We start from the raw sequence: 70,366 nt of genomic DNA on the forward strand, positions 1-70,366 counted from the left end.
TGCTGAAAGGTGGGAGTGCTTTCTCGTTAGGCATTGTCCAACCACAGTGATACAAATCAGCCCTTTAAGATAATTTATATCTGGGAGAGGAGTCTGGAAATGGGTCTGCTTAGAGCTAAAAGCATCGTAAATAAGCTGTGTTGGGCAGCGGTGCTGGCTGCAGCGGGGAATTATAGACTGGTCTCCCAGCTTCCCCGCCCGAGGGGTTGGGCTGTTCCCACCTGGCCACGTGGCCACGTGGGCCTGACCCCAGCCAGTCCACACCCATCCTCCTAGTGGGAGACTGAGCCTCCGGGAAGGGCAAGGACCCACCCACGGTCCCACTGAAGGGCAGTGGCAGAGCCAGTCCCAGGACCGCGCCTCCTGACTGCTAAGTGTGCTCATTACCAGATGCTGGGACTGTCCACCGCCTGAGGGTCAGGAGCTAACAGCGTGGAGGAGGGACGAGAAGACCCAAAGACACGGTGGTAAGAACGATGTGTCACTGTTACGATGAGAACAAATACACAAAGCAAAACACTTGTGTGTGTGCACCTGTGTATTATACACTCATGTGTGCATGTATGTGTGCCCGTGTGTGTGTGTTGCAGTGTGTGTGTGTGCTTATATGTATGTGTGCATATATATGTGCATGCACGCATGTGTGTGTGCACTCACTTGAGTGTGCATGTGTATGTCTGTGTTGGGATTGGAGGCAACTAACTCAGCCTGGGGGAGTCAGATAATTGAATCCAGGGGCTGAGGCTCAAGTCTTGAGCAGGCTGGCAAAATGTGGATGGCGAGTTTGGCTGGATCAGGCCTGGTCTGGTTAAGGAGTTTGTTCATACCTTATCTTGTTCATACCTTATCTTAGGTTAAGGAGATCCTTCATACCTTATCTTGTAGGACCATATAAAGAGGGCTGTGACTTAGCCAGATCTGCATTTTAGAGACTGTAAATGCCCCATATAAGATGAGATTATTTTTCTCCCATTTTTCCCTCAGAAAAAATTCCTCCCCAAGTCTGTCATGTAACAACAAACAGGACACTGTCTCGATCGTTTTGGAAAGCAGGACTATTTGGGGGAAGACGTGGCAGCCTGAAACCCCTCAATCTGTCGGTAAAAATAAAAAGAGACAAAGAAATGGAACACAGATGGAGTAATTAATTATTCCCAGGAGTCTGGCCCTAGAATTGTTGGATGTTATTGTAAGCAAGTCTTTCAAATGTTATCTTTAGAGGGCACCGAGGGAGGTTGTTTCTCTTGAGGAGTTGGTCCTAATGATGGGTAAGGAAATGCCCATGGCTGGGTGTTGAGGAGCCAGATGGGTCTTTATAAAGATGGTTCTGAGGGGCGGGGGCAGGGCTGTGGCTGGACACAGGGGTCCGGGGCCAGGGTCCAGGAAGTGGCTGACCTGATCTGGGGGGAGGGAGGCAGGGCCGAGGGAAGGATGAGTGTGGCACAGGCGCAGGGAGGCAGAGGGACAGCAGGGGTGAGGCCTCAGCTTGTCTCAGGTGGCTCCTGCAGGGGCAGAGGTGTCTCTGAAGTGCCGCCTTCACTCGGAGCCAGCTTTGTCTGGCTGGAAATCGAGATGACAGAGACTTAGTGACTCCTGGCACTTGCTGTCACTTCCCATTTCCCTGCTCCTCAGAGCCTGGTTGGAACTGGGTGGAGACTAGTCAGAGAGCCTGACGTACACCTGAGCCCTGTCATCCCTCAGGTGGAGGGACCAGGAGGGGCCTGGGGCTCACAAGTGAGGCCCTTGCTTGCTGGGACAGTGCTGAAACTGCTTACTCCCCGGGGGACTCTAAGGAGAGGAGGTGACCCCAGCTATTTGTCCTAAAATCAGACCGAGATTCTGAGGGTCAAACTCATACATGTAGAAGCAAAAAGATCCCTCTCCACTCTCCACACCATTGGTTACCATGGTAACAGGCCGCCCTGGGGACAGTGGTCAGGACAGTTGGGACCCACCACTCCCTCCCTTCCCAGTATCACTGTTTCCACCATTGGTGAAAAACTTTCAGCGGCTCTCCAGCACCCAGCTGCAGGATAAGGGTCAAATTCCTTAGGTTTTCCAAATACACCTCCAGCCTTCTGCCCCCACCTGCTTGCCAACCACGGTGAATTTCTCACCTTCCCCTGAGCAGTCCAGGTATGTTTGCTGCCCTAGACTTAGCCAACTTGCACCATCCACTCCTCATTCTAGAATATCCTTCTCTTCCATCCACCCAACACTTCTTCTTTGAAGTGTTTTCCTCAATCTCCACTCCTATTCCTCCAAAGTGTATTCCTTGCTCTTCTGAGTTGCCCAGACTCGTGAAAGTAGGGTCAACAGAGCCTATCTGAATTATACAGACACTCTCCATGTCCCCGGGTCCCCTCCGGCTCCCAGCTTTCACCCACTATCCTCCAGTTCCCCACCTTCCCAGATACCAGGTGCAAGCCCCTGCCTCATACAGTCCCGGGTGGTGGTGGACCAGGCTAGAGGGAGCTGCGAGCACCATTCATTGTACGCATCTTTACCGCGGAGCCCTGCCCATGGCATGAGCTGTCCTAGGTTCTGGGGAAGCAATGTTCATGATCTTCAGCACAGCCCCTGCATGTGGGATTCAGAGTCTAGTGTCAAAGACAGACATTAATCCAATAGGTACCCAAATGAAAACATAACTACAAATTGTGATCTCATATCTCAAGGAAAAGAAATATGCAGTCAAGCAGTCAGGTGGGAGGCACAGGGCTAAGGAGCCCACACGCCTCGTCTCCTTTCATTCTCATTATCTCCATTTTTCAGATGAGAAAACTGAGCCTCCAAGAGGGGAAGGGCCTGCTCAATGATACACAGTCACAAGGTCAGCGAGTGGCAGTCAGTCTGCTCTGTCGAGCTTCCAGAGACTGGGGAGTGTCTTGATCCAGTGCGTTTCTCCTGCATCCTGGCACCTCTAGCCCTCGGTTCCTCTTGGGGCACACATGTAAAGGAAGCAGAAGGAGCTGGAAGAAACATGCAGGAACACTTGTATTTATCCAGGTAACTTTGCCCTCACTCCTGTCTATGTCCTCTTATAGAATAGTTTTCTCGGGAGGCTGAGCCCACAGGCCTGGGGTATCTGCACTGGGGAGCATGGGGGCAGGCCTGGGAATTCCTTTCTTCTGCAGCTCTTTTCTCTCCCTCTCCCCAGAGGATCCCTCCATCCAGCTCAAGGACCTCTAAGAGAGCAGCAGCTCTCCCTCCCTCCCCCGTCCCCTGGGCTCTGGCGGTGACATTGGCCACGTCCCCTGTTGGTAATGACTCAGCAGCGTCCTTTCCATGAAATTCCTTCATAACCTGAGGTGGAGGACAAATGCGTGTGCATTGGCCATGAGACAACTGCACAGAGGAAGGAGGCCAGAGGCTTCCCCTGATAGAGGAGCGGCAGCTGTCCCTGTGTGCCCCGTGGGTGGGATGCGAGACAGACAGGTGGTGGACCTGGGTGATGAGGTTAGAGCCCATGGAGACGGGGCTCTTGAAGCCAAACAGACCTGAGCTCCAGCCCCAGCATTTCCACTTTCTAGTTTATGATTTTGGCTTCATCCGTTCACTCCTCTGAGCTGTTTTGTCACCTGTAACGTGAGACTAAAACAGTACATATTACATAGGGCTGTGAGGACGGTTATGTAAAGTAACGTACATGAAACACCCAGCATAGGGCCCAGCAAACCACGGACTCTTCTAAGTGACAGCACCTTCTCCTGCCATGCCCAGCTGGGGGCAGGGGGGCGACACAGTACTTTCTGGGGCAGTAAAGCTCCGAACAGTTCTACACCACACGCATCTTTTCCTCCTACTTTGGCCCCTGTGTTTCCCCATCTGGCTTTGACCTCAAGCACAAAGCTATGGGAATGCTGATGGGGGTGGGAGATTAAATTCAGATGTGGAATCTGGGAAGGCTTCCAGGAGGAGGTAGAGTTTGTCCCAGGACCTGAAAGATGGAAGCCTTTGGTGACAGATAGTGGGGAGAAGGGTGTTCCAGGCGAAGGGAACAAAGTGGGCAAACTCCAGAGATGGGATGACACAGGTTGACTGGAGGAAATGACACAGAGCACGGGAAATCGGGGTGGGGGCGTCTATAGGAGGATGGGCCTGGCAGTGAGAAGCCTTGGACGACTGCTACCTAGATTGAGCTCACCCTGTGGGCAGTGGGAACGTGGAACGTGTAAAGACCACATCCACGCTGTCAGATGGGCTGGGGGCTGGGCTGCGGGGGGCATGGGGTCTGCACTAGACAAGAGGTGGTCAGGAGGCAACAGAGGAGAGCCATTCAAGCGGGATTTAGGAATGTGGAGTGAGTGAAGGTTAGCAATGAGATGGGGTGGACGACAGAGCGAGAAACGCTGAGGCTGATGCGCAGGCTTCTGGCTCAGGTCCTTGCGTGGATGGTGGTACCATTAACCACGGAGGGAGACCAGGGGCAGAAGACGCTCAGGAGATGGGAAAGGGAGATGATGTCGGGTGGGGCAGGGTCTAGAGGAGGAGAACAAGCAGAGAAGAGGCCTGGAGACAGAACTTTCAAGAACATCTTTGTTTAAAGAGTGAGCAGGAGAAGAGGAGCGTACGGAGGAGAGTGAGAATGAGGTAGAGAGGACGGAGAGGTGGAGGGAGGGCGAGGAGCCTGAGCTGCGCGGGGAGGGAAGGCACCATCGGAAGGCGGGGGAGGGTGGGAGAAGTAGCCCCGGATTTGGTGGTCTGGGGGTGTTGCTGACATTTAGGGGAGCTCTTTCAGGGGAGTGGAGTGGTGAGGGCCAGGCTGCAAGGGATCAGCAAGGGTGGTGGAGAAAATGGAGACAACAGAGCAGTGTGAGAGGGGAAGGGAGGGGTGGATGGTAACCTGGGCAAGGCGGGGTGGGGGAGGGCTTCCAGGGGTGCGGCTCCCAGGAGGTGAGGCCGTAGGAGGTGGAGAGATTGAGACAGAAACGGCTGGACAGAGGGGATGACTCTACTCCATGCCAGATTCTCTTGTAGGTGCTGGGGTAACAGCAGTAAATACATTCGAACATACAGTAAATACTTTGTATACATTCAAACCCTTCCGCTCCCCACCCACCGCCTGTCTGTCCCCAACCCCTGATGCCCACCTGCACGACCCCCAGCACTCTTACCACCTGCCACTTATTGGCTGGCTTGTACACCCAACCTTCCCGAAGGCAGAAGACCCAAAATATGGGAGCATGACTTTTAAAGTGTTCCCCTCACTTGCTTAGCAGGCATTAATTAGGACTTTGCTGATCTTAGGCTGGATATTGGGGGCTCACAATTTGGAGAGAAGAAACCACATAAAAGCACATAAATGAGCAGGATTCTTTTCTGTACAAATAGATCTTATTTTTCTGACATGTGTCCAGAGGGAAGGGGTCCTCCGTTGGTACAGCAGCTCAGGGGTGCCGCTGAGGAGGACTCAGGCTTCTTCTGTCTTTGTGCTCTGCCCTCTTAGAGGTCGGCTTGTCACCTCATGATCTCAAGATGACACTTCACTTTTTGGCGCGAAGAAGAGCAGCACGGCTGTGTTTAAGGTGCTGTGTAGAAACCTGACAAAGGGGAGCGAGAGAAAAGGGATTGGAAAGAGCTAAAAATGTTTCTCTTTCTTAGAAATATAATTTCCCTTGACAAAGATGATGATGGAGCACTTATTGTGCCCAACGCCATAGGTGTGCTGTTTCCTATCTGGTTGAGGGGAGGGGAGGTGGCCGGCTGTGTACGTGGATAAATCCGGGGTCCCACACAGGTTGGGGGAAGGGGCAGGGCTGGAGGTGGAGGCTAGCGGGGAGCCGATCTCCCTCCCCAGTGACCCTTCCTGTGAGGCCAGGACACCTGGATGAAGAGGGCACAGGTAATGAGCAGGCCCTGCCTTCCAGGGTGCCTCTGGGAACTGGCTAGTAGTGCGTTTGGAACTTTACATCGTATTTTCTCCAGAATTTCGTTTCAGCCACTAGCCATCTGCTAGCCCCTATGCTGTTGGAATTTCTTCCATGGTGGTCTCTTCTTCACGTCTTTCCTCAGGATGTTGACCAGGTCTCTTTTAAGGGAGCTTGGCCAATGGGCCACATGCACAGAGAAGAAGCATCAATAGTCACATGATGCCACTAGCTTCAAAAACTCCTCCAGTCTGAGATGTCTAGTTGTTTGAGAGGAGCCCACTGGACATTCTACAGGATACCTGCCAGTACTTCTCAAGACTGCCAAGGTCACGAGAGGCAAGGAAAGACGGAGAAGCTGTCACAAGCAGAAGAGACTGGGGAGATGTGATAACTAAATGCAATGTGGTACCCTGGATTGGATCCTGGAACAGAAAGAGGGCATTACTGGAAAAACTGGTGAAATCCACATAGATACCCACTGGGGTTTAGTCAACAGCAATGTGAGTTTCTCAGCTTTGACGAAGGTACCTAGTAACGTAAGATGTTAACAAGGGGGAATACTGGGTGGGGGGCACATGAGAACTCTCTGCTATCTTTGCAACTTTCCCGTAAATCTAAAATTACTCCAAAATAAGAAGTTTTATTGAAGTGAACCCACCTCCTCTTGTATCAATTCTATAAGCTTGAGAGGCTCCAGCAGCTTAACTTAGAAGACTCCTTGCAAGTTCAAAATCTTTGAAGAGTGATTTACAGGGAAGTTCATAAAAATGGGGCAAAGATGAGGTGCTTCATCTGCTTAAGCACAGACGTGTGCCCGCTGGTGCACACCAGGCGGCAGGAGGAACAGAGCAGGGGCCACTCTGCCCCCTCTCTTGCACCAGGACCTACTTGCCACCCTGGCACCCTTCCACCTTCCAGATGATGGCTGATCGCATAAGCTCTGCATCTAACCCAGCTTCTGCACTCAGCGGGGGTCCTTCAATGCTTTCTGTTCCTTGGCCCTGCCCAGTTGCTGCCTCTGTGCAGGTAGGAGGGGTGGCAGGGTCAGGCAGTTGTAAACCCAACCCACCAATCCTTATTCCAGCACCTGCCACATCAGACCCCATACCAGGGCCAGTTAGAGTTGCCATCGTAACTACCACAGTTGGAAGAATCATCATAGCGATCATTTATTGAATGTATGCCCTGCGCCAGGAACTGTGCACTAGAAAAGAAAACACTTTTCCTGTTTTGCAGGTTAAAAAGCTACATTTGGGAGAAACAATTTGATTTGCCCAACTAGAGAAGCAGAACAGACCCCAAAGCGCTCTCATTTTATTCCCTTACCTTTCTTAAAGAAATGCCCTTCTAGACAACCTGTCCATTTTACAAAAACGCAAACCGGGACACAGAAAGGCAAGTTTTGCGTGAGGCCCCACAGCCTCTTCAGGCCTAGCCAGAAAAGGAACTCAGCCTTCCCCCTCGTTCTAAGCCCAGCGCTCTCGCTGCTGCCCCTGAAGTCCTGAAAGTTTCCGGGCTCCTCTGGCCCAGGCCTAGGAAGTCCAGCTGCTCCCAGACCAGACCCATCCTCAGAGGGGCTCCCCACTTCTCAGGCAGGCACAGATTCCCGCCCTCGCCCTCCCCCGCCCCCCTGCTGTCTGCAGGCACAGCTTGGCAGGGGGTGCAATTACCATCTGTGTCGCTGGCGACTTTACAGAGGCATATTTAAGTCGCTGCGGCACTCACAGGAGAGACGAGTAAACAGGCCGTCCAGCACAGTGCCGAGCCAAGCCTCGGGTCTGAGTGCCCGGGGGGGGGCACCAAGTAGTTCATGGCACTCTGGAAAACGCAAAGGAAGAAAGAAGAAACCGCATCCCCTCCTTTTGAGATGTTGCCAGAGGTTCTCTCGGACTCTGACCCATGATGTCTCCAAGATGCAGTGCTCCACAGGAGCGACAGGCAACCTTCCCAGGCTCCTCTGGGATGGTCAAGCCCGGTCACCCTTCGGGCCAGGGGACTGGTGGAGCAGTAGCCAAGGGCGATGTGGTCAAAGAGGAGGGGGCTCAGATGCAGATGCTCCAGGTGTTGCTGGAACACCGGCTCCCTCATCCCACCCCAGGCCCCTGGCAGGGAGTTGCCATGCAGTGAGCCATCCACACTCTCCCTCTGGGTCTTCCCGTGGCCGGTCGAACCCAATGGACAATCATTAAGATGGCTGGACACAAACAGGGATCAGTCTGTGACCTGAGCAGGAGGGAGCCGTCTCTGAATTCTTGGGAAGAAACATGGCGACCATTGGGAACTCACTTGAGTTCATGAGAAATATGTCATGCTAGACACATTGCATTTTTAAAAAATCAATTATTTATTTAATAAAGATTTAGTGAGCATGCCTATGTGCTAAGAATTAGGCTAGATGCCAAGGATATGATTCTGAATGAAACAGAAAGTTCCCTGGCTCTGTGGGGGCTGTAATTGTGGGGGCTGTAATTCTAGCTGTGGGGGATGTGAGGGCTGGGGAGGTGAAGACAGACAATTAACAAATAAACATACAAGGTTAATGACAGGTGGTAGGCTGTATGCAGCCTGGGAACTGGACAGTGAGGTGGTTGCTTTAGCTGGGACATCAGGGCAGGTCTTTCTGAAGAGGTGGCATTTGGAGGATGAGAAGCATCACCAGCCTGGTAGATCAAGGGAGCACTGCACATGGGGCATTTCTGGATTGTAGCAAAGCCTTGGGAGAAAGCTCTTCATGTAATATTTACTAAAATGTGTTATGTGCCTAGTCTGTGGCAGACAGTGTACTACGCACTCAATAGGCATTTTATTTGATCCTCATAAGAACCCAATAATGGGTGCGTTTTCTCTAATTTGCAGATGACAACACTGAGGCTCAGAGAGATTATGACTTGCTCAAGGTGACAGAGAGGTATGGAGCCGCAACCTGCCCCCCCACCGGGTTTGTCATCCTGATGACTCTGACCACTCATGCTGCCTTTGTCAATGCAACACACAAATGTGGGATTGATGATTCACAACTTTGTCGAATGACTATTTCCAAAGGGTGGTGACGAGGTGAGCACCCTGTGGAGGGAGATTGTCATGGTGGTGGCTCAGGCTTGAGCCACAGCCCTGCCGTGTCCATTGGTGTCAATGATCTGAATGAGGACTCAGGCCAGTCATGGTCCAGACTCCTCTCCAACCACCTCTGACCTTGCACCAGCTATGTCTAGTTACCGGCAATTCCCCCAACACACCGTGTGTTTCATGCTTCCCTGCCTTCACACAGGATGCCTCCCTTCTGTGGAATGGCCCCTGCTCCCTATGACCCAGATGATGCCTACTTTAACTTCAAGAGTCAACTGAAATGTCACCTCCTCCATGAAGCCTCCCCTGAATTCCCCCAAACTGACATTGTGAATCTTTTGGTCTCCAATGCACTGTGCATATATATGGCACACACAGCTAGTTGCCTTCCCAACAGCCATCACATTGCTTGTACTTTGCTAACAGAGGAACAATTTTGACCAAATGGCAATGGGCTTAAAGCTGCAAGCATCCTAACTGAGAGCAGAGCTCCCTCTTTGTGGTACGTGATCAATTTGGGTCTGTTTCCTTGTCCAGTTCGCTGGAAACTCCTTGAGGGGACTGCTTCTTTTCAAAATGTGTCCAGTGTTCAACACAAAATCTAACACACAATGGGTGCCTTGCTCAGTGAATAAATGAAAGGATGGATGGATGGACGGATGGATGGATAGATGGATGGATGGAAGGATAAGCCAGCAGATGACATGAAGTTAGAAGGCAATGTAAGTGCTTGGGATCCACTCATTGGGGTTCACAAAGAGAGGAGCAAATGGAGTCAAGAGGAGATGGGATTGAAGTAGGATTGGACTGGTCTGATCCCTAGCCCCAGACTTGCTGGGGAGCATTACCCAGCAGAAACTGGATGTGTGTGAGCACCATCGTGGGACCACCATAGAAGCCCCTGAGATATTAGGATATCTTCCCACAGTTGCTTCCGGGATATGGAAAGAGATGATACACAAATATCAAATGGTCCCAGCTATTTAGAGAGCTGTGAGGCAGAGAGTTGGGCTGGGGTTGGGAGTGACTCTGTTGTCAGGCCTAGTGCTATCTGTCACCATTGCTACAGAGGAGGTCCTCATCCCAACCCTGAAATACTCCTGGCCATTCGGACACCCTATAGTGGCCCAAGCTGCATGTCCTAGACCTTCTCAACTTCTTCCTGGATTCTCTGATGCAGCCCCTTTCTCAACGCCTGTCCCCAGAGTCAACAGCTGCTCCTCCCTGCCTCCCACACAGAGCCCGTGGGATGCACCCCTGGAGGGCTTGCAAAGCAGGTGTGGTGTGGCATCCAGCACAGAAATGGCACAGATGCCTATCAGCCTTTTCTTCTCTTTCCTTGAGGCAACTCTCCTTCCCTGGTGGCAGCCACATTGATTCCTCAGTTTGAGTCCTCTGTCCCAAGTAGAGGAGCTGGGCTTGAGTCCCCCTGGGCTCTACTTGCTGCGAGCCTTGGACATTTATCCACCTTAGGGCCTCAGGAGCTCCATCTGTAAAGTGGGCACAGGAAGGCACCCATAGACTTACTGTGAGTTTTAAGCGAGACTTGGGCATGAGAGAGCCAGGGCTGGCTTCATGAGACCTCTGAGGGCACAGGGCCTGTGCTCAGAAGAGCTCTGCACTTGGTTTGATTTCTGCTCTCATCTCTTGAAATTCTTAATAATTCTCGAACAAGGGGCCTATATGTTTATTTTACATGGGGCCCTGCAAATTACATAGCTGGTCCTGGAGAGGACTTTGAAAATCAAAATGCACTGTAAAAATGTACAAAGTGTTATTGTTGATAATAATAACAATACAAATATTCACATTCTGTAAGGGACATGTATGGGGGCTTTTCTGCAAACCAGGAAGGCTGGGGCAGCACAGGATGTGTCTCTTACTCCCTATGACCTGATCAAGTTCCCCCAAGGGCTCCAGAGCTCCCAACCTTCATCCCGAGGGGGCTGACTCTGTTCTAATTCTGGCGTTCAGCCTGACTAGCTATGTGAACTTAAGTAAGTCCCTTTCCCCTCTGGGTACCACTTGACTGACCTACATAAAGCGGGGCTTCCACTGGTCCCCAGGCTCATCCTTTCCCTGCCCTCCTTGCACCTGTTGAAAACAGGCTCCTCCAAGCCTTGCCAAGCAGCTCTGCCCCTAGCGGGAGTCGGAGGCATGAAACTCCTCTTCAGGAGGACGGGTTAGAGCCATGCCACCGCCACCTGCTCCGGCAGCCTCCGTGGTCCTCAGCCTTCCGGAGCATCTCAGCAGTCAGTCCTGGGTGAGGACAGGGCCCGCCGCTGGCCCTGGCAGGGCAGGGGTGGCACTGTGGCTTGGGGGCTTCTGAGGAGCAGGGGCAGGGCGTGGAGGGGAAATCCTTAGGGTTGGATCCAGCCCTTATTTAGAGAAGGGGATCATGGATAGCAGTGTGGTTGTGTACCTGTGGGTCTGTACCAGCGCCTGCCCACCTCAGTGTGTTTGTGTGTGTGTGTATGTGTGCACGCGCAGGCGTGCCAATGCCCAGTGTGACTCTCTGGACAAGTGTGTCTGTCAGTGGACTCCGGTGTGCGGCACTGCTCCTGTGGGCGACTCTATCAAGGTGTGGGGCAGTGTAATAGCTAGTGGTAGAGCCCTGAGTGTGTAGGCGTGGGAGATGGTGTCAGTGTATCTGTCTGTGGGGTAGTGATTCTGTGTGTGACTGTCTCAGTGTGTGTGTGCGCGCGTGTGCATAAGGACACAGTTGTCAGTGTCGAGTTCTGCGTGGGACAGTGAGCCAGTGTGTGTCTGACTCTGTGTGTTAGTATCAGAGTGCTACAAACTGTGTGGCGGTGTGTATCTGTGTGCCCGTGACAGCGTCCCAGGTTGTTTCTGAGTGAGCGGGACAGAGCCCAGTGTACGTGTGTGTGGGCGTCAGTGTGTCTGTGAAGCAGTGATTCAGTGTGTTTGTATCAGACTGTGTGTCTGTGACTGAGTGTGGCTGCGTGCTCCTCTCTGTGGTTGTGCCCAGTGTGTCTGTGTGTACGTGTGTCGGGGTGTGAGTGCCAATGCATTCGCCCGGTGTGTGCATTACAGCGAGTGAGGCTGTGCACGTGCGACCCTGTGTGCATGCATGAGAGTGGGTGTCAGCGTCTTTGCTCGGCAGCGGCGCGTGTGGCAGCGCCCGGTGGGCTCGTCTCGCCAGCCCGGGCAGGGTGTGGGCCCCCGCCCGGCAAGCCACGACCCCTCCCCCGGGCGGGCGGGCGGCGCGCGCGGGCGCCTCTAGGACCCGGCGGCGGCCGGCCGCTGTCCCCGGGCCGCGCGAGTGAGCATGTGCAGAGCCGGCGCCCGCTCGCCCGCCGCCCGCCGCCCGCCCGCCTGGAGCCCGCTCGCTCCGCCGCCGCTCAGCGCGGACGCCCGCAGCCCAGGAGCCAGGCGGCGGCGCCCTGTGCCGGGGCGCGTCGTGCCGCTCGCCGCAGGCCGCCCGGGGGCGTGCGGGCGCCGAGGGCGCTGGGCTCCGGGCACTGCGGGGCTGCGGGCTCGGCGCCCCGGGGAGGCGGGCGCGTGGCCGCTGAGCAGGCGCCCCAGCCGGCCGCGATCGCGGGGTGAGTCCTGTCTCCCGGGGGCCCCAGCCGGGACACCCTCGCGGGCTGCGGGCAGGGCGTCCCCCAGCCGCGGGCACACAAGTTTGTGTAGACGCGGCTGCGAGCGCGGCGGGCTGCACCTGCTCCGGCTTCGGGGCGGGCTGCCGGGGGGCGCCTTGCCGGGGCTGGGGCGGCTTCGCGGGGAAGGGGAGTGTGAGTGTGTGCGCGTGGGGGGGCGGGGAGCGCTCCGGAAGGATCGGGATGGGGCGGGGGTGCGCAAGGCAGTTTCCGAAGCTGCGACCCCCTCCTGGAATCCTGAGAGACCGTCCGTTTCCCCGGAGGGAGCCGCGGATCCGGGCCCCGGGGAGGGGACGAGGGCAGGATTTGGGGTGCGCACTGTCTCCCCTGGGAGGAGACGTTTACCCAGAAGCAGCTCCCTCTCGTTGCGCGCCACCAAGCCAGGCTTCCGGTCAGTGGAGGGTTTTCTCCGTCTTTTGGTGAACTTGAACAGAAGCAGAGGCAAAAGCGAAACGTATGTATTTTGACCTGAAAATTACCCCAAGTAGAGCTTTGCGTCTTGCTAGGTGTGGACGGAGACTTACGACTGGAGGCTGCTAATTGCGTTTTTCTTTTACACTGAGAAGCCCCAAGGGTCCCCTGCCTGAGGGTAACCTCACCGGTTGTCCGTTTTCCTGAGCATCTGTGCCCTCAGATGATGCCTGCTCGGTGCTGGCTGCCTGTGGGGAGGCAGCGGCCGGGAGGAGACCTCGGTCCCTTCTCTGAGCAGTGGGAAGGTTGGATGTAATACGAGTTCCAGCCCCCATAGCCCTGCCCTGGGGTCCAGCCACTGTTCAAACCCGCCGATCCGCAGCTGCTCCCAAGACAGACAGACTCGGAACTCCACTGCACTTTTCTAACATTAGATGCCGTCACCCCTCATCGCTGGAACAGCATGCTTCAGTTTATGGAGGCACTTGGGTTGTCCAGGTGGGGACACCACGGTTGGGATCAGGAGACGGGGGTCTTTTCTCTTCTCCTCTGAATCATCCAGGTTACCATGCACGGGAAGTGAGGGCTGGTGGGGAGTGAAAGAGAGGAGACAGGAAGCGGACTGCCCTGCCCTGCCTGTGGCAGCCCCTGCCCGATGGCCGCAAGTGCTGGACAGAGGGCAAGGGGGAGGATTCCTTCAAGTATGCCCCCGCACCCAAACACTTTGCTTGGGCCTCAGAAGTCCCTTAGAGAAGGTGCCCCAGTGGGCTGCCAGTGCCCAGGGTTCTATGAGGAGGAGCAGCTGTGTTGGTCTGTGAGCGGGTGTGTAGGTCTCCCAAGCACACTCGCTAAAGGAAGCTTGGTGGGCAGCTGGGCTGGTGGGCTGAGCCTGGCAGCCTCAGCGTCCCCAGGAGAAGCCTCCAGGCCCTCACCTGTGGTGCATCCTTCTGTCCTCAGCAGGACTGTTTCCGTGGCTCCTCGGGAAGAATGCCTGATTTTGGGATGAGAGGATACCTCTTTTCAGCGGGTATTGGTGGCCTGTGGGGTGCTGGTCCTGTGGCCTGCAGCGTGTCTGGCTGGAAGTGAAGAGAAGCTTGGATTAGGCAGAAGGCCAGACCCCTGTCCCTTTCCTCTTGTCTGCCTAACCAGGCAGAAGTGGATATTCTGGGCCACCAGTTGGTCGGCTGCTAAAGCCTGAACCTCCCGCCCGGTCAGTTAAGGCTGAGCACTGGGGAGTGAGTCACAGAGCTCGTTCCCTGAAGTCAGCCTGAATAGGCAGTGTAGAGCCTCTGGGATGGGGTCCATGTGTGTGAGCGGGGCCTGTCGGGCAGGGGTGTTTCTGTAGACACTCCTGGCTTGTGCTCCTGTCGGCTGACACCCTGGTCAGCCTTGGTGAGACCAGGTCCCCTAACTCTCCCGCTAGAGCTACACTGAGGTCAGGGCCCAGGACTTTGGGGCAGCTTGGTATGTAGGCCTTCAGGGTCTTTATCTGTGAGATGCAAGTGATGATCATACCCCCCAGCAGGGGCACAGCTGGGCCGGAGGCAGGCCCTGCCTTTCTGGGGAGTGAGTGGGTGAACATGGCCTTCAACTACCTTCTCCTGGGGCCTCGTGGTCTTGTTTTCACACTGCATCTTCTGATCTCTTGTTGTCATGGCTTTAATAGTCACCATGTTGACATACCGCCTGAAGAATTATGGCAAGTGGGTCGCTTTTGGATAATGTGGTTAGGAAGGAACTCTGCCTCCCGGTGTGGATGTGAGAGGTGGGTGGAAGAAAGAGCTGGATGAATTTTGTAAGCTATAAGGTACAGTGCACCTGTTGGTAGCTGTTAAGGCCTCTCCCTTCCACTTTGCTTCTCTTCTCTTGCTGCTGGAAACCCTCGGGGATATGAGCTCCCTCCCAGAGGGCGGCTGGTTTGGCATAAGGGGGCCAGGAGGGTTCTGAGGACAGGAATGCCCAAGGTGTCTTGGGCCCCCGCCTATAGCGTGAGTCCCCCATCCCAGTGACTGCAGGCACGGTGGGCACAGAGCCAGAGAAGGGCAAAGCTAACTTCGGTTGGGTACTCCAATCACTTGCCCAGATGTATCCAAATCGCCCAACGGGGTGTGGACAACCCTCCAGGGTTCGCCACTGAGTGGAAGCAACATATGAACAAATGAACAGAATAGGGTTCTATAACAGAGGTGGCCCAGAGATGGCCTAGAAGAGGTGGTGGTTGGCTATTTCAAGGGTGGGGTGGAAAGGGAGAACGCCAGACCCCATGGTGGTGTCCTGTCCTTCTTTGCAGCCCTGGTCCCTAGCGTGGTGCCTCGAGGAGTCCCCATGCCTGGTATGGAACAGATGAAGGCCGTGTGCTGTGGTAGATGATGCCACAAACTTGGAATCCAAAAACTTGAGTTCAGCCTCCAATAGCTGTTTGTCATTGGCCGAGTTAACTGGCCCTCTCTCTCTCTCTCTCAGATTCTGCATCTATGTAATGCGGATGATAAGATTTTGATTTCACAAGTATGTGGAAAGATCACTCATTCGTTTGTTGATCTGTTCATTCATTCAACACGCTTGATAGTGTGTGAAAGTACCTTGCAGTCTCTAATATGGTGTATAAAAGTTTATTCTTGTTTATCTGAACCTCAGCAGTGGGTTTGATGGAGGATTCCCCCCCACCTCCTTTGCACTGAATGGAGTTTTGACCTTACTATTATGTTTTTTACCTTTTTTGCAACTTTTCTTACTTTGGACCTTTTCACTTAAGTTCTGAAGTTCAGAAGATCAGAATTTTGCCTCTTCAAAGTCAGGGACCCCACCTCATTTCCGTTTCCCAGACCTTGTCCCACCCAAGGGCCCAGCAGATTTGTATTTAGTGGGTCCTTTGCTGTCTTTCTGAGCCTCCAAGATGCAGAGGCTTGGGACCCTGGATGAGGGCAGCATGGCCCTGAGCATTGGAGGGTGGCCAGTGGGCACAGATTTCCTGGGGGCCTGTCCTGGGCCCCACCCAGAGGTGGGCAGGGGCACTGATGATCTGTGCCTGCAGGGGGCTCGCAGGCTGGAAGGGGAAGTAGGCAGAGTAGCGTGGAGCCCTGAGTCAAGGCAGGACACTTCACCCGGGCGCAGCTCACAGAGCACCCAGCCCCACCGTCGAGCGCTGGGAGCAGCTCTGCTCCAGGGATCAGGAAGGCTTCATGGAAGAGGTGGTGCTGGAGCTGAGCTTTGATGGCCACAAAGCATATCAGAGCCATGAGACGGGTCACAGGTATCCCTGGCCAATGGGAGAGCGTGTGTGAGGGGGCAGGATGCCTCTCGTGCTGGCTAGGGACACTGTGGCTGGGACATAGCATTCTGGAAGGAATATTGAAAGGAAGGGGCTGGGAGACTGAACCAAGAAGGGCCGTTGACTAGCAGGCTGAGGAGCTTGAACTTGGCTGTCTGAGTCCTGGGGAGCCATTGCAGGCTGTAGCATTATTAGTTCTTTGTGTTAGAAAGATCACTTTCTCAGCCTCTTGGAGATGCTGTAGGGTCCAGCTGACAGGCAGTGGGCCTGAGCAGAGGCAGGCGTTGGAGGGGTGGGAAAAGAGCAGGGAGGGGTAATTCAGAGCCCCGAGCCCAGCTGGGGGGCTCTCTGGTGTGGTTTCGCTGAGGTCTCGAGCCTGAGACCCCCCGCTGCCAGTCATGGAGACTAGCGCTCCGAGCCTCTGGGACCACACGTGCCTGGAGAACCTGCTGGGCCCTGTTCCTCTGCAAGGCTCTCACCCTGCTAAGAGCTCACGGCTCTGAATCCCAGGAGGTCGCAGCCCTGGCTTCAGTGGCCACAGTGGCCGAGATGACCTGGGTGCATCTGGAGTTCCCCCCTCACTTGCCACTGCCTGTCCTCTTTGGCCAGGTGCTGGGGAGGCAGAGTCACGTGACTGAACCCCAGTGGCCACTGGTCAAGCCCAGGGGCTGCCTCCTCTCCTCTCTTCTCCCCTCTCTGCGGCCGCCACCCCTCACCTGCTCAGTCCCCGCAGCCGCCACCTAGCTGAGACGCAGATGCCATCTGCCCTACACTCCCCGCTCCAGGCTCAGCACCTGCTGCCCCCTGGGGCCCAGATGGCAACAAAGTGATGGAAGAGGGCTCAGGTTTTCTGGGTCCCCACCTGTGCTAGGCTCCTGCTCCCTCCCTGAGACCCCCAGAAACTCCTTTGTCCTATTATTCTCCTTTCATTCCTGCCAGGGAACTCAGGGTCTCCCTCCCCCAGGCCCTGCCCTTCTCTGGGGTGACACTCGGGTCTCTAGAAGGCCACTGGGCAGGGCAGTGGGTGTCCACCTTTGTCCAGCCTGAGGCTCCATGCACAGCCCTGGTGCCCCCTCCCGACAAGGCCCGTGCCTCCGGCAGGGGTGGAGCCCCCATCCTCCCCTGAAGCACTTTGCGTGGTTCCAAGATGGGAGGTGCCACATGGGAAGCAAGGCTGGGGGAAAAATGATCCGGACTTGCAGAGACGGGGTGGCCCGGGGGGCCGGAGCGCTGCCCCGCAGGGCGTGTCTGTGAGGTTCCGCTCAGCACGCCATGTGCAGCACGTCTCCGGAGCTTCGGCCTGGCGTGTTTTCAAAAAGGTGCTGACGGAGGCACACTGAACTCCTTTCAGGAATAAATCTTGCCTCGTGTGAAGCTGGAGCTGGAGTGCGGAGAGAGGCAGGGAGCTTAGTGGGCGCGGGCGGGCTCTGGGAGCAGGCGGCCTGGGCCTGAGTGCCGGCCCTGGTGTGTCTGGCTTGAGCAATGCGCTCCACCCCGCTGAGCTTTAGAGACCTCGGCTCTCCAATGGGGGTGATCGGGGTGTGTGCCTCGGTGGCAAGTGTGGGGTGAATGAGAGGGTGCAGCTGAGGTACACAACCCAGCCCAGCCTGTTGATTAACGCTGCCAGTGCTGCTTAAATGGTGGCATTGAAGAATAAAGCACTTGTTAACAGCCCTCTTAGCATGGGATCAGCTGCAAGCAAGAATGGGATACAAGGCCCACCCCAGGGAGTGGGGGGCTAAGAGGGAGGTGAGGGGGCCCCTTGTGGCTGATTTCACCCGTGGCACAGCTGCTGCAGTCCCCTCTTCCATCGCCTCCTGGTTTCCTCTTTTGCTTTCATAACCAATGGATGTCGCGGTTTGTAGGTGACAGAAGTTCTACACCCTGATTCCATCCCACGGCAGTGCCAACTTACCCCCGTTTACAGATGAGGAGCCTGCGGCTCTCTCCTGTGCAATGATTCGCCCAGGGTGGATTTGCTGTAACGGAGGGCCTTCTGGCTTTGGGGTGCAGCAGGCGCAGCTGGGGGGCTCCCAGGCCTGGGGCAGACAGGCGGTGGTAGGTCTCCCCCTAGGTGTTGGCTGGTTCTGCTGTCCGACTGACCTCGTGGCTTGGCTGGGAGCGGATGCTCCACGTCGCCCACACCCCTAGGCCTCTTTCAGGTTCAGTCACTCAACAAACATTTACCGTCACTGCCGTGCCAGCTGTGTGCTGGGATCTGGGGACGTGGTGATCAGTCAGGTGTGATCTGTGCTCTGGCGGGGCTGCCAGCCATAAAGAGAGGTGGGCATGGCAGAGAGTGGGGGGACAACTGGCAGATATAGTACTGGTGGGAAGTGTGGCAGAGGTCCAGGGCAGGGGGACAAGTTCCTAGTGCTCTGGGCATGCCGGCCCCCTGCCCAGCCCACAGCAGGTGTTCTGGGCTGCGAATCAGCTTTGAGATTTCAAAGGTTTGGAGTGGCAGGTGCTTTATAAGAGGCCTGAGAGTGGCTGTCCCAGCCTCCCTGCCCAGTGCCACCTCCCCAGACCAGGGAAGGCCCCTCTGGGAAGGGGGAGCTCCAGAGAGGATCTTGGGGGTACTTGAGGACCCCGGTTGTGATCAGTCAAATCCTAATTGTAGCCCCAACAGTGCCCCACCCCACTGCACCCCACCCCTACTTGTAGCATGTTCCGTCCTGTGTACAAAATGTAGTATATGGAATTCACACCACATCTTGCCTTCAAATTTCTGAACTGTTGATCCATTGCCCAGCCCTCTGCCCCATCTCATCAGAACATTTCTTTTGACAGCAGGAGTCATTCCCTCTCTCCTTTTATTTTAGTTTTATGGGGTTTTTCACGGATGGAATCCCAGTCCTGTACCCAAAAGCCCTTTGCAAGCCGACCTCTTCATAGGATTCCAACCTAGAGAGGATGGCAGGCACCCTTGTTAACGTCCGTGTGTCTGAATGCCCTCTGCTCTGTGAGGCTGTGTCCTTTGTGCTGTGCATCGCTCTGTCTCTTCCGCGTTCCAGGCTGAGCTCCCCCAGCTCTGGCTACGTGGAACTCGAGATTTCATTGCCCTAAGACCCCACAGGAGCAGGTTTCCGATATCAGGATTTGCCTTATCAATTTATCCTCTTATTCATTTTAACAAATATATTCAGAAACAAAGATCGCTGAGCATCTATACTGCCAGGCCTTGTGCTGGGGGCCCGAGTTACAAAAATGGTAGGGTGTGGCCTCTAGCTTTGAGTTGGTCACAGTTCTGCGAGGATGATGGACAAGTAGATGGACAAGTAAAGTCATCCCAGGAGGGTCGTGCTGGGATAGGGGTCAGCACGGGCTGTGGGAAGACAGAGGACTCCACACCAGTGGGGGAGTGGTGGTCAGGGAAAGCTTCTCGGAGGAAGTGATACCTGGGCTGAGCCTTGGAGGGATTCACCAGGCCAAGAGAGAGGAAAAGAAATAAAAGGCAGTGTGTGCACAGGCACTAAGGCAGATGAGCTGTGGTGGCTCTGGGACACCTTGGGGTGTGTGCATGCACGTGTGTGTGTGCTTACACACACGTGTGATGGGGAAGCCAGAGGAAAGAGCCTGGCAAGAGATGCGGCTGGACGGACCAGATCATGAAGGGGCCTTGTATGTCCTGCTAAGGAGCTTGGAGTTTATCCCCAAAGCCACGGGGAGCTATTGAAAGGGCTTTTAAGCAGGGGAGTGCCATGATCAGATTTGTGCGTTAGGAGGATCATCCTGGCAGCCTCATGGAGGATGGATTGGAGGGGCCCAAGCTGGAGGCAGGGAGATCAGTCAGGATTTCTTGGGATTTTCTCTGTGGATTTACAAATCTGATGAGGCTGGCTGGGGTGGGCCTGGCACGCACCGGCTTAGAAAATAATAGCTCTGGAGACCCGTCTGGAATGGCTCCCTGGCTCCGAGTTTAATTCCTCCTTCAACTGCTGATTACCAAGCCTACCTCCCCCACCCCAGCCTACAGGACCCCCGACCGTCTTCCAGATCCCTGCCCTCCCCAGAGGCCTCAGACCCTGGAGGCTCCCGGGTTTAATCAGAAAGGGTCATGCTGGTCTGGGCCCCTCTGGGTCCTCCGAATGCCAGGCCACAAGAGCCCAAACATTGTCTTTCCTCTCACACCCAGCTGGCTATGCCCAGCGCACAGAGCAGCCATTGAGGGGCTGCGCAGGCCTGGCAGGGGTCCTGGGCCATGTTAGTTACGGGCAGTGGCTTAGTCACGCTCCTAGGAGCCTTTCTTCCCGGGACAAGCCTGTCCTTGTGCTCAGGACCATTGTCACGCAGCAGCCCAGCTCCCAGCAGCTGCAGAACCCTCTGCCAGCCCCCAACAGGGCACTTCAGAGACACCGCCAGTGGGAACCAGAGCCCAGCATGAGAGCCGCGTCCTGGGGGTGGAGGGCCCCCCTGGAAGGCTGCTCTGAGAGCCCTCATCCTTCCCCACACCAGGTGCCCATCTCTGTTCACGGGTGCACGGCCCAGGCACCGTCCTGTTCCTTTGGCTCTGGCCTGCCGTGTTCAGGAAGCCTGGGAAGACTGCAAGCCCACCTCCTCCCCCGTCCCCTCTCCTGTGTTAAAGCCGACCAGCCTCTGCAGAAGCATTTCCAAACACAGCTTGCAGTCCCAGTGCACGCCCTGGGGGTCGGCAGATTGCATGCATGTATTGAGCACCTGTTGTATACTCATGCCCTGGGCTGGGTGCACTTGTATGTGGTGGTGTCTCATTGTAGGCTGGGCTGTGTAGTAGTTCAGAGTACAGGCTCTGAATACAGACTCTTCCAAACCGTGACCCCTCTGTTTACCAGCTGTGGGACTTTGGGAAAGTTACTTTCCCAAGTAACTTACTTTGCCTTCTTTTGCCACAGTTTCTTCATCTGTAAAATGGGGCTGTTACAGTATCTGCCTCATAGACTGGAGTGAGGATTCAATGAGATGATGTTTAGCTGAGGGCACGTAGCAAGGACTCAGTGCGACGCTGCTGCTGCTGTTCCTCTTCCTCATTGCTGTCATTACTGGGCCTTCACTACTGCTTGAGGGGAGAGTGTTATTCCCATTTTATAGATGAGGAGGCTGAGGCCCAGTGAGGTTAAGTAACTTGCCCGATGTCACACAGCCAGCCAGTGGCTGAGCTGGGATTTGAACCCAGCTCTCTGTCCCGTGCTCCTGCGACACAGCTGGCCCTTTGGAACACAGGAGGGTGGGCTCCTGACCTGGAGCGGTGGGAGTGGTGGACTGTCCTATTGCATCTAAGTGCACTTTCTCTGCTTTTCCAGATTTCTGAGCCTGGAGATGAGGGTCGGTATAGCTCCAGGATGGTGAAGTTCATGACACTTGGGCAGAAGCTGCCACTGCAGGACCTGGTGGCTGGAGACGAGTGATGGTACCGTCCGAGCACCTGCTGGAAACGGGGCAGGAGGAACAGTAACCCCAGGGAGCACAGCTGGTGCCAGGAGACAGGCATGCCACCCCTGGAGGCCCCGGCCTCCCTGCCGCCAGGGTGCTAGGAGCCATCCCTGGGCTCCAGCCAGGAGCCCTGCCGCCCAGGGGCATGGCCAAACCTTTCTTCCGACTCCAGAAGTTTCTCCGCCGAACGCAGTTCCTGCTGTTCTTCCTCACGGCCGCCTACTTGATGACCGGCAGCCTGCTGCTGCTGCAGCGGGCCCGAGTGGCCCTCCCGCAGGGCCCCCGGGCGCCCAGCCCCCTGCAGGCCTTGCCCGTGGCCGCCATGGCGCTGGGCGTGGGCCTGCTGGACAGCAGAGCCCTGCACGACCGGCGGGTCAGCCCAGAGCTGCTGCTCGGAGTGGACGTGCTGCAGAGCCCCCTGGCCCGGCCCCGGCCCGGCCCCCGCTGGCTCCGGAGCCGCAACTCGGAGCTGCGCCAGCTGCGGCGCCGCTGGTTCCGCCGCTTCATGGGTGACCCCCAGGGGCCGCCCGCCCTGGGCCCCGAGGCCCCCAGGCCGGCCGGCAGCAGCCGAGGTAGGTGCTCAGCCCTGGTTCCCCTGCGGATTTGGTGGCTGCCCCGGGAGCCCTGCTCGGGGGCCCGGGATTGGTGTCGTCTTTCTCTGGCCCTTGCAGGAAGTAGGCACCGCAGGCCCACGGCCTTCACAGATGGTTCCTTCCCTCCTGCTCTGCAGGAGACAGGAAGGGCCTGCCATCGGAAGTCCTTTGCAGTTTTGCTCACTCACCAGCTGGACTTCCACGTGGCTCAAGGCCGCGACGTGCGAGCATCTTAGAGCCCAGCCTTTGGGTTCACACAGACCTTGACTTGAATCCTGGCTCAGCCACAAACTTGTTGGGTGACCTTGGACATGTTACTTAACTTCTCCAAGTCCCTCTGAAATGGGCATAGCGATCCACCCCAGGGTTATTGTGAAGACGAAATGTGACAGTAGAGAGCAGTGGCTCACAAAGTGGGGTCCCAGACCCACAGCCCGAGCATCACCTGGGAGCTTGTGACAAGTGCAGATTCTCAGGTCCTCCCAGACTTACTGAATCCTGCACCCTGGGGCAGGGGCCAGCAGTCTGCATGGCAACGCTCTCGAGGTGATGCTGACGCTCGCCCAAGCTGAGAACCACTGGGCCGGAGGACCTAGTGTACCATTTGGCACTCAGTAACTGGCCACTATTATTATTTAATAAAAGTGGCTAACTTGCATAGCATTTACTATACACCTGTAAGGGTACTATTTACAGTACTATTATTATTATATCCTGGTTTTATAGATGAAGAAAGTGGAGCACAGAGAAGTGAAGTAAATTCCTGCGGTCATTCTCTTAGTTTGGGTTCCTGGAAGCAAACCCTGAAACCAGGATTAAGATGCACGTGGTATGTTTGGAGTGTGATCCCAGGGACACTGGTTGTGAGTGGGAAGGAGACAGGGAAGAGAAGGCAGCCAACAAAGGGTCGTTCTGCAGCAGGTGGGGACTCGGAGTGAGTAGAGTGTGCCTCTCAGTGCAGCCTGGAAGCAGCAAGGCCTGGGGGACACGGGCAGGGCGCTGACCAGATCTGCCACTGTCACATGGCTGGGATTCCAACATGGGACATGGGGACAGTCTGGCTCCAGGTCGAGGCCCTTTGCACTGAATTATACAGACTCTGTGCAGGGCCCAGGAACTGAGCCTGCGTGTGATGCACACCCAGGACGCGTCGTGGCTGTTGTTGGGTGGTGACTGAGTGCAGACAGTGTCTCAGCATCCCTGTCACCACCCCATTTGGTCCTGAACTCTAAATCACAGGGGAATGGCTCTCTTGACTCAGACATGTGGTTGGAGTGTGGGAACTCAGTGGGGAGATATAGAGAGAGGGGAGTCGAGAGGCTCATCTTAGAGGCCGGGCTTTGGGTTCAGACAGACTTTGGCTTGAATCTTGTCTCAGGCCTGGGTCCGGGAGGGATATGAGTGCCAGGCCTAGGAATTTGGTGTTCTTCTGCAAATTTGGCGTTCTTCCGTGGCATTCTTCTGGCATTCCTGAGGGAAGAGAAAGGAGCCCAAACTGCCCTTGCCTTAGAAGGATGACTCTAGCAGCCCAGGAAAATGAAGACTGGAGGACTGTGCATTCCTGTCTCCATGGAAGGAAGTTTCTTCTGAAATCATCTAGGTCAGAGCCCTTGCTGTCGGATTCCTCAGCAAGTCTTTCCTGTAAGAAATAAGGGAGAAATGAGGAACCGATTCTGCAGCTCATTTTATACAAGTGTGATTTCTGTAAACTCTCCCCAGCACACCAAGAAATGGGGTCTCTCTGCTGGTGGCACTAGTGTAACTCATTTAGACTAAAGTGTAAATGACTGACAAAGTCAACATGGATTTCTTGAGAGGAAGCCATGGAAAGAGGATATGTTCTAAAAACAGACCTGGGTTCCTCTCCCGGTATTGCCAGTTATTGGCTCTGGACCTTGGGCAAATTAGCCGCAATTCCTCCCTTTATTGCTCTCCATCCACACTTATTGAGGATCCATGTATGAGTCTCCATGGGTGCTATTCACTGTGCACTCGAGGATCTTAGTCTGGTGGCAGAATCAGATATACACCCTAGTGATGACCGCACAGCGTGGCGGAGGCATGATAGAGGCACGTGCAAAGGGCTTAGGCTCATTAGATAGAAGTGACTAGTTCTTGATAACCTGACTTCACGGTGGCTGGCTGGCCAAGGGGAGGGCTCAGGGGGACCTAGTTATAGCCCTGGGTGTAGAGTATGTATGTCCAGGAGAACCAGTGGGCACCCCTTTACTTTGTCATCTCTGGAGACTTAAAGAAGTGATGGAAGGTGCTCCAGTGAAGGCTGAGGAGACTGCGGTTGGATGAACAGGACTGATAGTCAAGCGTTATACAGCAGGATGGTCTCATCAGTTGTTAAAATATTGGAATGGTACTGCCCTGAGCCCCTGGGTTCCCCTATACCCTGGTCCCCTCCCCCGTGACCCCCAAACCTCCCCATGACCCAGCAGGTGAAGGGTTAATGCCCGGTACCGCAAGAGCATCGGGCTGGTTCCAGTGTTGAATGGTGGCAATTCTGGTGGCCGGTGCCCCCCACAAGCTATTAAATATTTTGAATCTCCCCCAGGATTTAAGGAACAGTTGCACTCTGGGAGAGGCTGTGGTGTCACATGGCCGGAGATCTTCAGAGGAAGGGGAGAAGGTGGGGCACTGGCCTAAAAACCCTCAGGGAGGCCCCTTCTCCTCCTGGGGCTCCATGGGCCCCGCACAGCCAGGAGGGCCTCCCTGGTGGAGAGTAGCCCGCAGGCCCCCGCTCAGGACAGCTGCTGGGGCTGCGGACAAAGAGGGCGTCTCTTTGTGGCCGGGCAGCCCGCCATCCTCCTGAAAGGGGATCCTGCGAGGCCCGGAAGCTGCAGGAGGCTCCATCAATCACGGGGCATTTCATTATACCTTGGACAACATCCATAATGGAATAAAATGTCAGTAAGTTTACTAGGGGAAAAATAGTAACTTCTCCATAGCCAGTTTGTTTTTTATTGATAGTAATTTCCAAAGACATTCCAATATCTCCAAAGCCATCGTTAATAGCCTCACGGCATGTCCATTTTGATGTGCAAATGAACAGATGCAGAGGCACAGACAATAATGCATTGCCTCCATTTCAGCCGAAAGTAATAAATCCGCCTCAGAATGTGTCCCAGTGTATCCCTCGGAAGTCCTTTCTTTTCTGCACATTCTCGCCTCTGTCAGGGAGTTAGAAAAGCCGTTTGTTATTTTTCTAGAAAAAAGGGCTCACCTCCTCCTCACACACACAGCGGGGGCGTCTGCATCTCAGGTCCTTGCTACACACCGAGACGGGGCCAGCCGGGCGTGGGTTTCCTCTCCAGACCGGTCCGTTCCATGAAATGGCCAGCTGGTAGCTGGGCAGCCACTCCTTGTTTTCCAAAGGACCCAAGCCTCCCTGCTTGCAAGTGTTCCTTTCTCTGTCTTATTAATGTGTTAGTTACTCAGCGAATATTTACTGATCCGTCCTCACACTAGGTCCAGGTTAGAGTGTAGGATCAGAATGATAATGGCTGTTACTTATTCAAACATCTGTTATGTGCCAAGCATTGTTCTGTATGGAGGTACATCTGTTATCTCATTTAATTTAATCTTCCAACAGCCTTATGATGTAAGCGGCGCAATCACCATTTTAACGATGAAGAATTTGAGTTGCAGGGGAGTAAAGCAATTTAAAAATGTTTATTGTTAATAATGGTATATTTACAATAAAAACGATCACCACCGAGCACTCTTACGTGCCAAGCCTTGCATTGGACACTTTTCCTGTGTCATCATCTGGAATTCTCACAACCACCCATGAATTCCATGGGACCATAGCCCCATTTTACAGATGGGGAAGCTGAGGCTCAGAGAGGGCAAGGTGCACATGCCAGGTCACACAGCCAGATAGAGGTGGAGCTTAGATATGAAACTAAGTCAGCCCATTCCTTAAGGCTGTTCCCCCCCGCCCCCGCCAGAAACATGGACATGCCTGTCTTAGCCTTCCAGGGTCTTGAGCCCAGGCACGTTTAGAACCTTCTGGTTAATTTCCCATCAACTGTGATAAATGTTTAACAACCCTGAGCTTGTGTTTTGGATGTTTAATTGAAAGCTATAATAGAATTTCTTCTTTGCTGAGCAGCACATCAGAAATTTCTCAAATATTAGTTTTCTTTTACTAAGTGGGCAGGCTGAAGAGAACAATTCATTCTCCCTGACCTGGGTGGGAGCTTTCTGCAGCCGTCAATCCTGGTGTCAGTAGTCCTGAGACTTCCATAAAAAGGGAGAGAAGCTCGCAGGGCCTGGGGGTCTGGGAGTCCTGGGGAGAGGGCTGTAGCATGTGCCTGTGGATGGATACTGGGTGTGGCCACACGTGTGCCGATGGGCATCTGGGGGGAAGGTGACCTCGAGAGATTCATTGTCTGGAAGGGGGTGAGACCCTTTGGCAGACACTGAGGAAGGTGACCATTGCTCCCTCTGCTGCCCTAGTGTTCTCTAATCTGAGGTCTCCAGGTCTTTCAGCCATTCCTGCCATGGTGGAGAGCCCAGTCTCCCGCCATCTTGGTCATCTTCCTCTGCTTTGCCTTTCTTACACCAGGGCCCTGGGAACTGCGCAATGGTGTGGTCCATAGGGCCATCCCCTCCTTGCATTTGGGTCTCTGCTCCTACTCTAGGCCCTCAGAGGATATCAGTACAGTTTTCAGGAGCTCTCACCCAGGTTGACAAGGAGCTGTGCATGCTGACCTTGTGGCCTACCCTGGTGAGTCCCTGGGGGGTCACCAGCTGGATTAAAGGTGTGGCCCCTGCCCTCAGTGAGCCTTAAGTCACATTGAAGAGACAGGGCATACAGGCATAAAAGATTTTTAGCAATAACAGCGGTTAATGATAAGGATTTGGGTGACAGCAAGTTTCCCAGATACAAAATATGAGAATCCAGAGGAAGGAGAGGCCACCATGGGCTGGAGTGGTCAGGGATGTAAGCTGTCAAGGACAGGCAGGAAGCAGAGGGTGGACATGAGAAGGAACAGGGACACGTCCAAACATGGGGCAGGAGGAATGAGCTTGGGTGAGGCAGGTGGGGAGGGCATTTATCCATTTGACAGTTGAGGAAACTGAGGCACAGAACGTTGAAGTGATTTAGCCCAGGTCAGAGGTGGAATTAAGTGTGGTGTTCACAGACAGAAAGATCCCTCCCTGATTTGGGCCTCAGGAGTGAAGGTTGGCAGGTCCACTCCTCCAGCTCACGCAGCAGGCGGCCCCACGCTCCTGCTCTGGGCCTGGTTCTTGGCAGGAATAAGGACGGGTCTCGCCTGCCCACAGGGAGCTCCTGGACTGGTAGAGGACGTTACTCCTCACCCCAAAGCCATTCAGGAGCCGGCAGGCGGTGGGAGGCCTTGTTACTTCCCAGAGACGACCTGATTTCCGGAGGCCGCGGTGTTCCGCACAGGTGCCATTGCAGACGTCCTGGAGCCGAGAGCAGACGTTCTCGGGGAGATGAGCAGCATCTTTATCCCGGGCGCCTGACCCAGATCTCGGCACGGCTATTGTGGGTGTGCATTCGCAGCTTGGGATCGTGTGGTGGCGTGTTTGCAAACTCCCAATGTGCTGCGGTGCACGTGACGTTTACACGCCTAATGCACTTGCTTTGTGCTCAAGTTCTCCAGGCTTCTCCGTGCATCCCTGGGAGACACCTACCTGCCCCCCTCGGAGTGACGAGGCAGGGCTTTCAGACTCCCAGTGACGTGGGCATGGTTGGGTCAGCACTGCCACTGCTTCGTAGAGTCATGTCCCCTGGTGTCCTCTTCCAGGGATGTGCCAGAGATGCCTGGACTGGTGAGGGCTCAGCGGTCCCTTGGCCGTATCGATTCCCACACGGGACAGCTCTCTTACAATGCTAACGGATGCTGCTTACACACCTCCGGCGATCGGGGCTTACTCCCTCCTGGGATGGCAGATTTTTTCTTGAAATAGCGCTCCCGGTTTGCAAGATCTTCTTTGTGTGAGCTAAATGCAGACTTTCTATAACTAATTTCTTCCCTTTGGATCACAAGGAGGCGACAGAACCTGCCTGTCAGGACATTTGTGGAGGCAGGGAGGCCTCTCTGAGCCTAGGAGGGGGAAAGATGGAGAGGAGGGGGCCGGAGGAGGCAATTCAACCAAGCTGGACTTGGTGAGTTGAGGGTGGTGGGAGAAAGCGGTGGTCAGGCTGACACCAGGCTCCGGGCACGGTGTCTCAGGGGACAGTGGGCCATTAGCTAAGAAAAGCGGCAGGAAGAGAATAAGGCGGAAGTGTCCAGAAGCACTGCAGGGAAGGTTGAACTACAGCCTCACCCCCTGGGCTTCTTTGAGAGGTGCCTTGGCAGGAAGGGTACTCCTAAGGGTGGGCCCATGGTTAGGACCCCCCTTTCTCCCAGGCCTCTGAGTCTTGGCTGTGCTTCCCTGCCTGCAGGCACCTACGTTGGATGCTTCAGTGACGACGGCCAAGAGAGAACTCTGAAGGGGGCTGTGTTTTATGACCTGAGAAAGATGACCGTCCCCCACTGCCAGGATGCATGTGCTGAGCGGTAAGTGTGGGGCCCCAGGGCATCAACTCCATGGAAATAAGGTCGAGAGATGGCCCCGGAACAGGGCCATACGTTGGCTGGCAGTTGGCTGTTGTAGTGTAATTAGAGCTGGATTGATCAGATCCCGGTGTCCAGCGCAAAGAACATTCACTGATGTGATGGCACGGGGTTGTGGAAAGGGCCTGGCCTCAGTGTCCAGAGACTGGGGTTCTAGCCCAGCTGTGCCAGGAACTCGCCATGTGACTTTACTGAGCTCTTTTCCTTCCCTGGGCCTCAGTTTACTCTTATGTTTAAGACAAAGACCTTTAACCCAGATTTCTCTAAGGACCTTTCTAGTTCTGTAGGAAAAGTTTATTTCTATCCTGTGTTTATAACAAGATTCACTTTTCTGACACTGCCAGCTTACCCAGTAGTTACAGGACACTAGTCCTGTGTCAGGGAACGGTCCCTACCCTCGAGACATTCATGGTTCACTGTGTGTGTACACATGCTCGCACACCAGAGATGGCTAAAACAGAATCGGCAGATGGGACTCTTGAGTTATTTCTGTCATGTTAGATTCTTTCACATTTATTGTGTCATATAAGTCTTCACCACCTTCTGCTAGGTAGCAATGAATTATGCCGATTTTATAGATGGAGAAACTGAGGCTGGAGAAGGAAAGGACAGGGTCCCTGCTCAGGTGTGCTTTACGGTCTAGATAAAGCTAAAGCTGAGACTGACACCATCTCGTTTTATTCTCCTAACAGTTAAGGAAACTGAACTCAGCAGTAGTAAGTGATGTTTGGGGTCACACAGCTAGCAAGGGGCCAAACAAGGATTAGAAGCTTGTATTTGGGTGTGCAATCTGGGTTTTTTATGCCTAGGTCCACTGAGATGGGAGTTTAGAATGTTCACCTCTTTCCATAGTTAAATCCTGTGTGTACGTTCAGGTGCCATTGGCAGTCTTTCTTGACCTCCAGTGTTGTGACTGGCTAAAAGGGGGTGAGGAACTGTCTCTGGGGGAGGAGGGCCTGTTGGTAATGTGTGGCCGGCACTTGGGGCCAGGAGCGCTGGAGCCAACTCATGCTGACTCACAAGGGCAGACGTAAATGTTTAGAAATGTTGTAAGCCTGTTACTAAACCGTCGGTAGCTTGAAATCATCCATGATGGGAGTATTTACACCACAGAAATTGACAAATGCTCCTTCCTGCCACACTGAGGACCAGTTTACCAGCACACCACGGCTTTAGACTTGCTGTAACCTGTTTCCGTGGATGGCACTTTAGGGGACAAGCTCAGGGCTGACAAGGGACCAATGGGGCTGATGACATGAGCTTATCACAGAGGAAAGACTGTTCCCTAAACCCATCCAGATGACCCTCACGTCTGGCTGAAGACTGACCCCTGAGGCCAGCCATGTGCTGATGGCTGTGGCCCCTCTTCACCCAGACCTGCCCTCAGCGTCAAGCCCAGCCCTTGTCCTGGCCCCAGACCCAGCTGCCACTCCTTGATCTAGACTTCAGTGCTGTTGGGACCCCAGCCCTAGCTCTGGGCCAAGGTCGAAACTCACCCCAGGCCCCCTCTTCCTGCAGGTCCTACGTCTACGCGGGCTTGGAGGCCGGGGCCGAGTGCTACTGCGGGAACCGGCTCCCAGCGATGAGCGTCGGGCCGGAGGAGTGTAACCATGAGTGCAAGGGGGAGAAGGGTTCCGCGTGCGGCGGCCTTGGCCGGCTCTCCGTGTACCGCGTGCAGGAGCTGCAGCCGGGCTCCAGGAGGCGTGAGTGTGCCGGCCTCTCCCTCAGCTCTGTCTGTTCCCTCTCTCTGACTGCCCATCGCCCACAGTCTCTTGTCCAGACGACATGGGACAGAACCTGTGTCCTCCTTTCCTTATCACCTTCACTGGACAGGCTTGTGGCAGGGGCAGGGGAGGGAGGGGAATGGTTAGCGTCTGCCAAAAATTACTTGAGTTCATGACTGAGGCACATCTTTCCTTGTCCCCTGCAGGAGAGACAAATTGATCAGGAAGTAGAGCCTAGGCCTAGGTATGTCTCAGCCATGCTGTGTGGCCTCAGGCAGCTTGCTTCCCCTCTCTGGGTTCCAGTCTATTTTGTAAAGTACAGATGGAGACCTAGATTTCTAGCAGTGGGGCAGACCAGATAATCTGAAAGATTCCTAGTGATAAAACACCTAGAAATGCTGGATAAAATTGCACAAACATTATTTTAAATGCATAGCTGAACTAGCAAGAAGATAAGGAAATCTCTGGCTCCAGAAATGAAGATTGAGCTAAGAGTCCCGGTCGTGAGATGAGAGTAGAAGATGCTGTGCAGCTCTGCGTCTCTGCAGAGGGAAGTTTCTGGTCTTGGTGTTCACGCGGCTCAGGCTTCAGTGTCCAAGTAGGGCAGAAAAGAGCTTCGGGCCTATCAGAGTAGGAAATTGGATCGAAACCTCTGTGTAAAGTGGGATTCAATTCCACTGAAGTATAAATCAATAAGATTTTAGATTTAAAAAAAAATACCACCTCAGTTCAGGGAGATGTAAAGAAAACTTGTCTGTTTTGAACTGAGCTTGATGTGGGGAAAAGAAAAATCTTTCTAAGACTTTGTAATTGTAGGCCTGCATTTGTATGAGTTTTTTTGTTGTGTTGTGTTTTGTTTTTGAGTTTCAAATTTATGCTATCTGCCTGGTCCCAAAAGCTCCAACATGAAAATTGGCTCTGGGCCATCTGGAGATGCTGGAGAAGCAAATGGAAAATCTCTCTTGAGAGCTGTGCCACCAGCCCCAGTGTAGAGAGCTCCCATAGATAAATTCTCATGGAAGACAAGCTTACAATTCAAAATTACAGAACTCAGGAGGAAATAATCAGCCATGAGGGAGGGTAAGCTGCTGCATCAGACAGCAAGATGGAACCCCCAAGAATTTCAAGTGAAAGTGTTGTCAAATAGAAATGATGATTGAGGAGCCCAACTAGGTGCATTTGAAACCTAGGTTCGTCCTCATTCAACATGCTGAGCCCCAGATCTGCTTAATCTAATTATAAAAGGCTCCTTTAGAAAATAACATGGTTGTGCACATTGGCACGTGTCTGGGGCCATCTTTTTCATGATGGGAGGGGCTGGGCTGGGAAGAAGTCAGAGCATGGGAGACCTCCCCCCACCACTGGCAAAGGTGGGACAGGAGATGATGGAGGCACAGGCCAGCGTCCAGGCACATTGACTCAGGGACACACTCGCCTCTGGCCATGGTCCTAGTAACAGGGCTCCAGGAGAGCTGATGGCAGTAGTTCCAGAACAGGGCAGGGCTCAGAGAAAGAGGTGTCGGGTCAGAAGCTAAGACTGCAGAGGGGTTTCTGGGAGAGCTCTCCTAGCAACGAATGAGTTTGCCAAGCAGCACAGAAGCCTGGCTTTGAGAACCATGGGTGAGCTTAAACACCAACCCTGGCCACTGTCTGTGGGGTCAGAGTGACGGCGAGAGGGGCTCAGTGTTCAGACCCGGCAAACTGAGGCTGCTTAGGTGTTTCTTGTATTCAGGCAGGATGTGTCTGGGAACAAGGGCTCCAGGTGAGGGAACGGGGATCAGGTGGAGACCTGAGAGCACACTCTATGGATTCACTCGTGAGACCATTAACTCAACAGATCCTGTTCTGTACCAGGCCCCGTCCTGGCATGGGGGTTTGCTGTGGTTCATGGATATATTCAGTCCTGCCCTGACACCTGGGCATCCAAATGGGCTTTCTGAGGACCACACTGCTCCAGGCTGGCTTCTTGGACCTTTGATTTCCCTGGGTTCAAACAACATTAGCCCCCTGACCCTCCCCGCTGCAACCCAGCAGGACCAGGTCCGTGTGTGGGCTCTGGGCTGCCCTGCCTGCTCCTTCTGCCTGCTCAGCCACTGACTGTTAGAGATAATTGTGCTTCAGGTTGCCTGTTGGGTAAGGGTCAGAAGCCCCAATCATTCAAGCTAGCCTCAGATCCTGAGTCGGCTAGACCTGATGTCGTGGTTCATGTTGAAAACGGTGCAGTGGCCGCCCCTTCTGGCAGGCTGTGGAGCCCTTGTGGTTGACCTTTGCCTGCACACTCCCTTCTCAAGGGGATGAGCTAACAGGATGTCTGTCAAGAGGTGACCAGGTGACCACCCGTCTTAAATGTCACTGGCAAGGAGCACCCACAAGTAGTAAGACCCAGGAACGTGCTCCCGGGTTGGGATCAGAGGTGGGTGCTGAGCAGTTCACCAGTGGCTTCACCTTGGAGGTGCCCTTCTGCCTTAAGTGGCCGTGGGGCTCTCACCCGGGGAGCGAGGGAGAAGGTGTGGAAGAGACTGCAGCAGATGGCAGCCTCGTCCCCCTCGTCCTACACAGTGAGGTGTAGACACAGCTGATGCTGCCTGCTCTAGCAGCTCTCGTATTGTAACCTGTTGCAGTTCATGCTGCCCCCTCACCTGCCCTGTCATGTTCATTCCTTCATCAGTACTCACTGGGCACCTGCTGTGTGTCAGGGTCAGGGCTGGGTGTGGGGAGCACGGGGGTGACCCAGATGCAGCCTCCCCACCAAGAGCTCTGTTTTGTACCTTCCTGTGGCCTGGGACTCACTGGGATGCTGGTCATCCCACTCTCCCTGCGCCCTGCCTGTCCTGGTCACCCTCCCTTGCCACGTGCCCCAGAGCCAGTCTCCCTGGTGTCTGTCCCACCCCAGTGCAGCCAGCTGAGGGCCACAGTCCAGGCCATCTAGATACTTTGTTCTTTGGGGGCCAGTCATGCCCCAGGACAGGAAGGAGTTCTTGAGCCCGCACAAGCTGTCACTCGGCCCTTACACCAAAAGCCAGGGCAGAGAAGAGGTCGTGGGAGATGCAGCCCCTTCAGGGGCTGGCACGTGGGTGCGTGTCGCTCCTCAGAACAACTCTAGCTGCCGGGCGTTATGTAGGTGAGGAAATGGAGAGTCTCTGAGTCCATAACACACCCAAGTGTCAGAGCGAGTCACTGGCAGTGCCAGGACTTGACCCCGGGCCATAGGATGCTCATCGTGGACTGTGTGCCCTAACAGGCCTGTGCCCTGACATTCAGACCGCTGGTGCTGCACTCCATCGGATGGGCTTCCAGACCCAGGGCTTGGTCCCCTTTTGCAGTTTTGCATGCAGAGAGCCCTTCTGCCATGGTGCTGGCTGGTAAGAGGGTTTCTCCTGCTGGTCAAGAGCTGTGGCAGGCAGAGAGAGGTGGGAGAGATGCTGAGCCCCAGGAGATGTTGTGTTAAAAGGAAGACGGGCTATGAATCAGGATGCCATCTAGAGAAACTCGGATGAATCTGGAAGAAATATGAGCAGTTGGTGCCGGAACATTCCAGAACGTTTGTTCACCACCAAGGAAGCCAACTAGCAAGCTGGACTTTTCCACCAGAAGCTCTGGAGCACAACTTGGCAGGAGGCTTCCTTTGTAACACAGGCTTGAGGAGTATTCCTAGAATTTGGGTAGGAGTTCAAGATCAGAGAGAAAGCAGAGCAGTGGTGTGACTCGACGGCACAGTGAGAGGGAACGTGGCATGATTTCAGATTCCCAAATCTACGTTTCTTTTTATGCATGTGTGGGGAAGACATAGAATTTTCCGGAATATCAGCCTCTCAGGTCACCTAGTAGAGAATCTGGCACATAATAGATGCACAATCCAGATTTATTGGAGGAAGGAAGGAAGGATGGATAGGTGAATGAACACTGTCCCCTGAGAGCTGGCAGGAGAAGCGAGATCTGAGCTGAACAGTTTGAGCCAGGTGGCCCCTTGTCGGTGACCCTGGGTGACCAAAGTTCTGGTGCCTGGCTTCTCTCAGGAGCTTGGCTTCACCACACCCCCTCCAGGGCAGTATACCCTCTCCGATTTGAAATCTGCCCCCCCCCCCCGGGTATATTTACACCTGTTTCGGGATCTGAAGCCACCATTTTCCCTTGTGACGAGCACCAACACCTGTGGGCACCATTTCTCACCAGAAACCCATTTCCTTTGCCGCAGGGAGGACCGTCATGAGCCGAGGGTGCTTCAGACTGCCAGAGAACGTCACGCACGCCTTCCCCGACTCCCTGGTACAGGCCAACGTGACGGTGGAGACATGCTCAGGATTTTGTTCCCAGAAAGTAAGACCAATTATAATTTCACAACCCTGTCCTTTAACCATCCAGCGTGTGCAGTGGTCTCAGGGAGGGGCGGGTGCCCGTGCTGGGCTGCAGATGTCCACTCTCAGAGCCCGCGCGGGAGCTGGGGAGAGAGGCGCGACATCACCGCCGGTGCTGGCAGGGAGCCCGTCTCAAACGCTGACGATCCCAGGCCGGGTTGGGAATTGTCAGCAAAGGTTGTAAAGCTGAAAGGATCGTGTCTTTCCCGCCATGAGCTCTTGGCACAAGTGTCAGATGTTAAATTGACTTGGTTTGGAAGCAGGAAGATGCTGGCTCGGGACTTGGGGAGAGCTGATGGGTTTTCCGTTATTTGCACTGATAGTGTTCTGACTGTGAATCTGACCGCAGGGGCCAGAGTCACACGTGCACCTCGGGTTCAGCCTGCGCAGAGGAGTGGAGTGTGACTCTGTGCAAGGGCTGGGCTGGGCACCAAAGGCCACTGTCCCTACATGTTAGCTCTGGCGTGGGAAAAGTTGGTCACGGCCAGATGGGGCTTGCAAAAGGCAGGACGGGGGGAGTGTGAAGTGAGCCTGGTGAGACCCAGCAGATGTCCAAAGAGCGTTGAGATCTGGGGCTGAGTCCAGTGGTCTCCAGATTGGGCTGGCTGCTATGGCCCCAGAGATGGCCTGAGGTGCCAGTCGGCTGGGGTTTGGGGCTGCTCCTGTGTGCTGGGGTTCAGTAGTCTTCATGGGACTGTGACACCTGGCAGTGTAGCAGAGTGGGGCTGGGAGAGAGGAGGGCCTTGGCGATGATGAGGATGATGATGGTTAGCAGCAGTGGCTAACATGTGTTGACCGTTTATTCCACGCCAGGTGCTGTTCCAAGTACTTTACGTGTGTTAGCCCATTTAATCCTCGTGATGACCCTTCAGGGTAGGTGCTGTGATTATCTGCATTTTGCAGGTAAGGAGACTGAGGCAGAGAGGGCTTGAGCATTCTGCCTGAGGTCACACAGCTCATGAGTGGTGGAGGCAGGATTTGAACTCAGCCTAGCCCCGGTCTGCTGGTGGTGTGGAGGGTGCAGGGAGTGGGCTCGGTGAGAGCAGATGTGGCTGGACATAAAGGAGCACACCCTCCCCTGTGCCCCCACCCACCGGGAGCTGCCTGCCCTCTGCTCCCGTGTTCTCAGCCCTCTTGAGATGCTTCCCTTGGAGGCGGGTGGAGACAGAGCCTTTCACATGCTCTTTCCTCTTGTACAAGTGCAGCCTTTGAAGTGGCTCTCTTGTGTCTCCAGCGTTTGTGAAGCCACTGCCCAGGATGCCTTGGAATCAGGGCTCACGAGACACAATGCAGCGAGCCAAGAAGAGTTTGTTGATTCACAGACATCTGGCCTGGGGACCCCTTCTTCCCCTCTCCCCGCCACCGTGGGAGCAGAGCCGTGGGTAGAGGCAGCAGGGACACCTGCTCACGCACGCAAGGAAATGAGCCACTCTCTCAGGGCTTCCTTCCCACCTGCGGTTCAGAGCAGTTTCCTGGAGGGCCCCCCACTGGAATCAGAGGAACTCAGCTGGTCCAGACCAGGCTGGAGGCGGGCCCGTTCAGTCAACAACGACAGGGCTGTCGTCCTGTGTGCTGGGTGCTGTGTGAGAGGCCTTCCCACCGGTGGTCTGTTAATCCTCCCAGTGCTCTGTGAGGGGAGATCTCTGAGCCCTGCTCGCTGCAAGAGCCGGTGCAGGTTTGCAGAAGTGAGAGCATTCAGACGCAGGCACAGAGGGAGCGGCCGGCTGTACAGCCCACTCTTGACGCCACACCAGGGTGCTCTTTGTGCTGCTGCCTCTCAGTGTGACATCGGGCGGGGGAAGGGGATGGGCAGGCAGAGTGTATGAGGAAGAGACAGGAGAGGTGATACAAGAGGAGAGGGAGCAGGCAGTGTGTCACATCTGTGTGTCCTTAGGGTTTTAAATTATTCCTTAATAGGTAATATGCTTGCATGGAACACAATAAGAAGACACCAAAGGGTGGAGAGGGAGAAGTCTTCCTCTCGTCCTGAGCCTCACCTACCCAGGGTCCTTCCTTGGAGGCAGCTAAAGGTCCTGAGTTCCTGCATCCACTTTCAGATCCCAGGAATATTCAAGCCATTGTTTTTTCACAAATTCATAATTCCTTTACAAACCCCACAGATGGTACGAAGCTACACACACCAGCCTGCCCTGTACCCTTTTCCCTTGACAATATGTCTTAGAGATTGCTCCATATCGGCACAGAAAGTGCCTTCCCATTCTTTTATTCCATTACGCGGCTGTCCTATAATTTATTTAACCAATCCCCTGCTGTTAAGCATTTAGGTTGTTTCCAGTCTTTTGCTTTTACAAACAAGGCTGCAATGGCTATCCTTGTAGGTGGGTCGTTTTGCGTCCACGAATCTGTAAGATAAGATTCCTAGGACATGTAGGGTCCAAGGCTGTGTGTGCTCTCATGTTGGTAAACTTTGCCTTATTGCCCTTGACAAAGGTTATAGTAATCTTAGACTCTGGCCAGCGATGCCTGAGTGGGAACAGGGCACTCTCATGACTCTTCTTTTGGGGAGGGTGGCTTCAAAGCAGCATCCTAGATAGATGCCCCAGTATTCTGGGGGTGCCTCCTCTCGGGCAGCCCACGGGGGCCCAGAGAATTCTGCCTTGTGGTTACCGACGCAGATTGTAAAGACGTAAAACTCTTCAACATCTATTTTCACCCTTTCTTCCTATTTACTGGCGCAAATCCAGCTTGCTGCAATTTTGTACTAGAGCATGTGCCAAAAGATAGCTGCAGGCTCTTGGTATCTTATGCCATCTTGCACCTTAGCACCTTGTGTGTCTCCTTTCGCAACATGTTTCAAGGGCAAGCTACCTGCTCAGCTCTGGCCAGTGCTGCTGTGAATTGTCCAGGTCAGAACAAGGATGAGAGGGCGTCCAGGGTTCTCAGAAGTGGCCTTTGCTCTAAGGTCACACAGGCCGGGGAATCTGTGCTGAGGCCTGTTTGTGATCCAGCCTCCCCTGTATTGTCGGATGGGGCTGGGAGGAAGGGCATTTCCTTAGTCCCATTGTTTAGATGCACAGAATTTTGCAGCTGTGAGGAGCAGAGTCATCGTTTCCAGCTTTAAAGTTGAAAGCGGGTCTTAGCAGGACACATTTAGTGGGATGTGGCCAAACACGTGTGCTGACATTTATGGGGGTGCCCACAGAGCCCAGGTGTGGGTGAGACCCGGCCCTACTTATGAGGTAGAGCTCACAGCTAGGGAGGGGCTCAGACAGGAGCTGGGCGCCTCTGACCCTCAGTGGAGTTAGGTCAGCGCCTGATGGGGTTGAAGGAGGCTGGGAGAGAGGCCTGCAACTTTTTGGGAGGGTTGGAGCTGGAAGGGGGCGGGGGGCAGCGTCAACAGGCAGATGAAGGGCATGAGGAGGGCATTGCAAGACTAGGCAACTGCTGAGCAGGAACGAGGCAGTGGGCAAGCAGCCCGGCTCACCCAGAGTGGAAGTCCACATGGAGTGGTGTGGAGGGCAGGGCGAGATAAATTGCAGTGGGCCTTGGATGCCTGCCTCGAAGTCCAGACGTTTTTCGGTGGGTAAGAGGGGGCTGCCGACGGTGTGGCAGGGAGGGGTCGGGATGCCTGGGTGGTGCTTCATAGCTGTGGAGGATGCTCTGGAGTGGCAGTGTCCTCTGTGGATCCCTTTGGGAGGCAGCGGTCCTCAGGGCCACCCTCAGAGATGCTTTGGCAAAGCTGCAGAGACATTGACCTGTGACCTGGCTCTGGAGGGAGAGATTCCAGGTCGGGCAAGGCCAATGCCCCAGACATCATGCGTCCAAGGAGAGCCACCATCTACCCAACAGAGTGAGCCTTTGGTTCCCGGGCTGTCCGTCCGTCCATCCTCTCTTGTCTCACCCTGTGGATGGATGTTGGTGTGACTTGGTGTGTCACGCCTCTGCACGGCCCCCAGCAGCTGTCAGTCCTGTGGTTTCCCGGTGGGGGCTTTGCTGGGGCTCTGATTTCACTCTGGAGCAGGGTTTCCCAATCTTGCAACTATTGCCATTTCAGGCCCGATAAATCTTTGTTTTAGGATCTGTGTGTGCATTGTAGCATATTTACAGCATCCCCGGCCTCTACCCACTACATGCCAATAGTACCTCCTCCCTCGGTTGTGACAACCCAGACTGTCTCCAAACACAGCCAGATGTCACCCCCAGTGGAGAACCACCGCCCTAGAGGGCCTGCTTGAATGTGTCAGCTCAGCAGTGCCCAGGCGTGGCCCACATTCCCCACGGGTCTGAATCCCGGTGAACAATTGTCTTTTCCAACCATTTGATGGGGATGAGGAAGCAAATTCTGCCTCTGGCGCTGAGGTCTGGTGGATGCGAGATCAGTTGGAAGTTCAGCTGAGCCAGGCCTGCGGAGCCCAGGGACCTCTTTGCAGGAATGATTTTCTCTCTCCTCTCCTGGACGTTGAGGGTGGGTGAGAGAGAGGAATTCGGGGATGTCTGGCTGTATGTTCCTGTCTGAAGTGCCAAGCGCTTTCTCTCCAGAAAGGCCAGGGGCACCGAGGCTGCAGGGCTGTCCCAGTGGCAGCTTTATCTCATCCTAATTTGGCAGAAAGACAAGCTCAAATGTCCTGTGATGTGGTTACATTATGCCACAGCCATACCGTGGACTATCATACAGCCATTGAAAATGTTTTCAAAGACTTTTATGATGGAAAATACTCACAGCAAAACGTTAAATGGGGCAGAACTGAATCTGAGGGTGGGGCTGGGGGCTCAATTAGGGCTGGCTGGGCAGTGGGGCCGGGAGCAGCAGATGCGAGAGGTGGGGCTGGAAAGCGGGAAAAGGGGGGGAGCCCTCCCTGCAGTGCCCCAGTTTTGAGCACCATCCGAGGTTCATTTGTGGCCCCAGATAAAAATCTCTGTTTTTCACTAGTTAGTTAAAATGGATTTAGGGAGCTCCAGGAGTGTAGTTTGACAGAAAAAGAACATTTGGGGCAATATCAGCATCTTAATGATCTGACTCTCTGCCAGCAAGAGGGACTTGACCAATGTAATGTGTTTTTAAACACTGTAAAATGATCTCGTCTGATTTCCCACGATCGTATTGGAGATGGAAGGAAAGCTGCTCATTCTCAGTGCTCGAGACCCCATCGCCTCCTTCGTTTGGGCAGAAGGTGAGAACGAGCGGAAGGGGAGCCTAGATATTTGCATTGCTACCAATTCAGATCTGGGGTAATTAATTTTGAGGCCCGATGTTGTGAGCAGGCAGATAGACCATTTGTGGGAGCACGCGTTCCCGGCGCCAGGCTGATGGGTGGAAACCCAACCCCGTCTGCAAACAGGTTACGGACGTGTGAAGCTTCACCAGCTATTACGCCTTGTGATCCGAGGTCTCTTCTCCCAGCAACTGCTAATGGTTGTACTGAGAAAGGAACCAGAGGGAGAGGATGAAGGAGGAAGAGAGGGTTACCCTTTCTGCCTGCCCTGTTTTAGCCTCTGCTGCGTGTATAAGTTCTTCATCAGAATAGTAATCACCTGGATGTTCTGCCCTTGCCATTTCTTCTAAGGATTTTTCTTTGGCCATTTAATGGTGGCGCTAACCCAGCCGCCTGTGAAACGCAAAGGCGTGCCTTAGTGTGGAGCTGCCTGTTCTCTGCTGGGTGGCTGCTCCGGCTAAATCCTCTGGGATCCCCATAGATTGCAGTCGATGCTGGGGGGACTCATTGCCTCCATGAGACACGCAGTTTCACGTTTTTGCCAAGTGCTGTAAGGGTCTGGGTTTTGTGAATTAAAAGAATTTTTCCCTTTGCCAAAATGCTGGACAGTCAAATGCTGGGTGACTGATATGGTGCAGTTTTGGATTTCTTATAAAAATTCCGTAGTAAACCTGTCGATGTTATACTGGGTGTGTGTCTTTAAAGAACATTTATTGTTTGAGGGGGTGGTTACAAAGGTAATGCATGTCTCTTTTAGAAAACTTTGAAAATTTGGAAATGCAAAAATAAAATTAAAACTCAACTGTAACTTTACCAGAGAAAGTCGGAAAGAACAACTAGTAACATTTTATACGATTTTGGTTTTTTATTCTAGGTGTATGTATATGGAATTTGTTTTTAAAAAATTGACTCTTTCCTTCCATTTGTTCCCTTTTCTCATCTAATGCATCGTGAACTTTCCCTTTGCCATGCTGTGCCCTTCATGGCTACAAGGCATTCCGCCCTCTGCTGGGGGACATTTAGGCAGTTTCTGTTTTTTTCTTTGCTGTTATAAACAGTGCTGCCATGAGCATCCTTGAAGGTAAACCTGTGAGCATGTTCATCATCATTTCCTTGGGTTATATGATCAGATATGGAATTGCTGGGGCAAAGGATATGTACATTTCATGTGTGCACTTTTGAGACTTTGGGTACATTTTGAGAAGTGAGGCACCTAGCCTTATTAACATTCTAAAGATGGGAGAAAGGTGGCTTTAGAGTCACAGTGGTCTGGTACATATCCGTGCTCTGCTGTTTTCTCGTCTCATGATCTCAGCCAAATCACACAGCCGTGAGCCTCAGTGTCCTCATCTGCTGGATGGGGTCAGCGGAGGTGGAAATGCCTCACCAGATACTGAGGAGGACTCACTGACTTTGTGGACATGAGAGAGTTTTGTGATTTGGGTGTCTCTTGAGTAGTGAATATTCCAGATGATGGTTATGATGATCATTATTGGTCGACGTTTCCTGGTTCCTTTGCTGTGCGTGGGATGTTTGAGAAACTGCCTAAGACAAGGGGCTGGTCCTCTCTCAGGTCAGCAGAAGTCCAGGCACCTTGGGATCCTGAGGGTTTGGTGGTTCCTAGCCACGTGGTGTTTCATAGACTCTTCCTTTTGATGTGTGTTTGGCTTTGATGGGGAAGGTGCTGTGTGGGGCTGGGTTAGTGGGTCTGCTGTCTGGAGACTCTGGTCTGCAAAGAGCCATCACCCAAGGGGACATCCTCTAGGGCTTCCTGGAGACACACTGACATTTGCCCCAAACAGTTTTGAGGCAGCACTTTTGAGGCTGGACACATGGAAGGGGGCTGGTGAGTCAGCTCTTCCCATGGAGAAGAGCAGATATGGAGGGAGGGCCCAAAACCCCTGCCCCCGTCCCATGCTTTGAGCCTCCCCCAGACTCGGACCAGCCAAGTTGCTGAGTGTCTGCTCTCTGACAAGCACCCCACGAGTATTTCATTCCATCCATAAATCCCCCTTCCAGATGGAGACATCAAGACTCAGTCCATCTAAATTTAAGCTCACACCTGCTGACTCCAGCCCTTATCATTAAGCTGTGCCCCTTTTACAGGTGAGAAAACCAAAGCTCAGAGATGCTCAGGAGCTTGTCGAGAGCTTCTAGCCTGACAACGAGCCTTGGGCTGGTTCCACTTCCCTGTGGCTGGCTCTACCAACCACACAGCCCCCCATTTTGTGGTCAGACGCCAGGGCCGTCAGGTCGGAGGGAAACATGCTCTCAGTTACAGGATCCGCGGATGGGTTTTCATTCAGCCTGACAAGTGCCCGAAAGCAAAAGTCAACCTCTTTATCCCTCATCCCCACAGCCACCTATGAGGGCATCTTCTTTCCTTTTTGTGTCTTGAATGTCCAGATCTGCCTCTGGAGTGAAGGGAACTGCCCTGGAGAAGAGAGACTGGTCAGAGCTAGCCTCTGTGCTCGTTCGCAGATTGCATTGAAAATCCCCTGCATTCATGTGTTTGCCTCCGAGGAGTTGAGTGTGGTGTCTGGCAAAGCCCTGGGAGTCCAGAAGGCTGGCTTCTTTTTCCACTCACCCTGACGATCTGAGGTCTTGGGTTGCTTGCCACCTGCGTTTGAGCCTCAGTTTCCCCTTCTGAAACCTGAAGTTCTGATCTCTGAAATTTCTGTAATTCTCTGTAATCCTGGAGATCCCGAGAAAGGTGCCCAAGGAGGAATGAAGACAGAGGAGATGAGACCCAGATGGGCTGGTTTGTTAGAGGAGTCCTTCTTGGGGCCTTGCTCTTTGCCTGTTGGAAGTCCACTTCTTGACCCCTTGGCCACGACCAAGCCTTTGCACTTGGATCCATGCCACCTGGGGCGCCCAGCCCTTGCTGTGTCGTGACCTGGCTCCAGGCTGAATGCCTGCTACGCTGCAGGCCCGGCTCCAGCCCCCACCCGAGCCCCTCCTGGACACCCAGGCTCAGGCTAGATGAAGGATCTGGATTAGGATGTGTATCCACCTGCCCTTGGATGCAGACTGAGCTGGCTCCCTCATTAGCCCCTCATCTATTTGATTGAAACAGTCCCACACCTGGCGTGCTCGCTTTCTCCTTCTGCCTTGCTTTCTCTGATCATTTTCTCCTCTTCTTTCTCTCTCTCTCTCTTACTGAAGCTTGGTGTGGAGGTAGGGGGAGCGAGGAAGTGGGCAGAGAGATAAGATTCATCAATATTTAATTTTTATGGAAATCATGTCCTAGAAATCCCCAAGGGTCTGAAAATTGTTCTGTGCTTTCAGAATCCAGTGATGTCGCCCAAGCAGTTATGTTGTAAATAAAACCGCATTACTGTCTACAGCTCTCCCGTCGCTCTGCAAACACCCAGCAACTTGACAGTTTAATCCACTCAAGGAAGCAAAAAGGTTTGGGTCACTGGTGGGGGCAGCCCGTCCCCAGCCCTGGGATAGAGGATGGTGAGGCATCAGCATCAGCAGCGCTGGTACCTGGGGAGGCAGAGCCAGCCCGCCCTGAGCAGAGTTGCCATGTCGGCGAAATTTTCTTCTTTGAACAGGAATCCCAGGACAGCAGAGCCCCTGGGGGTCCCGATGTTGGGGAGGGATTGCTTAGATGTAGTGAGCTTTCTTCTCCTCTCTCGTGGCCAGTGTGCAAATGACCAACAGAGGGCTCATGCCCAAGTCCATTGCCAACAACTTTGGGGGGAGCTGGGATCCGGAAAGGGCATTCATTCATTCATTCATTGGTTCATCCCTCAAACCTTCATTACGCATCCGCCATGTTCTAGATGCTGTTCCAGGGTGTGAGAATGCAGCAAACATACCAGACAAACAAAAATCCCTGCTTACGTGCTCCTAGATAGAGGCAGACAATAAACCAGGTAAATCAGTAAAATAGATGGTACGCTAAATGGTGACAAGCACTGTGGAGAAAAATGGAGCAGGAACCTTAGGTATTTACCCAGGAGGAATGAAAATATTTATCCACTGAACGTCTTGTGCAAGAGTGTTCATAGCAGCTTTATTCGTAATAGATAAAAACTGGAAACAGCCCAGGGGTCCATCAAGTGAATGCATCCACAAATCAGTACATCTACACGTGGAATACTACTCAGCCATAAAAAGGAACAGTCAACTGACACATAATCCGACATGGGTGGATTGAACAATAATTTTTCTGAATGAAAGAAACCAGACACACAAAAATATGCAGTGGGTGATTCTATTTATAGGACATTCTAGAACAGACAAAACTGATCTGAGGTGATAGAAATCAGCGTAGCCGTGCTTGGGGAGTGAGGGAGTGAGGGAAACGCCATGTACCTTGATAGGCAGTCACCAAAACCGATCGAGGGTCAGCATTTCTTCGCGGTAAGTTACATCTCAGTGAAACAAAATTAAGAAGCACAACGAGGGACAGGGTGTTTTGGTGAAGGTGGGAGGGATATTGCAACTCGACATGGGGTGGCCAGAGAAGGCCTCACGGAGAAGGCGACTTGAAGAAAGTGAGGGAGAAAGCCATGAGGGTATCTGGGGGAAGAACATTCCAGACAGAGGGAATAGCAAGGACAAAGGCCCTGAGGTAGGGGTGTCTACACTGGTCAAGGACCAGTGAGAATACGTGTATCGTTTACCAGGACTGCTATAACAAGTTACCACAGACTGCTGGGGGCTTAAACAACGGAAATTTATTTTCTCACAGTTCTGGAGGCCACAGGTCTGAGATCAAGGTGTTGGCAGGTTTGGTTTCTCTGAGGCCTGTCTCTTTGGCTTGCAGGTGGCCTGGTGTCTTCACATGGTCATCCCTCATTCTCTGTGTGTCTGTGTCCTAATCTCTTCTTATAACAACGCTAGTCAGATAGGATTGGGGCCCACCCTAATGGCCCCATTTTAACTTAATTACTTCTTTGAAGACCCCGTCTCTAAATACAGTCACCTTCAGCATAGGAATTTTAGGAGACACAGTCCAGCCGTATCAGCCAGTGTAGACAGAAGTGCGGGGGACGCAGATGGATGGCTGTGTGCCCTCTGTGCTGCCTCGGCGGGCGCCCGGGCTGCTTGTTTCCACGGCTCGCTGCCATGCAGGGGTTGCTGTGGGATGAGCTGGATGCGGGCTCTGTAGGGGAGGACGGATGGAGACAGCAGCGGCCGGAGGTCGCAGTTCCTGTGATGGCTTTTCACTATCTCACATGGCAGGAGAACTTGCCTCCAGAAAGCCGGGGGTGTCCTGATTGAGGGTCAGGACACAGATTTGCTCTCTGTAGAGGAATGGCCTGGGGGCCGCAGGCGGGGCAGTCTAGCCAGAGGCACTGATGGCACTTGTCAGCTTTTTGTCCCCGCCCTCCCAAGTCCAGTCACCTGGCTCTGCACTGAGATGGTGGCCCCGCTGCCTGTGCTGGGTCCTCCCTGTGGCTCTGACAGTGATAGCAGCTGTGGAGGAGGGTGTGGCTTGGTCCTGGGGTTAGGGCCCCACTGTGGCCGTGGAGTCTTCAAAGCCATTCTTGTCTTTATGCATCTGCTCAAGACCAAAGGACCACAAGTGTGCTCACTGGGGGAGGGGCTTCAGACCTTGTCCTGATCCTGTGCTTTTGGGGCCGTTGAGGGGGAGCCAAAGTGAGGAATTTTAGGAATCAAACTCGGGGGTTCTCTGCATGTAGGAGGGTGGTCTGGGGCCCGCCTCTAGTACAATTAAAGGTCTTGAGAGGTAGAATAGGGGGACACTTACCATGCGCTGGACACTGGGCTGGGCCCTTTCCATGCATTCTCCTCCCTTCGTTCTCCCAGCACACTGCCTCTGTGTTGCAGATGAGAAAATCGAGGCTCTGAGGGGCCAGTGACTGGCCCAGGGTCACACAGATATTGAATCATGGCACTGCATTTGAGTCCAGGTCTGTTGGATTCTAAACCTGGTGCTTTCTGTCCTATGTGGGGTTGCTCCCTGGTCCCTCCTTGCACACCCAGAGCGACTGTCTACCCCCATCCTCCATCCTCCATCCTTGGAGAAATCCGAGTGTCAAGCCTCTTCCAGGAAAGGTGGGGGCATAGATGTCCTGGTCTCACTGACCCTCACGTGAGGAGGCTAGTGAGAGGGCCGACTTGTGGAATACGTCCATTTTACAGAGGGAGAAACTAAGGTTCCAGAAGGGGAGGTGACTTGCTTCTGGTCCCATAGAATGTTTAAGAGTTCTTCCAATGCAAAAGGGAGCTCTGAGCTCTAGAAGCAGATAGCATGTGTATGTGTGTGTGTGTGTGTGTGTGTTTAGTGTGTGTAGTGTGAGAACAGTGAAAGCATCCTCTCTCCTGTCCCCACAGCTCAGCTCTGGGCGAGGGACGTGGGCCTGGCCCTTGGCGAGATTCCTAGCAGAGGCAAAGCTCCCCCTGAGCCTTGAAGAGGACGAGGAGGTGGGAGAGGTTTTCATGGGGGCTGCGAGGCATCTGGGAGAGAATGCGGCCGTGCTGACACAACAGGCCTACCATGGGGGGCAGCCTCTCCTCCCACCCCCTCCTAAGGTCCCTCCCCACCTCGCCCTCCCTTGGCTGGGATACCATATATTGACTTTTCTGAGTACCGAGATCCTCGGCTCGGCCAAGCCACGCTCAGGAAATGCTATTGATTTTCTTTTATTTATTTATTTATGAGATTTTTGCTGTGGGCAAAAAATAAAAAGGTTTGAGCAGCGTTTCCCTTAGCAGCGAGAAGGTTTCTCCACCCACCGCCTTCCTCACTCACACACGCTCATAGACTGCTCTCTCATCTCTCCGCACTCCAGGAGGCTTGGCATCTCCTGTTTGCAAGATGCAGGGAGAGGCAGAGATGCAACGGGGCTAAGTGTCTTATCTAGTTCCTGGTACATAGTAGATGCTCAAAAAATATGTGTGGGAGAGGTGGGTGGGGGGTGTTTTGAGCGAGCTGTGGCTGATGCCCACAGGGGTTAGGAGGCCAGGACGTTCCGTTCCTCTGTGAAAGCACCTACCGTGTGCCAGGCCCAGCCCTGGGCCATTTGGACCCTTCTCATCTAGGCTTCATAACAAACGTGCAAGGTGGATGTTATTACCTTTGTTCAATGGTGAAATGCAGAGAGGTCCAGCCCCTTGCCCAAGGTTACCAGCCCGTGACCCCGCATTCACATCCAGGCCTTCGGGAGCTCAGTGTCCCAGCTCTCTCCACTGTGTGGGGCAGCCTCCCTGGAGGGGACCGAGAGACTGCCAGGAGCGGGCTGGGCCCACGTAGTGAGGCGCCTCCCTCTCCTAAACCTGCCGGGGCCCCTCTGTTTTCAGGAGGCGCCCATCGGGCTAGCACCTCGGAGGGATCAAGGTCTGCTCTTGCCCATCCCTCCTGTCTTGGAGAGATGGTTGTGTGGGATTGTGTGTTGTCACCGGCCCTGCACCCACTCTGCACTAGGACTTCAGGCACTAGGGTTGGGTTGGGTCTCTTTCCAGGAATGGCCAGAGAGAATACCAGAACCAACTAGGGGCTCACAGTCTGTTGGTTAAAGATGTGACCCGCTGAGCCCCACGCTGCCCTGTGTGGGCTTCTCTTTCCCTTCTGACCCACGCACACGTTCGCTCATGCAGAACCCCGTTCCCTCCCCGGCGCTCCTGATGACTTCCTAGACGGCTGGCAAGTCCAGTTCCAGGCCCTGCTCCCTGCCTTCCACACCTGGCTCACCCCTCTATCATAGCTCGGCTCACACTGGGCTGACTGTTAACTTGTCACTGGCCAGCTGTGAGCTACTGGTGGGCAGAAGTCACGTCTCATTGAGCTTTTTCTCCCCTGGGTTTGGGCACAGAGGCCGGCACTGGAAGGACGGACGGACGTCCGTGTTGATCCCGTGCCGCCGGCAGTACGTCGCACATGTCCGTCCCAGCACCTGAGCTGTGGGAGGCGTGGACCTTGCATCCACCCAAGATGCTTCTCGTCCTCTGCTTCCTTGGCAGGAGTTCCCCTTGGCTGTCCTCAGGGGCTGGGAGTGCTACTGTGCTTACCCTACTCCCCAGTTCAACCTACGGGATGCCGTGGACGGCGCACTGTGTGGCCAGGAGCCCGAGGCGCAGAGGCTGGCGGAGTACTGCGAGGTCTACCAGACGCCTGTGCAAGGTGAGCTCTGCCCCGGAGGTGGACAAGGTGTGCAGGGCCCTCTGCCCTGTGTCTACTGCTGGCTGCGGCATTTGGTCTGGGGGTCTGGAGATGCCAGCCATGGCTGGGTGTGCAGTCCTGGGGTGGGGAGGGTGTCTGTGTGAAAACCCTGGCATCTTGGGGAGTGATGCCATCTTGGGATAATGGGAAGGAGGCGGGCTTCACCATCCCTGGAGGTTGGACGTAGGATGCAGGGCTCAGTTTGAAGAGCACCTGACCTTTATCTGAGTTTCTCTGGGGATGAAGGTGGTTTGAGAAAGAGAGGAAAAGCAGAGAGACAGAGTCCAGAGGAATAGGGTGGTAGGGTCGGGTGGCATGGGAGCCCAGTGGCCACAGGGGCCTCCCAAAGCCAGCCCAGGATGTGGGAACCAGTAAGGCTCCTGGGCTACACCCAGGCCCCAGCATCTCCCTTGTGTGAGCATCAGGTCAGCCCCAGCTGACCTCAGGAGCTGATGAGAGGCAGAGCAGGGGGGGAGGGATGTTGCCACCTTTATCCAGCACCTACTGTGACCCAGCACAGCCCTGGGGCCTTTGGGGCTCTCACCTGATGATTTCATGCGCTCCTTGCCACAGCCCTGGGGGGAAGGAAGATGAGGCCCAGAGAGGCTACTAGCCTGAAATTAGTCCGGCCCTGGTTCATTGTTGGCTGTACCTGGTGTGTGGCATTGGTCAGCCCAGCCATGACCCCCACCCCCCTCCCTTCCAAAATCTGGAGTTATCTGTGCTGTGCAGGAGCCAGGGTTCAGCTGTGGCCGTGGAGACAAAGCAGGGCTAAGTGTCCGCAGGGCACTGATTCGCACCCCACTCTTGCACTGGGGTACAGGAGGCCTTGTTGTCACTGGGGCTTTCACTGGCGCCAGCCACCCACCTGTGCGGCCAAGGTACAGGTGGCAAATCCCTTCCCCTCTTTGGGCCTCAGTTTGCCCATCTATTAAGTGAGAGTCTTGGATCAGCAGTTCCTGTCTCGGGGAGTCTGGTGGTGAGTTTATGGGTCACAGTGGGGGCGAGTGACGCTGAGACGACTTCTGGACTTTCAGACACTCGGTGCACAGACAGGAGGTTCCTGCCCACCAAGTCCAAAGTGTTTGTGGCTTTGTCGAGCTTCCCGGGAGCCGGGAACACATGGGCGCGGCACCTCATTGAGCATGCCACTGGCTTCTACACAGGGAGCTACTACTTTGATGGGACGCTCTACAACAAAGGTGAGTGAGGCCGTGGCGGAGGGAGGAAGGCAGCTGCTGGGGGTCAGACTGTCGCCTCTGCAGCCGAGCTCCTCAGAGCACTAGAGCGGTGCTTCTCAAGCTCGAGTGTGCATGAGAATCTCCCGGAGGGCTTGTTAGCTTCAGCACCGATTCCTGGGCCAGCCCAAGAGTCCCATTCAGGTGATCTGAGATGCGGCCTGGGAATCTGCGTTTCTAACAAGCTCCCAGGCGATGCCGATGCAGCCAGCCCTAGGTTTACACTTTGGGTGAAAATTCACGAGGTAGTGCTTGTTCTGGATTCAAAGGGAAAGCCTAGTAGCTAGGATTCCCTCTCTTTAAACATTTCTTGAATTTTCTTTCATCTCCCAAACCCTCGATAATTAGGTGAGACTGACTTCATCTGATCTTTTTTTTATTTTTATTTTTCGGAGGCAAGGGGTAGCTTATCAAAATGCTGTTTTTTTAAAGATAGGTCCAAAAATCTTCAAGAGTTTTATGATTTCTAACCTTTCCCTTGTAGAAATAAGAGGCCTCATTTTGCCAAGTAAATGAACTTCAATGGCTCAAGTCTGTGTGCTGTTTAAGAACTAAGAACCTCAGACAAGTCAAGTGGGATCTAAATTTGGCAAAATATTTCTCCGTTGTTGAGGGTTACAGTGTTTTCTCTGGGTTTCCTAACTAGAGTTTCGTTTAGGAAAAGATGATACTATCAGTGACATCCTAGAGAAAATAGGGACTTCCTGAGCTTGGCAGGGGGTCCTGGAATCACCCACGGCAGTCTTGGTCTGGCTGGGAAAAATCGAGGGTGTCCATATAACCAGCCCCTTCGTCCATGGTAGTCTTGAATGTTATGGGCACCTACAGGTGAAGTGCCCAGATAGAGCACGTGGTCCTGCCCGCTCTGGCCTCATCCCCTGGGAACCACTCACTGTACGCAGGCTGCATTACCCACCTTGTTCATCTAGAAAGTCTTTACTCTATTCACACAGCTGGCTGATTTGGTCTACAAATGGCTAAGTGGCCCAATGGCTTGAATATCTGGATATAAGGGTTGGGGTGACACTGCCTCAGAATGGCTTTAGAGATACCCCCTGCATCTCTGAGCCTTGTGGGACTGGTTAGATGTAGCCACTGGCCTCAGAGCAATAACATACACACGTGAAAAATTCACAAGGCAGCTCCAATGCCAAAATGTCAAACCTGTCATGGGTGAGCGTGGTCTGAGTTACAAGGAAAAGTGGCTGCTGTTGACATTGGCTGAGGCAGTACAAAATGCACCCTGGGTCTCAGGGTGTCAAAGACCAGATCTCAGGTTTACTCAGCCCATGGCTTGACTCTTCCTTTCCTAGAGCTTCCCAGCTATTTGACAGAATGAATCAAAGCAAAGACTCTTGATGTTTGGCCCGTGGCAGAGATGAGTTTGAAACATGTGTTGAGCTTCAGCGGGTAAACCCAGACTTCCAGGTTCAAAAGAGACTTGCGTTTTCCAGTCATCAAAGATGCTGCTCGCTGCTCTGTAGATACAAATGCTTCCCAGCCATTCATGAAGGGGGCACGTAGTAGGACTCATGTTTCCAAGAGCCCAGGATAAGCTCATATGCATTTAGGGAGCATGTCCCCAGAGCTGGCTGGCGTGGGCTCCATTGGGATGTGGCCAGGAGACTAGATCCAGGGGACATCTTTCCAGGAAGCCTTCTGTGACATCCCACTACATCCCCGTGGTTGGTCCCCCTACTCTGTTCCCATAAGCCCCTATGCTCTGTAGTATAGTTAGGCTATTCCCCTACAGACTGTAAGCTAAGACAGGGTCTGAGTCTTACCCCTCTATCCCCAACATAAAGTCCAACACCGAACGAGTACACAATAATGTTGTTGATAAATGTGTGTCTCTGTGGATGGATGGGTAGAGCCTGGCCTTCTCAGCCGGAAGTCATTCGGGTTCTGAACTCCTAGTACTGGACCGAGAGGCCCGGAAGAAGGCAGGCCCCAGAGAGGCTGGGCAGTGGGAGCAGGTCTCCATTCACAGAAACTGGGCCCTGGGTTCCACAGGGCTGGGCTCCGACATTGTGGATGAGACCTTGGCCAGACCTACTCTGAGCCCAAGGTGGAGCATCTCCACATATGCAAGGCTGGGCCCTGATGATATAGGACTGCGGCATGGTCGGGGGTGGGGCTACAGCTACTTATACAGCCTTGAGCCTGATGATGGGGATCCTGCCCCCACTGTGGGAGCCGGGGCCTCACAGGGACACACAAAACCACGTAGAGAGAGCCCTGGCTCTGTTGCTGTGTGATCTTGGGGAAGTCTCATACCCACTCTGAGCCTCAGTCTCTTCATCCGGCTGTGCCTGCTGATATGGTTAAGTCACAGGGTTATTTATGATGCTTATGTGAAATCACCATGTAAATGCCCAGATGTGTGCATCTCCAATGTCTAGAGACAGGCATGGTCAGGCCCTCTGTCTCCTGACTCCTGGGGGCTGCAGGGAGTGCCTTATCTCCATTCTCTTGCAGACACCATCTTTCCCCACTCCTGGACACCTCCTGCTCTCAAGTTGTCTTGAGCAGGGATCTGGCCTGTGGAGGCCGCTCCTGTCAGCCATCCATAGGCCCTCCCAGGGCCCTGCACAGGCCTCTCTTAGGCCCCTAATATCAGCTTTCCCTCAGGGATGCAGGTTAGCGTTCAGATCTCTCTGCTGCGATGGCAGCGGGCGCCGCACGATGCCTCCTCCAAGGGGCCCTCTCCTTTCTCCCGGGCAGGGTTCAAGGGCGAGAAGGATCACTGGCGGAGCCGGCGCACCATCTGCGTGAAGACCCACGAGAGCGGCAGGAGGGAGATCGAGATGTTCGACTCGGCCATCCTGCTGATCCGGAACCCGTACAGGTCCCTGGTGGCCGAATTCAACAGGAAATGCGCCGGGCACCTGGGCTACGCGGCCGACCGCAACTGGAAGAGCAAAGGTGAACAGAAGGGGCCAGTGGCCGGGCTCTGGGGGTGGGCGGGACGCCCATCAGGATGCAGCGTCTGTAGCCCGGGGGCACTCACACCAATCCTCCTGCTCTGCCTGGGTTTGCGCTCACCTCCTCCCTGTCCCCCCCCTCCCACCACCACCCCCGTCCCTGCCAGGCCCACACATCATGGTGTTCTACGTGGGATGTCAGGGTGGAGGATCTACACCCCTTTTCTGTTCCTGCTCATACCCGGGAGCTCACCCGGAGCTGTGGGAGGAGCAAGGCTGTGGATGCAGGAGGCCCTGGGTTTGCACCTCCTCTGCCTCCAGGACCAGGTTCCTCCTTTATAAATGAGGAAAAGCCTACCCCTCCTGGGGGAGTCGGGGATCAGTGAGATCAGGGGTATGCCCTGTCCATGGTCAGCGTGCAGCGTGTCAGTCCCCTCCTGAGCGGCCTCTCACGGACCCTTCACAGTGTCCCGTAGGGGAACCTCATTCAGCCCTCCTGGCTAGAGGAGACCAGAGGACGTGGCTGCGTGACTTGTCCAGGCGGCCCAGGTGGTAGGTGGCAGGGCTGGGACTCCAACCCGAGGTGTTAGTCAGCTTGGGCTGCTGTGACAGAATACTGTCAACGTACAGAAATAGCTACAGAAATGTATTTCTCACGGTCCTGGGGCTGGGGAGTCCAAGACCGAGGTGCTGGCCTATTTGGTTCCTGGTGAGGACTGTTCCTGCCTGCAGACAGCCACGTTCTCACCGAGTCCTCACATGGCCTTTCCTCGGTGCATGTGCGCGGAGAGAGCAGAGGCGAGCTCTCCGGGGTCTCTTCTTATAGGGTCACTGATCCCGCTATGAAGACCCCCCTCAGGACCTCATCTAACCCTAATGACCTCCCAAACCCCATCTGCAAACACCATCACACTGGGGGTTAGGGCTTCAACATATGAATTGGGGGGGGGCACAAACATTCAGTCCATAGTGCCTGAATTTTCTGATTCTGGGTCAAATTGGCTTGTTCCCCACTGCAACTTTATTCATGGAGTCAGTCTGCTGACACATACTTAGTGAAGTCCTACTGCATGCCAGGCCCTGGGCAAGGGACCAGGGGTCCGGGCTAAGGGGTCATGGCCTCTGCCCTCCAGGCATGCACTCTGGGCAATGAATTAAAGAGATCAAGTCAGGGTACTGAGTGATATAGAATTATTAGGCAGAAATAAAGCTGTGCCCAGCAGGGTGGGTGGCATGGTGAGACGTGGGGCAGTAGGCCAGGCAGGCTTGTGCTCTGTCCCTGCGTGACTCTGGGTCAGCTGAGGCTGACTGGTGTCCTCCCCTTTCCCCAGCACCCTCCACTAGACCAGCCCCCCCCGGCCATCCCTGTCCCTCTTGCTGACTCCCCTTTAGGATGCAGGCAGGCTGAGCTCTGATCCCTCCTCGGCCCCTTTTGAACTGCATGACCCTGGACAAGCCACGTACCTTGTCTTCTGAGCTTCAATTTTCTCATCTTAAAAACAAAAGTGTCCCCATCTCATAGGGTCGTTGTGAAGATTAGAGAAAGCAAACTCCCACAGCATTTAAGGTGTACTGATAGCCCAATTCTGGAAACTATTTTTGTTGGGGTGATTCTTGACACCTGCACCCTCCCCTCACCAAAAAAAACAAGTAATTTCTTAATTTTTTGGAAAAGAAATCTCACGGAGTAGATCACCTGCAAAAGTTTGTAGCTGCCTCTGTCTGTGGCTTCACAGTATGTCCCGTTTTCTAGTAGTGTCACAGGTTCAAACTGGCAGTCACACACAGACACAAGAAGCATCAATCAGGCACCACATCCACTTAGCTTTGTAGGAGGCGCCGGGACAGGAAGTGGGGCCTGGGCAGCATCTTCATCTCACGGGGAGGCCCCACAGCTCCCCCACACATACCCCTCGGCCCCCGTCACCCACAGTGGACGTGCATAGTTGTCCGAGACAAGATCAAAGTGAAGGAGGGTCATCTCGACAGAGATGTCCTGCCTCAGTTTCCCACCTGTGTAACACCACTGTGTCACGCAGTGTGGCCCAGCCCCAGCTCTCCCCACCAAGTCCAGTCCCAAAGGTGAAGGAATTGGGAGAACCAGTTCTTGGTACACTCCGTCCACGTGTCTGAACTTGGTGTGTTTCCAAGGAAACTGCAGGTCACATCTCCCCGGCTGGCTTAGGACTCTCAGAGCTCAGCCTGACATTAACCCGTACTCACACTCGGTCACCAAAAGGGTCTTCCTCCGCGGGGGACTCGGGCAGGTTGGCCCTGGGTCGTGGGCGATGGACAATCCCGGCCGCTTCCCTGTGCTGAGCATCCAGGGGGCGAGCAGGGCTGCCAGGGCCGAGTCCTGACAGGGCGCCCCTCTCCCCCCGCCCTGCCGCAGAGTGGCCCGACTTCGTCAACAGCTACGCGTCGTGGTGGTCCTCGCACGTCCTGGACTGGCTCCGCTACGGCAAGCGGCTGCTGGTGGTGCACTACGAGGAGCTGCGGCGCAGCCTGGTGCCCACGCTGCGGCAGATGGTGGCCTTCCTCAACGTGTCGGTGAGCGAGGAGCGGCTGCTCTGCGTGGAGAACAACAAGGAGGGCAGCTTCCGGCGGCGCGGCCGGCGCCCCCACGACCCCGAGCCCTTCACCCCGGAGATGAAGGACCTCATCAATGGCTACATCCGGACAGTGGACAAGGCCCTGCGCGACCACAACTGGGCCGGGCTGCCCAGAGAGTATGTGCCCAGATGATAGGCCCCGGCCCGCTCTGCTCGCCCCGCCTAGAGCCGGCCGCCCCCCGGGCTGCGCGCATGCTCACTGGGAGGCACGGCTCCTCGCGCCGCCAGCAGGGAGGCCTGTCCGCGTGCTGCCTCCCTCCTGCGCAGGGAGGCCCGGACGGAAGCCCTTAGGCCATCTAGGCAGACACGATGTCACAGGACAGACACCCACAAGCTCTCACAGACGCGCTTAGACCGGCCGCTCTCAGCTCACAGTGCCTGTCTTGATGCACCTAAGCCACCACGCAGGGTGTACCAGACGCCCCCAGACTTGCAGACGCAGGCGCACAGACGCCAGGGTGTGTGTTGCCAGAGGCTGGCTGGCTGGCTGGCTGTCTCACACATGCACGCGCGCACACGTGCACCTTGGGCTCTCGGAGGCTTGGGGTTTCCTATTTCCAGCCCCAGGAACAGACTCGCTTGTCAGGGTCCTTGATGCGGGATGCCCGGCGGGGTGGGCATCCGTGCTGCGAGCAGCAGACCTCGGCAGGGAGGTGCGCGCACAGACTGTTGCTGCAGGGCCTTGCAGCTCTGACCGCGTGTCTGACATCCCATTAATGTGGGTGGTGTGACGACTGGGCACCACAACTCTGCAGCTCTGCCTCCCCTTTCTTTGCGTATGGGCTGGCGGCACAGTGGGCTGAGTGGAGCCCCCTGAGTACACGCACCAACCTCAGGACGCACCCCCGCCACCCCTTCCAACATGAATGCACCTTGGCACGGGGCCTCTTTGCCTGGCTTTTTCCTCCAGCTGTCCCCAGGAAAGCCGGGGATTCATGCCGTGCCCCAGAAGCAAGGTGTGAGGGGAAAAGGGTAGTGGGGCTGGGAAGGGCTGGGCCTCCAGGGGAGCCCTGGACCCGATGGGCCCATATGCCAGCAGGAGGGGCCTTGGGTGGGCCTGGGGAGACACTGCAGATGGTTGCCCCACCCATCTTGACAGTCCCTGCTCTCCATGGGGTCCTGCGCTGGGGTCATGAGGAATGGGGGCTGCATGGCCCGTCAACACAACCCTCCCTCAGGGCAGAGGCTGTGGCTTCAGCTTCTGCCTGAACCCCCTGATGGCCCGTGGCCAGCCCTCTCTGTCCCTCTGTTATCACCCTGCCCCTTCCTGTCACCCGGCCTCTTTACCACACCCTTTGTCTGTTTCTGTGAGGCTGATGTCTTTCCCACTTGTTCATCCATTTCCTCAACAAAAAGGGAAGGGCACTCACAGCTGCTGATGCCAGTTGTGTGCTGGCCTTGGCCTTGGCCTTGGGGAGAAGATGGATAGGAAGCCCCCCTCCCCCAGGCCCAGTTCACAGTCTAGTGGGGGCAGGGGAGGGGTTGTCACAAATGGGAGTGAGAAGCCCAGTTACAGAGGAGAGTGTGTGCTGTGGGGACTCACGGGGGGTCAGCCCATGTGCCTGGGGTCTTCAAGGAATGCGTCATGGTGGCTTTGAACTGGTCTTGAGGAATCTGTAGGAATTATCCCAGGAAAGCAAAGGGGAAGGGTAATTGAGGCAGAGAGAACAGCACGTGCAAAGGCTCAGAGGCTTGGAAAACACTGGTGTGCTTTGCAAAACAGGTGAATGGGGTGTGGGGCATGTGTGTCTCTGCGTCTGTGCAGTAGGAGGAGGGGAGTGGGTGGGTGAGGTCAGAGGTGGGGACACAGAGAGGGACTGTCCTTACAGCCACTCAGTGCTCAGCTGGGAGGGGCAGAGGTGCTGATGTTAGTTACCCTGTCTGGTCACCCTTCACTACACATCTCGGGCTCAGGAATGAGGCTGTGGAGACCAGGGGGCTTAGGTCTGGAGGTGGGGGTGGACCCGGAGCACAGCCCAGGGTGGTGGAGAGCTCCGGTGCATGCCGACCCATGCGAGGGGGACAAAGGTGGACAGGCCTGAACTCTGCAGCCCGTGAGCCCCCTGCAGGCTCTCCAGGCCTGGGGCAATGCTGGCTGGGCCCCTTGGTCTGACCTCCCACCTGCCTAAGCTAAGCTGCCTCTGGAGAAGACAGGCAAGGAGTTTGGGGAAAGTGGGCCTGGGGAGGCCCTGACCCTCTGCTCCCTGGCCCGGCAATGGGGAGCTGAGAGACCCCCAGGGAGGGCGGACGGGGCTGGAGGGCCCAGCGGAACCACCCTGCCTAGAGGGAGGCCTCCCCCACCTTTGGTTTTGCCAATGAGAAGACTTGAGCTCTGTGCTCCTGGTGGCCTCCGGGTCCTTCCAGAGGTTCCCCAAACCCACACTGCTGCTGCAGCTGTTCTAGACTCTCCCACAGCATCACTCGCTCAGCCCAAAGCTGGAAACACCAGGGTCTTTGTAAACATTTGCTGGCTCGGCATGGCTCCAAGGTCAAGGCTGTGAAGGCCCCTGTGGAAGGGGCGCCGGGGTTACCTGCCTCCCAGAGCAAACCTAGAGTTTTGAAGGAGCATGCAGACTGACTGCTGGAGGACAGGGAAGCTGGCCTCCTCCAAACACTGGCTCCCGGCGCTGGCCTCACTCTCCCCGGCCACCCAGACATCTTCAGGGAGACGACTCAGAAACTGTGGAGGCTGGGAATGGTGGAGGTGCGGCTGGGGGACTAGCTGGGACCACAGCTGGGGCATGGCCCCCATGGCCCCCCTGCGTAGGAGTCAGGAGAGCAACAGCAGCAGCCAGTTCCTCCTGGTAGAGGGGTGGGTCCATTCCCTGCTGCCAGGTACCAGAGACCTCCTCTCCTCCCAGGTGGAGTGCCACCTACTCCAATGGCCTTGTAGTTTACTGTGCACCCGAGCCAGGCATGCAGATGAGTAGAATGATGGGATCAGGGTGCATCCAGGCCGTGCTAAGTCAGTCCACACAACAAGTGTCAGGTGCTCCCGGCTCTTGGATGAGCAAGGAGGTGCAAGGCCCTGCCTACTGCTGCAGGTTCTCAGCAGTCATCGCTCAAGCTTGTCTCTGTGGGAGGGCTCCTTAGAAGCGCAGGAAGGGGATCTGTCCATCCTTTTGGGAAAGTCCATTTGTCTCTCCAAGTTAGGTCTCGTCGATCCCTCTCAGTTTCTCCGTAAAGAGGATACTGTCCCAACCAGCCAAGGAGTAAAAGCGGTTCTGTATTTAGGGGAGAGGTGTGGCAAATGCATTAGGAGCTGATCAGAACAGAACAGTGAAACCCTGACTGTCTACAGATTCCAACTTTAATAGAAAGGCTACAGAGTTACACAAACCTGTGTTAAAACATGTAATTTTCATGGATTTCATCTCCTGTTGTAGATCAATTTGGAAAAACCAAAATATATAATTTTAAAAAACTAAAACACATTCTGATAATCCCAGTGATGTGTAAATGAGAGAGAAGAATAGACAGGCTTCAGAACCCTGGGAAGAAAGCTGCTTAATTATGTGAGCATCTTATAATGAAGTCTCTTGCAGCTAAAATTAGATTTTGAGTGCATGAATATGCGATAATGTTTGCACACTAGAATGCCATTTTTTTCCCTTAAAAGTAGCAAGACCTACTTGATTCTTAGGGGGTCCCAAGAGGAGAGATGGAAGTCTTGGGGTTGATCTTTGTGGCTGCAAGAATTCTTGGGCATAGACTTGTTTTCTTTGACTAGAAACTCACTGGAGGTATTTGAAATGTGAGGCCTCCAAGGTAGATTCGTTCAGGTTTATGGAGAAATTGATTGGTCTGAACCCACATTGATCACCACTCAATTTTGGGCGAATTGGCCTGAACAAGGTTGAAGTCGAGTAGAGTGGTTATAATATAGGGTCTGCAGACTGAAGGGCTGGGTTATCGTCCCAGCTCTGTTCTGCCGTGATCTTGGACAAGGCCTTTCCCTCTCTGGTCTCAGTTTCCCATCTATAAGGTAAGGGATGTGGTAAATGTTGTTGGTTGCGTTCCCAATCTTCACTCCCCCATTTCCTTTCCTAACAGCCCTTGCTTTCTGTTTGGGGACTTTATGGTCTGACTGAGCTGACTCTGTCATCACTTCCCGGGGTGAACGATGACCTGGACTTAGCCATCAGCACATTCCATCTCTGGCTGCACTGATTGGTTCAGATACGGCCATGTGAGCTAAGGCAGTGCAGCCAGACGGAATTGCAAGACTTTTTCTGGGAATGTTGGGTAGGGACTCTTTTTATCCCCCCTGCTGGATGTGAAAGAGGAAGTAGGTAATCCTGGGTCTTGATGGGGGCTGTCTTGGGACAATGGAGGGGAACCACTTTCAGCATGAAGCTGACACTACTGAAGGAAGAGTCAAGAGGCAGAAGGAAACCAGGTCCTGATGACATTGTTACATACAGAATCAAGCTTTGCCTGCGATTGGCCCTACCTCTGGACGGTTTTGTTATGTGAGCCAATAAATTCCCTTTATTGTTTAAGTTGGGTTGAATTGGGTTTTTGTTACTTACAGCCCAGAGCAACATACAAAGGGTGTGGATTGAAAGGCCCTGGCGCTCTGACATTCCCTGTCTCTATGGCTGATGTAGATAAGACTGAGACTCAGACCAGTACCAGCTGGTAGGATTGGGAAGTTGTTTTTTAAAGAAATGAGGCTGGGTGTGAAATGCTCAATAGGAAGCTGTGCTCAGTCAGCCAGAACAAGTAGCATTTTTAAGTCAGTACACAGTGAAGTCACCTATATATCCTTAGAAAATCATTCCTCTTGATTGCCCAGTTCAAGCCATCGGTTATCTCATTTAATCCTTAACCATCACTTTGTTGTTATCTTCACTTTACAGAGGAGAAGGCTGGGATACCAGCCTGTAATGATTGAAAAATGTATGGCCCTGTTGTGTTTACTCCTTTCATGAAGAATATGATGTGGTGTTGGAAGGAATGCTTTGATAAGCTATTTGGATTAGTGGGGAGACCCCCTTCAAGGGACATGTTTGAGTAACAACTGATGGGCAGTAAACTGGAGGGCAGGTATGGTTAACCATACAGCTTTGGTTTTGCTGAGTGGAACATGCAAGCTTGGGGCAGAGCAGAATTGCTGCCATTGGAGGAAAAGTGGGGTAATGCCACTGAGAGTTCCTCTCCTCTGTCTTGCCCTCTTTAATCCTACTGTGTGCTAGAAATATGAGGGACAAAGGGAGTTGTATGTGGCCCCTATCTTCAAACTCTCCTAGGAACATCCAACTATAGTACATGTGCCAGGATGGAGGTCTATACAATATGTAGAGAAAGCCAAAGGTCCCAGGAAATTGTGAATGTATTTGTCCCCACTGCTCCCTTTTGTAACTGAAGATAGACTTGGGCCCCTCCTGAGAACTTCTACCATGCAAAAACATTGCAGAAATCTGGGTCCCTGCCATGAGAAATGTGAGCAGATCCACCCTAAATAACAAGCATAATTGCTTACATAAAATGAGGAATCTTGATATCAAACAAAAATAAAAATTCCAGCTGGTGACATAAGCATAAGCATGAGTGGAATGAATTAACTTTCCAAGGTGACTTCAGTGCTTTAGACATCTTTTCCAGGTTCAGACATCAGCAGTGACAGATCTGTGGCTTGACTGTATGGCCAACAATGCTCAATAACAGAAAACAGTGTTCTTCCAGGTCACAAAGTTCCACAGACATCATCCCACATGTGCCTCAGTGGGGTGGACATTATTATTTCCATTGGGGGAAAGAGAAATTTGAGCTGCCCAAAGTTCAAACCCTTTATTTTACAGATGAGAAAAATGAGACTCAGAATGAGGGAGGGCCTCCCACAAGGTCATGCTGTGAGAATGAGAGGTGGAGCTGGGGCCGGAATCTGGGCTCTTTCCACGGAACCACCTGATTGCCCCCATACTGCGTCCCTATAGCTCTTCAAGAAGTTACTGGAAGTGAGGCAAGTGTGCACATTCAGCTCATATGGAAGCGACCCCATTAATTTCACTACTAATTCTTTGCCAAAATAATTTTTGGTGGATACCTGAGTTCAATTTTAAGGGCCATTTATCAAGCATTGCCAGTACTTGAAAACCTGCTCGGGCCTTTCCAAAGGAGTGAGGTTATAGAGAGGGACTGTAACTTGTCATAAGATAGGAGCCCAGAGTTTTCATCCTAAGTCACAAACGTCCCAGGCAACAGAAAGGTGCTGCTCCTCCAAGACATTAGTAGACAAGCATCTTTGGTGCCTGAGCCCAGCAGTGTGTGTGTTTGTATGTGTATGTACAGGTGTGAGTTCCAGCTGCTGACAGACAGCTGCCCCTTTGAATCACATGCCAGCCATCCTGACCACTACAAGTGACAAGAGCCCGGTCACCTGGATTTTGGCATCAACTTACTTGGATAACTCTGCTCCCCCACAGTCAAAGCCACCACATCCAGATGACAGTATCCACTCCCACATTGGAAGGCAGGGCACACACTGAGTATGTGTCTGGGAGGAAGCCTGGGAGAGCAGAGCAGTGGTACTAGGCACAGCCACTTCCCTCCCTACCCAGCCTTCAGCCATCCAAATGGTACCATGGGACCTGCCAAAGGTTGAGATTACACCTCACCAGAATTACCTGGTTTAGTTTTCTATTGCTGCTTGACAAATTACCACAAACTGAGCAGCTTAAAGCAACACACAAATATCATCCCACGGCTTCTGTAGGCTGGGAGTCTGGGCACAGCCCTGAGTCCTCTGCTGCAAGATATCACTGGGCTGCCATCACAGTGTTAGCCAAGCTGTATTCTCATCTGGAGGTTCAACTGGGGAAGTGTCCACATCTGAGCTCACTCAGATAGTTGGCAGAATTGAGTTATGGTTATAGGGCTGAGGCTCTCAGGCCCACCCATGGCTCTTGACATGCGGGCCTCTCATAGGAAGTTCACAGTACAGCTGTTGACTTCTTCAAGGCTGGCCGGAGAGTGAGACAGAGTGTTACATACATTACATAATCACAGAATGCCATCCCTTCACCGTCGCCATTTTCTGCTGGGTAGAAGCAAGTCACAGGCTCCACTCGCACTCAAGGGTAGAGGATTACACAAGGTCGTGAAGGCCAGGAGGTGGGGATTGTTAAGGACCACCTTTGGGTCTGTCCATCACAACACCAATATGGAAAACGTCCAGAAATCAGTACATTCTTTATGGTCTATAGAGCAGTGCTGATCGCTAGATTGCATTAGACGTAGTGGATGTTTTGAAGAATCATCCAGGAGGATAGGGTTCTATCCACGCCATAATGAGTTCAGGGCTAATGTCCTCAGGCCACTGCACTGACAGTAACAGAATCGTTAGGAACATCCCCAATTCATATTGGCCAACTCTATACTCTTTTTTTTATTTACCCTGCTCAGCACATAGTGGGCCTTTCAATATCTGGACTTCCTTCTTTAATTCTTGGACATTATTAACTATTTTTTGTTTGAATATTATCACCTCTTTCCTTCTCTAAACCCTCATTCAGGCATTCTTTTACACTGACACTGGAACTTAAGAATCCAGTTTCCACATCTCAGCTCTTTTTCCATACTTTCCATCTCTCAGTCCTATTGTGCTGGATGCTGGGAGAATTCTCTCCCTTGATAGTCAAAAATTATAATTTTCCCTTCACTGTGTACCTTCTTCTCTTCAACCCACTTGTTGATTTCTGTAATTATGGTTTTTATTCCTGAGACCTCTGATTGACTTTTTATCACAATCTGAATTTGTTTCACAGAAGATACCCCCTCATATCTCTCTAAGGATCTTAAATATACATATGCAAACATTCTCTACTTATTGCTCTATTAACTCTGTTTCCTTGGGTGTCAGTTTTTTCATTTGTCAGTTTTGCTGTCTCTTTCATGGTTTTGGTGTTTATCAAAATTTTTGTAATGTGTGTTTATAAAAAGAGAGAACTGTGTGAGGGGTACATTATCTTGTCTGTCTCAGGTTTGATACCTCAACTAATGACCCTGTTAATTATCCCTAGGCTACCTCCTACTCCCAAATTCTACCAACTCTCAGTAGGCAGTACCCACCTTTCTGAGGCACAGCTCCCAGCCATGTCCTGGGCGCTGACTTCCTTCTTATCTTCCTATCTGTTTTCTCTCTTTCAGAATTTGTTCAGTTTTTGGTCCAGTCTGGTTCTTTTCTTGTTTTCAAGCGTAACTATGTTATCATATACCTTTGATTTAGGGAGGGGGAAAAAAGGGAGCAAATGCTTGCTTGATCTACCAAGATCGTGAAAACCAGATCCTTGATGCTTAATCTACCATCATGAAAACCAGATCCTTGATCGTGAAAACTAGATCTTTGATGTTCTCAGGTTACCTAAGAGCATCACAAAAAATGCTGGCCTGGAGTGAGAAGACCTGGGTCCTATTCTAGAAGCATAGTTTACTCGCTGTGTGACTTTGGACAAGTGTCTTCCCCTCTCTGAATCTCAATTTCCTCATTTAAAAAAAAATGAAATTTTGCAATAAGAATGGTCTAAGTCCTCATCCAACTTGGGCATTCTAAAATTCTACTCATCTCATCCACATAATCTGGTGGAAAGGAGCCATCTCTGTAACCGCTCAAAACACAGGCCCTCACCAATGATATCATAACAGAACTTCACTTAAGAAGCCAATCTTTGTCAGGTCTCCCCCCAGAATGGATAGTGCCCTGGGAAAAATAAAATATCCTTAATATAGTTTTTGTTTATTTCTTTCATTCTTTATCTTTTTAATTTGATAAGCAAGTCACCAACATTTTTCATTCACTTGAAAAACTATATTTAGGTATTTCCTTCACTAGATTTTAAGCCAACGGAGGCAGGGACAGTATTGTATTTTGTATTTATCTTTGTAATCTCAGCCCCCAGCACAGGACCTGGCATGCAGGAGGCACAGGAAGTTTAAGTGGAATGAAGGAGGGATGCATGAAAATCCTAAATCACCTGGCTTTAAAGTTTTCCAGGAAAATAGCATATTCCTCAAAAATAATACCTTGCTTTTTCTATTTGTGAGTTGAGGGGATGTTGCTGAAGACACTTGGTTAAATTTTTTCATCAGCTGTTTATTGAGAAGCTTGGGGACTGAGTTGAGCTATAACCATTCAGTGCTACAGGTAAAAAAAGGTGAAGGAAAAAGCAGCCACCAAATTCCACTGGAGAGTTGTTTGGAACTGCTATACAAGTTCTTGGTCAACCATCTGTTCCTGACTCTTGGAGAAGAACAGGAGACAGATTGGCAGGATTTTCATCAAACGCCCTGTTCATGGATGTTCAGGAAGATAGTCTAATGGCATAAGCCCCACCTTTGCTCCACGTGGGAGCCTCCGCTGCAGATGGGCGCCATTCTCGTTTGCTTGGGCAGGTGGGCTTCTCTACCTCCTTCAGTTCTGCAGCTCATTCTCTAAAGCTAATCATTAAACCTATAGCAAAACTTTTTTTCTTCTATATAAAAACCTCCTTTCTATTTTAGGTCCCAAGGTATAACATAAAGACCTGCCTTCATCCTCCTTTTCTCCTGAGAGAAATAGACGAGGGAGCGTGTATTTTGGATAAATGGCAAGGAGAGGGAAGGATGGAGGATATCCTCCCCTGGGCCCACTCCCGTGCCCTGGCTCAGGCAGGAAAGGATGAAGACTTCTCTCCCAGCCCCAATCCTCAGGTTAGGTGCAGGCAGAGCCTTTCTCTCCATGGGGTGGGACAAGGGTGAGAAATGCAGACACAGAGCGTGGAGGGTCTTCCTACTAGGCAGCCTGGAGCCTCCCACACCAGCAGCATCATAGAGTCTAAAGCTCACTGTGTTAGTTATCTATCACTGATTAACAAATCACCCCAAAATTTAGGGATAACTTAAAGCCACAACTTAAAACAAACATTTGTTAACTCAGAGCTTCTGTGGCTCAGGAACCCAGCCACAGCTGAACTGCGTCCTCCGACTCAACAACTTTCACGAGGCTGCAACCAAGAAGTTGGCCAGGCTGCAGTCTCATCTGAAGGTTTGACTGGGAGAAGAATCCCTTCCAAGCTCGCTCACGTTGTCATTGGCAAGATTCGGTTCTTTATGGCCTGTCGGACTGAGGACCTCAGTTTCTTGCTGGCTGTTGGCCAGAGGCCACCCTCAGTTCCTTGTCATGTGAGCCTCTTCATAAAGCATTTCACAACATGTGAGCTTGCTTCATCAGAGTGAGAAAGTGAGAAGAGCTAAAGAGAGTGTGAGCAAGATAGATGTCACAGTTACTGAAACCTAATCTTGGAAGTGACATCCCATCACTTTTACTGTATTGTGTTTGTCAGAAGCAAGTCACCAGGTCCAGCCCACATCCAGGGAAGAAGATTATACAGGGGCATGAATGGTAGAAGGTGGGATCATTGGGAGCCATTTTTGTAGCTGCCTACCATCCTCCAGCTGAGGACCTTCTACCGCTGAGTCAGTCCCCTCACGGTCCGCCCTGCTGCTGCTGCCCCTCGGCCTCTCCCCTGCGTGGAGCCACATCACAGCCTTCAGCATCCTCAGCAATGTTTCTAGGCTGGCAGGGCTCCTGCCTACATTGTTGTTGAAAGTGATGGCTCGTTTCCTGCAGTCCCCTGCCTGACAACTGTAGCCATCACTTCTTTCTACCAAGCAGAACTGTCCTGGTCCCCACATTCAGGCTGGCAGAGAACCAACAAGGCAGGAAAAGTCTGGCCAGACATCCTAGTGGGATGTCCCGCTTCATGGGCTCACCCGTAAAACCTGCTCTTAGCAGAATCCATTATTCTGTGTTACGCCCAGGCTTCCCCTGTTCTGCAGCCACATTAACCTCCATCAGATAATTAAGGGCTTGGCTTTCCATGAGAGACCTTAAATGTCACCTTTCTGCCACCCAATACGTCTTTGAATGACACAGACTCTAATGAGATGTTCAAATATAGAAAACTGAATGACTCCTTGCTTTCGTCGTGACATTTATTCAGCCGGAGTGATCTGACTACACCACTACATTACTTATAATTTCCACCTGACCTTGAGTGGTGGACGGTAATCTTTAAGGAAACTATCCATTTAATCTCCTTCGCCTTATTAGCATTTAATTACTATGACAAATTTCCAGATGTACAAAGGATGTTAAGATTATAATTCAATTTTCCCCTCAAACAGCCCAGTAGCCAAGGGCAGTGGGATCATCTCTGACGCCATCGAGTCCTGATCAGGGAAGTCTCCTGGGCCTGGCTCAGTCTTGTGCCCCTCAGAGCACCAAGCAGGGCTTATCCCAACCATAGCTCCCCAGGTCCCTGTGGGACCCTCTGCTGGGACCTTCTCTCTCTCCCTCTCTCCCTCTCTCTCACTCTCTACCTCCCTCTCTCTCTCCCTCTCCCTCTCTCCCTCTCTCCCTCTCTCTCACTCTCTCTCTCCTCTCTCCCTCTCTCTCTCTCTCTCTCCCTCTCTCCCTCTCTTTCTCTCTCCCTCTCCCTCTCTCCCTCTCTCTCTCTCACTCTCTCTCTCCCTCTCTCCCTCTCTCTCTCTCTCACTCTCTCCCTCCCTCTCTCTCTCTCTCCCTCTCCCTCTCTCCCTCTCTCTCACTCTCTCCCTCTCTCCCTCTCTCTCTCTCTCTCTCCCTCTCTCCCTCTCTTTCTCTCTCCCTCTCCCTCTCTCCTCTCTCTCTCTCTCTCACTCTCTCCCTCCCTCTCTCTCTCTCCCTCTCCCTCTCTCCCTCTCTCTCTCACTCTCTCCCTCTCTCTCTCTCTCTCTCTCCCTCTCCCTCTCTCTCTCTCTCTGGTCAGTGGGCTGAGCTTTGTTACATGGCTCACGGTCAGGCCAAGGCATGGGGCCAGGAAGAGGTGTTTGATGCACAGGAGGCCAGCAAACCCTCCAATCTGAGAGCTGCACAGGACAGTGGATTCCATAAGTGAACTGTTTTATGCAGATTTTCAATTGCAGAACAACGGATGGAAATAATCCAGAGACACCCTCATCTATTCTCACGCCTTTAAAAAGCGACATGCTGCTCTGTGAGTTACTCTGCCATTTTCCCACAGAAATGCCCCATTTTGACACTTCTTGCCTGCCTTAATCCCACAAATCACTGAGCAGGTGTTGCCTAGGCTCACAAGTCCTTAGATGTGAAAAATGAGACGAGCGTGAGGAGTGGAAAGGTCACCAGACCTGAGCTCTAGCACTGTCTCTGCCACTAACTGTCTGTGCATCTCTGGAAGACTTGGTCCCCTTCTCTATCACTCAAGCATGGCGGTGGAGCTGACGTCTGGGTTGGACCTGATGACCTTGTCTCCCTCACCAGGGTTCACTGGGACCCTAGCTGAGCTGGGGCCATCGGATTCTCTCTTTTGGTCCCTGGGACTTGGGCCTGAGAGACACCAGCCTGTGTGCTGGGTGTGTGAAAAGAAGACACACGCACATGGGGTCCATGGAGCACAGACGCCGTCATGCAGAAGGTCTCAGCAGAGGCCAGTGGATGACATCACTGTGCTGAGAAGGAGAACCTAGAAGTAGATATCCCAGAGGAAGACTGAGACGGTAGCTGTGAATATTAATGTTAGGATGACAAGCAAAACCCAAGACAGAAATTGTGCACCTGATCAAATCGATGCTTTTGTTTTTCGGGGTGGGGGTTTTCTGGTCCCTTTTCATAGGCTAATTTACTTTTTCCCTATGTGAACTCATGTAATACATAGACTTTTACTTTCTTCTTCTTCTTTTTTTTTTTTTTGGTGAGGAAGATTAGCCCTGAGCTATCATCTGTTGCCAATCCTCCTCTTTTTCCTGAGGAAGGTTGGCCCTGGGCTAACGTCCATGCTCATCTTCCTCTACTTTATATATGGCTTGACAAGCAGTGCATAGATCCACGCCCAGGATCTGAACCCGTGAACCCCGGGCTGCCGAAGCAGAGCACGCAAACTTAACCACTGTGCCACTGGGCCAGCCCCTACTTTCTTCTTTTTAATTTGGCATTATATCACAAATATTCTCCCATTTTGCTATAGTCATTTTTATATCTTATTTTCCCCTAATTCTTCTCCTTTTCCCACTTTCCTATCCAACCCCCTGATACAATACCAGTAGTGACAGCCTGGTGTTATCCATTCACACCCTTCCTATGCTCTAATAAATATATAAAAGCATGTGTGTGTGCGTCTATATCCATAATCTGTATCTAGGAATGAATATAGTGCATTATTTAGTGGAAAACAAAAAGACAGAATATATAGATCTATATAGATACAAGAATTTTAGGAGCCATCATTTGTTTTTGCAAAAAGGTGATCAGACAATGCACAGACTTTTCTGTCTTTGTATTTTCCACTAAATAATGCACTATATTCATTCCTTTAGAGATGTAGCATAATATCCTCTAGTAGGGGCCCCCAAAACGGGGTGCACACCCCCTGGCACTAGGAAAAAATGGTCAAAGTTCTATCTCTGTTTATTTTTATCTCATTTATTTAAAATTTCTATTTTGTGTTTGTTTATCCTACACTTAAGATATTCATACATGCAAATAAATATCCATATTTTGGAGGTGCATGCTGTCATCAAATGAGCAATCAAAAATACTCAGAGACCACCAGTCTACAGAATCAGGGAATGATCGATTCACACATTTCGCTTTCGATGGCTATCCAGGCTGTTTCTACCTGGGCCACTGCAAACAATGCTGCAACAAGCATCGCTCTACACACATTTATCTACAAGGGCTTTTAGATCTATAAGAAAGATCCCCAAAGTAAAATTGCTGATTCAAAGGATATGTAGTTTTAATTTTAACCGATATTGGTGGCCTGCTCTCCAAAACGTCTGTAGCAATTCATTTTCCCACCAGCAACGTATGAAATGATGATTTCCCTGCATCTTCATGGACTTTGGGAGTTATCACTCTTTTCAACTTTTGCCAATCCAGTGGGTGGGTGGAGACACGACGTCCAATCTTGACGGGCACCTTCATGAATAAGTGAAGGCACTGGATGAGATGACCTCTAAGCTCCTTCCAGCTCAGTGTCCGCGATTCTCCAGTTATCTGTTTTCAGAGCTCACCTGTTACAGGTGTGTCTTTAGTCCGCCTTCATTAGCTGTTTGTGAATCCCAGAGACAGCTATAGAACAGTTGCCAGAAACCAACACATCAAGGGCTGGAAAGAAAGAAAGCTGAATGTAGTCCAGAAGATCATCTTGCCAATAATCCTCAGCTTGTAAAAACCATCTAGGCCAAATCCCTGCGATTTCATCCAGAACAAATAGTAAAAAGCAGAGTGTAATATTTCTAGGATGAGTATATTCATGGTAAATATTTTAAGATCAATGGCTACACAAAATACATTTTCCTTGGAGTTCCGCTTTTCAAATGGCTTTGTATTAAAAGTGCTATTCAATAAATATTCATGGGGAAATTCATTGATGTGTTTTACCATTTATAGCTAAAATTTCAGAGGTCCTGGAAAAAAAAGATGTATGATGCCTATTTTACCCTGTTAGGAGAGAAGCGGTGAAAGATGCATGATATGCTTTGGCTTTCTCTGGCTATAAACCCTCCAAGGAAGGGAGCTGCGCTTTTCATTTCTGCTCCTCTAGCTGGTCCTGGGGTGGATCACAGCCAGGTCAGATTACAACTGGTGAGAAAGACTGAGGGAGGCAGGGGTAGTGGGAGGGTGGGAAGGCCTGTGTGCTGAGCCTTTTCAGAGTCTCTGAAGCCCCTCCTGACAGCAACCATTGGTGAGTTCTTTCTACTCACCTGGCATTATGCCTGAAACCTCCCATATACTCTCCACCGAGTCCTCATCACACCCCTGTGAACTAGCCACCGTCACTCCCATCTTACAGACGAGAAAACCATGCCTTAGAAAAGTTACACAATTTGTCCCCAAGATCACAGAGCTAGTTAAATGGTAGAATGAGGATTCACACTCAGGTCCACCTGGCTCCAATTTGCCTTGTTATTGGTCCCACCTTGCCTCAGTTCCCCATCTATACTTTCTCCGGATCTCTAGAAGTCCCCCGGGGCTGTAGGGATTGAGGAAGCTCAGTGTGCTGTGAAATGTCTTCTTCTTCACCTCCCCTGCCTCATGGTCCCTGGTAAGTGCAGGCTGCCTACTCTGGACATGAGGCGTCCCCCGTGACATCATTCTTCTTGGCCCCTTTGCCTGTGGCAGGAAACGAACTCACAGAGGCAAAGCATTGAAAATCTGGCTGCATATTCCTGCCAATTTTCTCAGAGTCTCGGGTAAACGTATTTATTTTATAATGGCAAGTTTTACCCTTGGCAATGATCAGATCCCACTGCTCCCTTGCTTAAGATGCTGGAATCACTCCCCATGACCAAGAGAATAAATACAAAATG

At 53.0% G+C, this 70,366-nt stretch overlaps 1 protein-coding gene across 1 annotated transcript; it reads left to right on the forward strand.

Annotated features, from left to right (window-relative positions):
- The first annotated feature begins 12,348 nt into the window (after positions 1-12,348).
- Positions 12,349-59,514, forward strand: WSCD1 (WSC domain sialate O sulfotransferase 1). The gene is made up of 9 exons (XM_087440593.1): positions 12,349-12,502; positions 21,521-22,222; positions 28,674-28,788; positions 30,364-30,548; positions 34,765-34,886; positions 48,040-48,199; positions 49,276-49,440; positions 52,201-52,401; positions 54,793-59,514. Exons 2-9 carry the CDS (start codon positions 21,796-21,798, stop codon positions 55,143-55,145), a joined length of 1,728 nt encoding a protein of 575 aa, XP_087296719.1. The 5' UTR covers positions 12,349-12,502; positions 21,521-21,795; the 3' UTR covers positions 55,146-59,514.
- Positions 59,515-70,366: the final 10,852 nt, after the last annotated feature.

The sequence above is a fragment of the Ceratotherium simum genome, chromosome 16, assembly GCF_057802395.1.
Source record: "Ceratotherium simum simum isolate JZ-2026a chromosome 16, ASM5780239v1, whole genome shotgun sequence".
NCBI lineage: Eukaryota > Metazoa > Chordata > Mammalia > Perissodactyla > Rhinocerotidae > Ceratotherium > Ceratotherium simum.

Excerpts from the sequence above, each read along its gene's own strand:
- WSCD1 (XM_087440593.1), top strand. The coding sequence starts at position 21,796 with ATGGCCAAACCTTTCTTCCGACTCCAGAAGTTTCTCCGCCGAACGCAG. Across the intron at positions 22,223-28,673 it reads GCCGGCCGGCAGCAGCCGAG|GCACCTACGTTGGATGCTTC; the intron begins GTAGGTGCTCAG and ends CCCTGCCTGCAG. Across the intron at positions 30,549-34,764 it reads GCAGCCGGGCTCCAGGAGGC|GGAGGACCGTCATGAGCCGA; the intron begins GTGAGTGTGCCG and ends CCTTTGCCGCAG.